Below are 69,537 nucleotides of genomic sequence, written 5' to 3'. Positions count from 1 at the left end.
CAGTATGCGAAGCGTCCTCGATTTTCGATATATCTCGATCTATCATGCGGATTCATATGTATCTAATTCTATCGGTCGAAATATTTTATAACGTAGATTAAAATACAAGTATTATCAGAATATTACGTACCAACAGATCGACGAGATCCTCCTGATGAAAATAAGGCGAAACACAATCTGTGCTGATATAACCTTTCGACTGTTGGCGTAGCGTGGCCGGCTTCGACACGTTCCAAGTTTGTTTTCTTTCAAAAGTGTTTATCGCAGTCACCGTCCTACTCGGAATTACGGATCGACGTTCGTCTCTTATTACTGAAAATACAAGGTTAGTGACACGAATCAGAATTATCCTCAACGACTGAGTATTTCAAAATTTGTATAGTAGAATATTACACATAAAATTTAACATGGTTAAGGGAATAATAATCTTGTACGAATTTCTCTGCTTGCTGTTCGATTGGAATCTAACGAAATAGGTTTTGAAGACTTCATTTTTAATAAGCTTTCATTTACGAGATCATACAATAATTTAAAGTAATCTGAGGTTAAAAGCAATAATGCGAACGTTCGTTTACTTTGCTGTCTCGCAAGATGTGCGTCGTCACGACGTAATCGTTTCTCACTAACACTACCACCGAGATTTGAATTCTGTGCGTCGATTTTGATCGTAATTATGTTTAAAATAATTCACCGATGAATTCAATTATAATCAGTAACAAGTAAACGACGTTGAACCACGAGCCACGCGACACGAAATTACAAATGGACTATACATAGTTCTGTCGTCTGCAGTGCTTGGAGTTATCGTCTTTTATGGGGTAGATGGCGCGTCGTGTACTACTTTTTTACTGGATTGGCGTTTCAGGTCGTGAGGTACGAAGTTCCATTCTGCATCGAATCTGTGCAACGGGGTATTTCGACCGTAGATAAGATTGAATCGACGGTAAGAATACATATTATATATCAAATATAAGTAAAGTAGATTCTTCTGTGCAGTTTCCTACGTGTAGGTTGCAATGTATCTTTTGTGATCACCATCGTTGGCTACAATGTCCGACAGAGAAATTTACAAAGATTGTAGGTTCCAAGAAATTTTTATTCTGATCCCCGATTGTTATAAATGCTTCACGTATTTACTAAAATTGTTAGGATATAAGAATCTTTTATTTGAACGTTTAATAAATTCAGGATTTCATTTTTGTGCGTCTGAGCGTTTATATCGGTGTTGGTGGAGTTTAACTTTTCTATTTTGCATTATTCGTTGACCGTCTCTGTTTACGGAAGGCATGTATGATACATAAACTCGAAAGTTCGAGTTTAACATATCTTGCCTCTGACTTGATGGCACGTCGTGCGTCACTCTTATCCTCTGCATCCTCCTCATCTCGTGTTTTATTCTTCACGTCTGCCTGTTCTGTCAGAAATCACTACTTGGGAATCGTGAATTGATTCGATACACGTTCTCTGTCGGAAATTTTTCTCAGGTTTACGTGGACGAATTATTTTATGCAATTATACGGATTCTCTTCTGTACATGCGTACAATTTATGTACATTTTAAATTGTTAATTATATATACTCGTGTGTTAAATATTCATATTGGAAGAAAAGAATATAAGGAGATATTTTAGCTTTAAGTGTACCTCAGTCGCATTTAGAAAGGATCATTACCATCCGCAGTTTAATTTATCTTGAAAATTAAATCTTTGTAATATCTGCTCTCTTTATGGCTGCAATATTAACATCGTGACTAACGTATAGCTACCAGCGTAGAAGAATTAATTCATTTTATTCCCACGCCTATCGTAAAACCACTCATTGTGCACATGGGAATTTACACTGTGTGGATCAAGTTTAAAATTAACATTTTTAGAATACATAACTTCTAAACCATGTGTGTCTTATAATATAAAATACTCAACAAAGTAAAACCGATTAGAGATCCAGGATAAATTTGCAAACGTTTTCTATTATTATTCCTTATAGAGTAAATGTCCTATGAGTATAAGGGAGGTTGTAATATTTAAATTTATGGTAGTTCTAGTTGCGTAAAAAATGTTTTAAACTTCTGGGAGTCGTTGAAATTTGGAACATTTCTCAGACTAAAACCATCTGCACATTCTCACTTGCTTCCTCGTATAAAAGGATCTTCGAGCAAATTCAACTTGGGAACGTGAAAGTAGATGGTTCAAACTATAAAATGACCCTGGGAAGATTGTTATACGACTTTTTCTTGTAAAGTTATAACAGTTCAGAGATTGATGACGTTTTGGTCGAGTGTTCTAATGCTTTTGACGAGCAGTTCACGTTGCATTATTATTTCTTTTATATAAAAATAAGATCTCGTTCGACTTGCGAGTAGACGGGCCGTGTTTCAACGCGGAAGACCGATCCAGCCGTGCCAAATTACGGATTTCGCGCGACCAGCACGGAAAGAAAATACCGCGCGGCACGGCTGGCTCGAACGTGTGCTAATATTTGCGTTATTAACGGTATAAAATTTGACGAGAGCAGAGCCGGAAGGTAAATTTGCAAGAAGAAACCCGAAGAACAAATAAGGTAGACAAGAGGCGGTGATTAAACGCTCGCGGAATGAAATCTGCATTTGATTACGGCCACTGATTGATAGCGTGCTGTGTATACTTCGCGTATATCTGCTAATCATATTGGAATATTTTATGTCATTAGCTGCAATTTTAGCCTATACTATCCACTGCCGTCGGCTCGCCTGTTTACGCTGGCTAACTTAAATCCACGATTCATCGGATTCATGAAAATGCAGAAGGCGCTCGAAACGGGCAATACCGGTGATTATTGTTGTATCTCTTCTGGAATGACTTCCATTTTCCCGTTAATATATTTTTATCGCGATTTACTAAAATATCGGACATATAATTCTAAAAAAAAACCTTGACACGCTTTGGATTAAAAGCAATCTTTGGCTACGTCCTCGCAATAAAATCTTAGGCGATACATCATAGCCTTCTTTATTTGCGTAACGGGGACGCGAGTAATCCATCAATCTAGGGTTGTTTGTTCTTCCGGATAGGACGCTCACGCGAATTAAAAGCGTTTTCAATTAATCTACGCAGAGGCGAGCCGTCCAGCGACTCATCGAAAAGACGTTACGGACGAAAGACGGGAAGATAGACGTTTCGAAGCTATGATAATCCAGAATCCAATCGGTGGTTTACACAGTGGTGCAACCGTATCGTTCGATTCCACAGGATTATACGGATCGTGCGGATTTGTGGGAGAGGCGGCGGTAGCATAACATCGCAATGTATTAGGCGCGCGCCCTTGAAGTATATGTACAGAAGGGAATTTCCAATCTTACAAGGGGCTATCGACGGTATTTGGAATTAGCAAGGGCGAATATATCTCGGGCGTTATATTGGAAGCCGATATTCACGTGCCGTACTCTTCGAGTGCCAATGTGCACGTAACCGTATCTCCTCTTTTGTGTCTTTGGCCCTATTTGGCCAGCGTGTTTCCCAAAGGCCGTTCACTGGTTAGTTTATTTTGTAACGCTGACCGTCCATCGTTTCATCGTTCCTCGCACGGTGCCTCGGATCTTCAAAAACGCGAACTAAATTAACAGCGTCATTATTTAGAAATCGTTTAGGGGTTTCCTGAAGCACAGAATCTAATTCTGATATTATTTTTAAATCGCACGTATTTCTCGAGAAACAGTGGGTAGCCGTGTTGGCGATATTTTCGTACGAGGTGTCGCGTTATGCTAATAATCCGATTTGAAGGGCTGTCGGCAGAGTCGAGCGTCCATCGACGGTATTTAATACTCTTTTTTTTTCAAATAGCTAGATTTCTAGAGCGACCATCGATTTATTCGTAGTCAGCGATACGGAAGCGGGCGTTATTTGGTACTCGTTGGTCGCATTTGTGACGCTATTCAATGATGTTTGCTGTGTTCCTATCAGTTTTTGTTTGACTTTTATTCGAGCTCGAAAAAGAGTCGACAACACCCGGGGCTACACTCCTACGATATAGGAAACGTTTGTTTGCGGTGAACTGGCGAGTTTCGAATTACGAATCGGTCGACTAGTATCGTTGACGAAACCCGTTGCTTGTATGGCCGCAAATCTACCAAACGATCGACACAGTTTTTGACCCATTCCATCGAATTCTTTTATATAGTTGTAATGTTGAAAAAATAGTACTCTAAGAAGATGTGAAACGACGCTATTGATCGGTTTTGTCGATCGTAGGTGCTTATTCGATTAAATAGTGGTGTTAAACGACATTGTGCGAAGGAAATAATTTTTATCCTAGCGTACGCGATGCTCTTTAAACGCGTCCCTTAAATCGGGTTTACGAGAGAAGCGTCGTCGGCGCTAAAATTTCTCCGGAAACGTATATTCCTGAAAAATGGCATCAAAGCGTTGAACGTTCACCGCGTGGACCTCCCTTTGTTGGCTTTCGTGTCAGAACGAGTGGCGGCGGACTCCCGAGTTCCGTTCAAGTGGCGTGCTTTCGACAAAAAGCAATTTCTCCCTTTAATTCATCCCCGGTAGCAGCGCTGAAATATAAATAGATTTACCCCTTTCTTCCTCCGTCCCTCTATTTATTCTAGACTAATGATCGATATTAACTGTCTGGATCAGCCATGGGAAATCGAGTACTTAATTTCAACGCTCTGCAATCTACAGACACTCTTACCTGGTTACTATCGTAGTCGGAATATCTTTCTGTGCTAAAACGTTCGCGAGTTGTTTACATTTTAGATCTAATATCGCGTATCGTGACCGAAATGTCGTGGCGTCGGGCAAATGCATGGGAAATCCATTCCAAGTTATAATTGCCATTATAAAATTTGGCAAGTGCGGAATTGGCGTGTCGGTCCGGGTCGCTGTACGCGTACACAAGAACCGACTCGTGCGTGGAAACAATGGGAGTTTCGTTGTATGCCTTTCTGACCGAGCTTTTAGCGCGAAAGCACCGACGTCTGGCCAGCCCTCGGGAAATAAACTACTTTGCCGGATGGTCGTTGATGGAGAGAATAGAATGGATGAGAACGGGCGGATAAAGGATCGAAAGAGAAGGCTGCCAACAGCCGAACAGGTGTCTGGACAGAAGGAGAAAGCTTGTTAACGGAAGCTTAGTTTCCGGAGGCTCTCGACCATCCGACGACTACTATTATTTTGACACTTTTATTACGCAAATAACAGAGGTAATATAAAAAGTGGATAGCTTAAGAATCTATTTCCAGTAGTATATTAACTCCAGATAAAGATATAATATATTAGAAATAGAAAACTGTGAATCTGTGGGGTAATTAAAAGAAGGAGAATCAGTGTTAAAGATTTCGTAAACGAAGCATCAAAGGAGCACTGTTCCACGTCGAGTCAATCAGACTTTTCAAAGGGTAGATGTTCGTGTTTACGTGTACCGCGAGAGAACACATTATACGAAGCACTGTACATCCGATTCAGTCGTTGATATTAACGAACACTGCAGCCGTTAATTATGCAGAGAAGCTAGAAAGCGAACAAAGGTCTGGATATATCCGTTGCGTAACTTTATTCCCTGGCAATCAGTGAAATGGATCCCAATCCGTTCGAAGACGAGCGCGGAGTCTGTCGTTCGTCAGTCGAAGCCATTTTCCTCTTTCATCGTTTCGATTTCCTTCCGCGTTTTTCCCCCGTCTTCTCGTGTAATCGTGGCAGCCGAACGCGTGCCCGAGCCAATTGTCCCACGCTCGGTTGCATATTGGTTTTATATTAGCGCCGGCTTGTATTCCGCTTCGTTCTGTTTCCATGCGACCTCGCGTTCCTCTTTTTTTCTCTTCCTGTGTTTTCCAGCAAGAAACCTTTTTCCCTCTCGAGCTATTCCCCATACACGTATTGTACACGAATAAAGACCGTTCGACCGTGCCGCCGTGCTTATCGAGCGCCATTTGTGACAAATAGAGGCGAATTACGGTACAGTAATGGTCAACAGGTGCACTCTCGTTTCATTTATAGAAACAATATTCATTCTTCGACGCGATCTTCGTGTACGTAAAGATAAAACGAGACGGTTTGAACCGACGAGGACCGGGAGTGGGCCAAACGCGTCGGTGACAGGTTGTTTTATGGCCGTATTTGATCCAGTTTTCGTCATAAGTGCACTCTCGCCAAGCGCAGAACCCGAACGCCGTAGGTTCGTTTATTACTGTTTGCCGTGCGGACCGTTTCGTGCCGTGTGGCTTTTCAATTAAGTCGGCCGTGTCGTTCCATTGTGCTATATTTACGCGGTTGTTTCAATTAAAACTGTTCGTCGCGATAACCGCATCTAATATACTCAACGGAAGCGTCTCCTCGCTCCGAGAACGCGTCGTAGAATCAGGAGAGCCGAGAATCGATGTCACACATTTGTGTCAACGAGACGAACTGCCCGGTTTTCTATTCCCGTTCCAATTTTTCCCGACCGTGTAAATTGTTTTCGATCCCTTGAAAAAACATTGATTTTAATTTCGGATACGGCGCCGCGGAATTTATTCCGTTTGCATTCGCTCACCGGAGGCCCACTAAACTTTACTCTTATCTTTCCTTTTTCGATTAAGGGTTAAAACCACCCTGTACCACGTCCAAACTTACGGTTGTTTTCTCGCGAAGCTTTTTGCGACGGTAAATTTTTGTTGCAAGCTGTACGCACAGATCAATATACGTGAAAAATTTCCGAAGTCTATGAAAACACGAGCGAATATATAGAAAAATATTTCAATCCGATCTGTCGAATAGATTTACTTAAAAAAATTCCCAAAAATATCCGAATTCTTAATTTGCTCTTATTTTGAACAGTTGATACGTTCAATGCGAATGATATTTCCTGCGAAAATGGCAGAAATTGGAGCAAAGAGCGTATCTGGGATCGTCAGATCCGAGCATATTCGTCGAGGAAAGGGAGAACTGGAAAAGCAGATCTTTAGCCATAACGAAAAAGTCCGTTCGAGAAGCTCGCGAAACTGACAATGAAGAGAATGAGTGACCTATTTACTTAATGCTCTCAGGATTTTCTGCGGCGGAAAATTCGCTGCGACATTACCGGTCCTTTACATTTACACGTTTTGAGCCTTTACTCTAACGCAACCATAGAGTTTCATAGTCAGCGTATTCCTTTTTTTTATACGAGGTTTTTGTCCGTCGTCGTTTCTTTCAATTTTCCACGACGAAACGAATGAAGCGATAAGGGGTTCGGGACCCGAATGGCGGAAAACTTCAATAATCGTTTCTCTGGATTATTTTTATACGATCCATAATATACCCATTCGATGTAATTTAAACCGTTCCTCTTCGCCAGTATTTCCGGCAGAAATGTAGCGTTCTGTTTATGCGGAATTTTCCAACAACCTCGAGTAAAAGTATAACACTCTGACCCGAAAGTCTTAATGGGCTCGTTCGGGCGAAAATCTTCGTCGCGTAATTTTCATTTTTCTTTCTACGAACCAGCGCGCCATGAAACTGTTTACCGATACTTATAATAAAAATAGTAATTTTACGTTTTTTTTAAAATCGAACATTGATAATCCTTAAATCGTGCATGCTAGATTATTAATAAAACCTCGACACAACGACAGAAACTAGCAATATTCAAGAATATTATTAGATTTGTCGATCGATGGATCAGAACAGTTTACAGAGCGAAGAAAGGAACGAAGTACATTTATCGACTGGTATGCGCAAGTTGTCATTGTTATTCAACGTAAAAATTGATGGAGCTTACGTCTTTTGTACGGATTTGTATCGCTAAGCGGATCTGTGTGCAGGGAAAACAAAGAGCTTCCCGTTAAGCTTTAGATGAAAGGTCCATGCAAGGATGCACCTTTTTATTGTTAGCTCTTCATACCAGCCTTTGGCATAGTGTTTCATTAGAATCCAACGTGTCGTGTAAGTACGCTGAAACGTCGACTTTATCGTGCTCCGCGATTGTCGTAATCTTTCTATTTATGCGATAATACTCTCCCTGGTAATATTATATATTTTTTTCGAGTTATTCCGAAACCCTGCTTCTTCGTCGGTACATTCAAGTTCCGAATTCCTCGTTCTATTATTTATGGCTGTCCGTCGTCCGTAATTTTCCTCGAGTTGATATTATAAATTGAAACGCTCGACGCATTATAAAACGCGAGAAGACAAAAGAGAGAACACGATGTTTTCCACGTTACATTTAGGCGTCCCATTTTTCGGCCTACATTGCGATGCAATTCGTTGGATTTGCCACGATTTGGGTCACGGTATTCGGATCGATGCCTTTTTCTCGCAATGCCAGCGGAATAAAATTGTACTCAATGTACTCGTTACTCAAAACTTATTTTTAGAAGATAAAATGTCGCAATTTATGCCTCGTTTGTTCTTTGGTTATTATTCGTTAAGATATTAAAACACGTATACTTACCTTTTTGCCCCCAAACTGCAAGCAATAGATTACAAATACTTTACGAGAATGAAAGGAATTCCATCGTCCCCAGGATTTATAATGAACGTCTAGAGAAATTAGTATCTTATGAATGTCAGTGACTGGTTTTGATTAATCGATGGAAACTGTGCTTATGGAGAGCATTATGAACGTCGTGTTGCATGCATTTGCTAAGATTAATGGATCGTCGAACTTGTATAATCGCGTACGCGAACGAAACTGTATTGCCAGTTTCCTTTCCTTAAAAATTTAAAAGTCGACGAGAATGGAGCGTTTCGAGCAATCGAAACGACGATTTCTGTAACGAATAAAGCGGCCGTTATCTTGTCGCCCGGATGATTTGTTCCCATCGATATCGGTACCTCAATTTTGATGAGACTTTCATTGGCCATAATTTTCGCGTTAAGCGCCTTGCAAGCACTTAGTTCGTAATACACGATTAAGTGTGTTCTCGACGGAAGATACATCTCCGCTGTAGGGTGTGCCCTGGAGGCAAACAGGTTATTACATTCCACGGGTCGTGGGCGAAATTCCTGGGGTTAGAATCACAGTGACACGAGAAAACATCCCTTGTAGTCTTCATCGAGATCGCTCCTTTTAAAACTTCGAGACACAGAGGATTATCGATTATATCTTAATATCGGAAAAATATTCTTTCGATTTCTGACCAGAAACTTTTTACTTTTGTTAAAATTTATTACTAGTTTACGAATCTCAAACACAGCATTTACGTTCGATTTTTTTTATCATAGGGAAATATAGTTTGCAGACAAATGATTGTACTTTATGGATTTTCGAAGGTATATAATTTAAATAATTAACCGATGTGAGAGAGAGAATGCAAAGTGCAATCGAAGACAGGAAAGATAGAACGTGTAACCCAATGTTTATTCTGTACTCATATCGCGTATATAAATCTTATTAATTGAACAATATAATTAACTTACCTCCTTTGAAGAATCGTCCATGTATCTCGATGGCAATTACTTACCGGTGGATTCAAAGCGTTCAATCTATTTTGCACGTTGCATTGAGAATGAAAACGTAACTCATTGTTCTATTTCTCAACTGTACTACAAATTTACACAATCATCGAGAGCCAACGGAACGAAATATAATAAACGTCGAATTTGATGTCAGTCTACACGATCATTAAATTAATTAGTCTACGAGCGTTAATCAATATAATTTTCAACGTTAAAGATCAGCTATCAAGAATTCTACGATGCTACAAATAACGAGCACATCGATTCATAAGTGTTCAACGAGTCTTCGTTATTAACACTAGATTCACGGAACCCGTCGACAGGTTCTATGTTTAAAATTACAGAACTCATAAATATTGTTTGTTAGCGATTTACGAGGAATTCGATCGATGCAACGATACGTGTGTCAATATCGATAAAAATATGTGCAATAAATGTCCGTAAATCTAGCGTTAAATCGGTAAATCGTTCTAGGTAGAAACGTGTACACTGGTTCGATAAAATGTGCAATATTTCATTGGATGTAAAAGGATACGGTAAAATTCTTGTACCTCGTGGAACGTTTTTGTTACACGCACTCACGTACTTATAATTAACATACATGTATATACATTGATCACATTAATACATCGAGTGAGCATTTTAGTGTTGCCTGGAAACATTGATTGTTTTCACAAGTCGATAAAACGCGTCTTTATTGGCTTTCCCTTGAATAGTATGTACGGCGAACGACGATTGTACTTCGTGATTGTTCGCCGTGGAATCGACGTATCCATCGGTATTCCCTGCAGCGAGTTTTCGCTTGTCGACCGTATTGTGCGTACTTTTGTGTTAGCTTAACGATTCGCCAACAAAAAAGTACCGAAAATTTGAAATTGTCACGAGATTAGAACGTTGATTAGAGTACAATTGTTTGTTCGACGAAAAGTCGAATGAAATTTAAGACGATAGTCGTTATTTACACGAGAGGAATAAAATTTCAAACATGGTCAGTTTCTAAAGTTCACGATCAAGGGAAACCACCGTAGCTCTTTAAAATATTTAAGTAAAATTCACAAGACAAAGTTACAAAAGCTTAAGAGTATTCCATGATTTCCTGTTTCACACCGATTTTCTGTTACATCTACCAAACGTTTTTATATAAAATTTTTACAAGAAGTAGTTTAAGAAATATGCTTTTTGATAACGTGGAAGGTTTATTAGAAAGTTGCCTTTATTTTACAGACGCCAGTGGTTTCCCCCTTTAAACGAGAGCGCGTTTAAGTTTGTCGAATTCGTTTTGCTGTAAAACGCGAGACGACATGCCGCACGAGCCTTTCAACGGATTAAATTCAAAGAATGTCGGCCTTTCGATTCTTCCTTGACGCGTTTTCCATCGCATATTTTATGAATGAACATGGGATCGCGGTCATGCGATGTCTCGCGATACGGGTATTCAGGTTATTTGTGCGAGAAAAAACACAAAACTGGAGGAAGCACGAACGCGACGTCTCGTCTGTGAATCGGAGACGATAAAACGTTCCGCGTTTTTCTCTTAATTGCTAAAGAAATTTGCGGCACGTTTAATTGAACGCTCGTCGCGCTAATGAGTACGAAAAGAAACTCGTTCCTCTGAGGAGAACATCGCTATCTTACGTCCGAGTAAAAACGTTGTTTGCATTCCGAACGGTCGCGAGCAAACTAATTTTCCCCTTCGACGGAATGTTCGTCAGCGAATATCTCTTTGGGGAAAATGAACGTTTGTATTTCCATCTTAATAAGTCTTCGACAGGCAAGATTGTACGTGCTACGCGAGACGAATGGGATTCTCTGTTTAATATCGAAGTTACGTACGTGGGTGTTTATATTCCTTCGCGTTTATCGTGTAACGGAGCTTCGTTTGCTCGACAAGGAGTAGGAGTTTATATTACGAATCAATCGTTTAATATTTAATTTTAGAAACGTATCCGAGATCGAGATTTCGTAGTCAGGACCGAATAACCTGGCTGCTGAAGGCCATCCCTACTATACTGTTTTATAAAAACAATCGAATATAAATTTACTATACATAGGTGAAGATTGCATACTGAATTTACCGTGAAAATACTATTATTTTCTTTATGTTCTTTGACGATAATTTAAAAAGTACTGTATTTGGAAACAGCCGTAAGCTAATCGAGTAGGGGTTCGTTGAACGTATTCCCTTCGAACGGCAGAAATCACAGCCGGGGAAGTAGCCTCGAGCGGCCAATTAATTTCGTCCCAACTTTATGATCGAAAGCTCGTCGTAAAAAGTTTCGTCCGAAAGTCTCTCGTCTCGTAATAACCGCGTCGAGTGGTCCGTCGAACCTCAAATTGCTCCGACGGAATCTGAAACTGTTTCGAAAGTTTCCCGTGAATTGACCGTGTCGCGAAGGAAGTGTCTACCTACGTGCGAAATCGGATACCGTTTCCTCGTTATTGTTATTTTAAGCTGCAATTTCTCCAGTTTCGGATTAAGCTAGTTCCCGCGTCGGAGTATTAAAACGTTTCCAAGAAACGAACCTTTCGCGGGTTCTGACGCCTCAGGGCTGTTGATATCAGCGACGCACCTGGTGTTTGTTTTCCAGCTTCCTGTCGGCGCTTATCGTCCATTATTCTACGTTGTACCGCGAAAATAAACACGGCTCGGACGAACGACGGCTAGATACGAGAGAAAGGTGTCAGAAATGTTCAAGTTCCCGTGGATGCTACTAATTCGTTGACGATGTTGACCCGGTGGGCTGGTCACGTGACGTGGTACTGTTGCAGATAGAGTCGGCCAGAGCTTTGTATACCGAGGAAAGTCAGAAAAATCAACATGACGTTGATCGATGCTCCGCGCGTACCGTTTCGTCGATCGCCGCCGTGCATGGCCGCTGGTTTTTCCTCCTCTACAAGGAAAAACAACAACAACCGGTTAATTTCTGTCCTCGCGGGGAAAAAAATTATTCAAAAAAAGCGCGGTCGAATTTTTCATATTTCTATTAAATCGATCTTCGATGAAACGATTACTCTTTGTTCGCGCGCGCGGGAAAGATCACTCACCTTCGATCACGTGTATCATGATGTACGCTGGCCTGGCGTTGCTCGGCGAGCAAGTGTAATTGGCGCCGTGGGAGAGTTTCACTTTGTCAACTATCAGAATGGAACCGTTTTTGGTAGCCTCGACCCTAACCCCCGGTTCGTCGTCGTAATTGATCATGCGGCCCTGTCTGTACCAAAAGATGAAGCTCGGCGCTTCCGCGGAGGCCATCAGTTGGCATTCCAGTCGAAGGCTGGATCCCTGCTTCACGTGAAGGTCCGGTCCACCGGGAATTATGGAGTACGCTTCGGTGACGTTCAGACGAATGAATCGCTGCTGAACCGGCTCGGTTTGAATCTGTCGCGACAGAGAACGATGGAAAAACATAGTGCCTTGCGAATAAAATTCACGAATAAAATATAACGTCACGATTCGCCGCGTTCTTCCCCCGAAAGTTCATATTTTAACTCGTCGTTGTGTCTCGTTCATTATTTTAAGAACCATTGTGTTGCACGTGGCAACGATAAGGGATTCGTGGCATTGTGCGCCGTTGTATTTCGCGGCTTTATTTACGTTACACAACAATAACGTAGAATTACGCTAGCGTTTCGGTATTTTGATACTCGACAGCCCATAATTCACTTTTGTTTGCATTTTGTTATTACCTTTCTGCCTTTTGTTATCGGTCTTCCATACTATCTGCTGCTGCGAAAAGATTATATCAAATGGTACTTTACATTCGTGCGCGTTACCTGACACTCGTACATCCCAGCATCGTCGCGTTTAATATTCTTTATCAGCAGCGTCCAGTCAGGACTGTTCGAGTCAACTTTGAACCGCGTGTCGATGGCATGAGTGTCGCTGCCCACTGTCAACAGCTGCCTATCTTTCCGTCTGATCCAAGTTACCTAAAACACGAACGCACAAAGTGAAAAGGGGACGATTGAACTATAAATTAAAAGAAACAAATTTTCATAGAGTCCCTTTTGCAGAACTAGGTACTGTACATCCGCGAGAAGCTGGCTAGCGAAAGGAATGCGAGTCTGATTGCCAACATCTCGTGGACGCGCAATACAATGTTCATGTGATCGATAGATCTAGGCTTGCTCGTACGACAGTCGACGTTTCTAAAAGCGAATCTATGTAATATTCGAGAGGAATTCTCCGCTGAATTACGGTTGCCCCTTCCGGGGCGGAGAACGTGGTCGTTTTTAGAGATTCAAGGAGATCGGTACAGTTTCTTGTCGAGACTTTGCCAGCCGCATAAATGTTGCAGATCGTCGTTCGTGGGAGTTCACTTAGACGAATTGCGGGAGTTTAAATGCGGAATGCGTAGCGGAGAGAGGCGCGAAATACGAAGTCTGGTGCACTAGAGCAATTTGACGCGGCTATATAGACAAATGAATCGCGAAGGCGCACTCGGAGATTGTGAAACGTTGCTCTTTAAACGCCTCTTGCGTTTTGCGCGACCGCGTCAGCGCTGTCGCTCTTTTTAATTCACTGCTGACACTTGCGGGGGAGGAGGAAACTGCTGCACACGCGCGTCATTATCGCTCGAGGACGGTACATAGAGCGCTCGGTAAATTTTACAAAGAGAAAAAGCACGTTAGACTCTAGCGACGGTGCGTTCGCCGGAGTTTCAGTTTGGAACTCGGGGGGGAAAACAGATTTTAATAAAGTTACGATCTTTCGAGGCGAGAATTTGTCGTCGTGTCGCATTGAATTCCGAATCAAAGCTCTTTTTCGTATTAAGCGCGAGGAAGTTTAATCTTCCGACGCGTCGCATCCAATTTTTAACGATATCGTAAGTCCCCTTTGGAAACTTTTGCATTTTTAACGCCGCTTCCGGCCTCTATACGTTGTACCTGCTATACAGTAAATATTATATTCGTTTCGTGAGATTGCTCCTTCCTGCATTATTTATGGCTCATCCAAACTGAAGGAAAGTAGCTCTAATAATAAATCCTTTCCTCTTCCGTAAGTACGAAACATCGTCATCCGGCTTAGCCATCCGTAATACTGTTTTCACCTCTTGGCCGGCGTTATTCTTACATCCGCGGTAAAGGCGATTTGCGCGAGAAATACGCGACCGGCGTTCTCTTTCCGCGCATAAATAGCAGATTAAAGTTTCATCGCGCTGCGGAGGTATACGCGACATATTTCTCCGGACCGCGACTCGAAGAATCGTAAAAGAATTTCTGCATTCGTCGTTTATGTGTCAGCAGGCGAGGTAATTTTCATTTTTATATTTTATTTTATATAAGATTATTTTTAATATTATAAATATTGCTTTCGAAAGCAAGCAGAGGTCGAGAGTTTCACGATTTATGTCACATAAAAAGTATGGAAACCTAACGTATGTCTCTCGCGACGATTCAAGGGTTGAATTCTGCTTGTCGACGGACAATAAAGCGAAGCGTCGTCGCTGAGCTAAACTCCAGATCGCAACGGGTGCACGTTAACGAGACGAAAATCCCTCTGAATTACCATAATTGCCATTCTGGTATATACATAGCTCGCAGGGCAGTCGAAGTCGTCATTGGCAGCCTAGCCAAGGGAGAAAGATATCGGGGTTCTCTATGTTCACGGCGATGACGCTGGGAAAAGGAGACCGGGCACTTGCGTGCCTTAATTGTCTTTGTCGAGTGTACTCGACGTCCGCGGCAAGTAGGTTTCGCGATTTTCTGATGCGGGCCTGAAGATCGACGAGTACCGACGCGACGAGTGCACTCGAGCATAAACGGGCTGAATAATGAACCGCCGCGACGTATTACGAGAGTCAGCGTCTATCGTTTCAGCTGCCTATTAACGCAATCGTCGCGATACTCGATGCGTATGCATCGCCGTTTCGTTGCTCAGTTTTTCCACGAGTTTCCCCCACGAGCTTCGCGGAAATTTATTATCCATACAAGGATTCTAAACCCTAGTTAACGCGGTATCTAGAATTTAAAAAGAAGTACATTTTTCTGGTTGAAGTTAAGACCACTGCGTGACGATTTCAATCACTTCCGAGTTGGCAGGTCGAAGCGATCGCGACAATTTTATCCACGGACGGAAATAGACAGTGCAAAGGGAACTTCTTGTGGCGTTTATACAATCTTCATTTTGCGACGACGGGGAAAGAAACGAAAATAATCCTTCTTCCAGCTGACTGAGTTCCATTAATCAGGCTTTTCTTCGCACCCGTGAACTTGCCGGAGCGATTACATCGGCGGTCGTTTAATTAATGTCCCCCTCGAAAGAATGGCGATCGCGATCGCGATAAATTTATTGGACGTCCACCGACGCTATTGTCTTCTTCAAACCGGTAGATTCTTTTCCCGTTTTGTATTATTTTTTTTTTTATCTCGAATAGCGATTTTTTAAAAGTTTTTTTCTCGACGCAATGAAGATTATTAGTAATGTCTACGTTGTACGATATAAAGGAACGTACAATTGCTGTAGGTTTCCGAAGGAGAATATCGATCGAGTGTTACGTCTTTGTAAAATGGTTACGAAGCTGAAAAATCAGGTCGCAACGAGCTAGCGTCGAACGGGGCCCTGTCGTATTGGATTTGTGAAATTGAAATCGAAGTGGAATTTGTTAAAACTGCGTCTGTCGATAGATCATCTAGCTTGTACCGCTTAACCGTGATCGCATGTGCAGCCAGCATCGTTTCGGGCATATATAAAAATAACTTTTAATTATCATCCGTGGTACAGGCGTCGCTAATTGAAAAGTAACACGCGCGGAAGTTATTAATTCGACGCGTTAACGAGTATCTGCAGCTCGTAACTTTGTGGAATCGATTCGCGTAACCGTTGTTCCATGAAAACGAAATGTCAGAGCACCGGAACGTGTTGTTCTGCCCGCGTGTCCTAAAGATGCATCGACCGAATTTCCACCGCGACTGCAAATCAATGGGTAATGGATTATTAAGACGACGTCGCGTCGGACTTGGAAATTTCAATTACGTCCATGGAACGTCGAGGATGATGGATCGAGGAACGCCGGAAAGATCGATGCATCGACGACGATCAGATTTTCACGGTATATTTTAAGTAGTAACATAAATTCCAATAATCACGTAATGGAAGCGAGATTAATACGTGCGAAAAATTATCGGTAGAAATCTGGTTTCAAAGAAACGCATTAACGTAATGCAGAGTAACGTATTTAGCGCTGCTTTGTCGGGTGGCTAAGGAGCACGATCGATAAAGGAATTTTCACTTTGTTTCGTTATTAAGGAGCGTAAATAGGCTATTGTTAAAAACTTTCCCTCCTATTCGGGCTCTCTAATCCAATTAGTCGAAATGTTATAAAAAGTTTGCGTGCTTTATAGCAATGAAGAAGATTGGAGGGAAGAAGACTAGAATCTCGATGAGAATACGACCGTTGGCGGAAGAGGTTCTGCGTGCTGTACTTCCTCCTTTCGAATAACAGTTTTTACCTCGGTTTCGAACGACGGTATCGTTCTTATTTATGTTTATTCAACGCGAGCAACCTGTCGGTCCCAGGCGAGGGCGAGAAGATATTGAATTTCATCCACTAATGATAATTAAAATTTTGGTATCTTCGGGTGAGGTTTTATAAGAATGCCAGTTCCTCTAGTTGCAACTCTAGAACGCACATAGACAGAATCCGAACAACTTTGTGTTTTATTAAATCGTTGATCACCGCGCCTAATTTATCGTAATGAACCGATATGCAGTATCGTAACCTCGCGGGCTGTAAAACGGTTACAGGCGAGTCGTAAAACTGGAGAAGTCTCGTAAAGCTAAACTGTTACTTCGGACCTTAACGATGACTCAAGGGATCTTAAAGACGCGTGAAAGGGGTGCTATGAAATGTAAATAACGATAAGACTGTTTCGCTCGTACTAACAAAAATACCAGCAATGATCTACTGCAACGGAAAATTCAGGGAAGCAATTAGCGAAAGCTGAACCGCAATAGATTACCGAGTACCTACAGTTGGCGCAGTTAATCAACATTCGTAATAACGATACAACATGTTTGTAATTAATGCACTCGGTATGCATGTCCATAATTAACGAAGCTACATTCACGGACGGGAAAGTCAAGACGCACACAGTCGAACCCATAAGCGAGGTTAATGAATCCTTTGCTATTCTAAAACTAATTGTTACTATCAGCCATCCTGTTAATTGCATGAAACGACACATTACGCGTAGAATGGGTAATTCAGTATGTAAAACATTTAACCTCCGACGCACTAATAAAATATTTCTCGAAATTTATGGCATCGTGCGTGCTCGATTTATCTTCAACTTCCATTTGGAACACACCACACGCGACGGTCATCTATTATCAAACTATCCCGCCACACACTGTGTGGTATATTACATAAATTTTAAAAAACAATCATTGTTTTTCCACACTAATTAGAAGGTTTCTCAAAAGCTGAGAAATATTTTCGTGTGCCTCGTAAGGTTTAGTTCTGCCTAACAAGATTTTTTTTGGGGATTGTAACTACCGTGCTGTAGGGGGGTCGAGTGCACCAGGAGTCCTGCGAGACGTTTCGTCACTTTTTCCTTGGCGTGACCCGCGAAACACGTATCCTGGTACGTGCTCACGATAGGGTGGCAACGAACTCGCGCGTGATTACTCATTCATTAAGTTCCAAGCTCGCATCGAGTGGACGCAGAAGGACTCTCCGGGGTTGCAGGGGTGAAAACGTAGAGCATTCGCGTCGCGTACGCGCCAGGTTGATGCTATTCGTGCACGACGAGCGTCCTGGCGTCTAATAGCATTCGTACGCGCGAGGCGGCTCGTCCGAGCGAAGAGCTCGGATCGGTCCGTTGATCCTTCGCGATATGTAGTCGCGTGTAGGAAAAAAAAAAGAAAACAGAGTGTCAAGAGAGAAAGCAGGGTGGCGAGAATGCGCGATGAATAAAAGATCGCAAGCGTTTCTGCGTGGCTCCGTGCCCGTTCTCCTATCGATTGGTTTCTTGACGCTTTTTGATCTGCCTCGATATATGAGCCGACCGGAGACTCCGGGTTATCTTCGGGTCGTGAAGCTATTTTATGGGGTTTTTTTCGACGGGTCCCGGTTCCCGTTCTATCTCGATCTGCAGAAATTTACGATGAGCTTACGAGCGACTCGATATTTAATAGTAATAATATCTTTTAAGCAAATAAAGCTGAAGACAGAGTGTTCTGTCTAAAGAAGATTTATTCTGAGTGGGCAGAGCACATGCTAATACGTCGGTGGGTCGAGTCGTTTCCGAGAAGTGGGCGAAGTCGAGAAGAAATACGCCTCCGGGGGGTACGGAATACTCGTTCGTCTCAATTTGATACTTTCAATTCGTTTTACCGTAGCTCGTTTAAAATTAATTCGGTGCACGCGTCAGATTTCGAAATAACGATGGCCTTAAAGCGAACGGGGCACTATAGTTTATCGAGTCTAGTGCTATTCGAGGGGTGGTTCTCCGTCTGGCAACGGTCCACAAGCCGTCGAGTGTCGCCGTCAGTGGCGAGTTTTTAGTTCTCGTACATAAAGTATCGAGCAGAAAGATAAAGTATCAAACAGAGCCCTCAACGAAGCTCTAAACATTGTTGATTGTTGGATTTTTTAAATTCGAGACTATTTTTTGTATTATCTGTCAATTACAGATACCAATCACTCTGCTATTTCACGTTCAGTTTTCCTTTTCTGTTGGATTTCGTTCTTGAAACGTTATAATTTATTTATCTCTATATTTTCCGTCGTGTTCCCGATCGCTGTAAACATTTGTTTTCCATTTATTTTACCGCCTCGCTTGATCCGTGTTAACGAACGCGTGTATCGCGTTCCGGACCGGACACAAAAGGAATTAATAGCGTATTATTTCGCGTAAGAGTATTTGTAGCGATAATTTTTATTCACAGCAACCATCGGTATTTTTACGATACATTAATCAAGTATTATATTAACGTTTCACGATAATGTGTTACCCAATTTCGGTCTAAATGTTCTTGAGAACGCACTCTTTTCACGATTATACGACGGCGGTACTTGCATTCGAGTACAAGGGTTTTCAATTATAATTTTGAATAGAAACAAAACTAGGAACCAGACAAAATTAAGCGGATTCGGTAGTTGTAGGAATTCCCGGGGACAGCGAAACGAGGGGTTAGTAATAACCTGTAAATTCAATATCGACGCGCGTTGAATAAATTTTCTCGCAACGAGTCGTGGCAAAGGAAAGCCCATTCTACTTCGTATCTATGTGTTGTACGATAGAAAAATTGGAAGTACGCGCGAACGAAATTATTGTTGTCGAAACTTGACGGGACGCGTATCGTTCTTTTATTATCTTCCCCCATTAAGAGTTTTCTCTATATTTTACCTTCAATTTTTCGCTTTTCCGTCGCGTGGGTGGCGTTTTTTAATGGATTTTTAACCTTCGAAGTTTGTCTCCGGTCGTTACACAGTTTTTACGGAACCGGCACCTGTTTTCTCCGCGGGGAAACTCGCGCGAAAGTTTGTCGGCTTATGAGGAAATGGGCGTCGTCATATCGCCACCATATGGCACGGTCTCGAATCGTTTCGTGAAAGTAAGGAGAGTGAGAGATACACGGGACGGGATTGTTTCAATTGACTTCGTAAAGTTTTCCCGACGCATCGAAAAATCGGGTCTTCTACCCGTGGCGAAACACCGAACACCGTGTTTCTCGTTATACGCGCGAATTGTCTTCGAACTCGATCCCGTCGATGCATGTGTGCCAATCCGCCGGATTGGAAACATGGATAACGAGCAGTTACTCAGGAAATAATTATGCGTATTAGGTCGATATCCGAATTATCTGTTTATTCGCACGTCAAACAAGCTATGTTCCCTGCTTTCCATCATCCAGTCAACGTCATCGCGACGAGATCACTGGGGACTGTGTTCCTTTGAACAGAAAATAGGTCGATTCGGTTTCCGGTTCGTTTACGTTTTACCATCGATGCTTCAACCAGCGTCGCGTTCGCGTCGCTCGCCAAAGTTAAATGCCCAAAGTCGCGCCGAATACACGATTCTTTCGCGACCGAGCGAAGGAACTCTTCAATTTTCTGAAAGTTCGTTACAGACGCTGGTATTCGCGAGCCAAGCATAGAAATTTCAAAATATACCCGCGATAAATAGAAATTCACAGATTGGATCGATTTGGGTGAATTTAATTTGCAAAATTCGATAAACAGAGAAGAAATCGGGGCGGTTCTCCTTCGCGGATGGAAAGAATCGACGCGATCGAGTGTAGGAGCGGAATTAATCGTAAGTTTTTCTAGATAATTAACCAGGACCGATCGCGGTGGCGAGAAATTGACGCGGTCCGACCGTAACCTCCGAGAAAGGCGGCGGTTCGATTGAAAATTATACGCGCTCCGGCGATCTTTCGTTCGACGAAGGAAACTTACAGATTGGTTCTTGGATCGATTAACGTGGCAAGGCGTAAAGAAAAATTCACGGAGTGTCGCACGACTGGGTCCGAACGCTCGGAGGCGAACTTTCCGCGGCGTTCCGACGACGATTCGTTATCCGAGCCAGAAAATTGGAGAAGTTCTCGGGTCTCCGTCGGGATTGCCTCCTTGGATCTCAAACGCACGTGTACCGTTTCCCGAAATATTCATATTGCTCCCGACCTCCGTAAAATTTATACTCGGCACAACGGTCGAATATAATGCCGTTGACGTTCGTCGTTTGGAAGCATATCGATGGAACGCACGCGCGATTGTGTCGCGTTTACGCGGCCATCCCGATGTCGGAACAATCGGTCAAAGCGATAAAAATATTTTACTACGGCACTATGGACGAAATAATTTTTGATTTAAATCGTTAGCGCGTCGGTAGGCGCTTAGTTACAATTTTTTTTATAGTATTTCTCTGTCGCATCGAAATTGTGACCCCTGGCGAAAGCATAATTCTTGAAAAATTTCTGATTGATTGGACGACGGGAATTCGTGCCGCATTTTAATTGAAGTTTTGAAATTTTATCGATTTTGCGCGCCAATCTCCGACTCATACCGCTATTATAAAAGAATAACGAATATTTTGTTTTCTATAAAACTACACAATTTACTCGAAAGCTTTGAAATTTTCCATTAAACTTGCTCTACTATAGCGCTGTCGATCCACAAAATAATTATTACCTTTTATTAGAAAGGTACGCGTATCGCTATTTTCCATTATTTCGTTATTGCTCGGTAAAAATTCTTGGCGGAATAAGTATATTTCAAGAACGTAAATTGCTTTAGCCACCCATCTGGTATGATGGAAAATTCTAGGAATACGGAAAGTATTTCCTCGCGGATTGGATTTGCCAAGAAAGGCTATCATCGATTCTGGAAATTCTCTATTATCTTGGCTGCTTCTGTTGTGCAAACAGAAATTCAATGTATGTACTTGCCTTCCATAAACGTAAAAATTCAATTTATTTTATTTTTATAATTGTGAAACTTCAGAACCAGAGCAGGAACGACGGTTATAATGGAATTATGAAAATTCCTCTGTATCTCAATATTTATCTCGGAAATGCTTCGCATAGTTTTCTCTTACGTTCTGCACGGAGACGAGGACGACGTTGAATCGAAGATCGAATCGATCACGAGTTTGGTTAAATCGTGACGCAGAGTACAATTCCTAAACAATCGATTGGCGTAGATTGGGAATATTGTGTCCGACAAGAAGCATCGTAAAAGTTCTTGCGATAGTCCTCGTGATATAGAATCTATTCTCAAAGGTTTTATGATATCGTTCTTCTATATTAAACAATTTTTTTACGGTCCAAGTAATATAAAAAATATACGAGCCATTGGTTGGGTCGAATTTTCTCTAGCGTGTTGTAACCCCTGTTTAGAGGAACTTTTTATTACTTTGTACGGGCGGTAAGAAGGTAGAAATCCTACGTTGTCTCAAAGAAGAACACAGTCAATTAACCTTGTTGCAATGATCCTTTACCAATAGGGTTGATTCCCCAGAAAAATTCAAAGTAAGACGATATTAAAAAAAGAATATTCTAATTTCAAAGAATTTCTAGAATACGAAATTTGTTAGAACGTTTCTTGACTTTGTGCCTTCAATATCGTTACCATAATACTAGCGTTAGTATTACAGTCGGTGCTGCAACGTTTGTAAGTGGAAAATTCATGGCTAGTCGGACGTGAAACGTCGTCGCGTCGACGCGTTAAAAAATGCAAGTATCAGCGTGCGAGTTATGTAAGTTTTATTCGTCGGTGTTGCGAGGAAACATATTTTCCGCCGTTTCGAGGAATAAAAATTTAGAATCGTCGGACATCTATTTTGCGAAATTCACTACGTCTCGTTTTATCGCGAGGAAGGGGGCGGGATTTGTTTCACGGGCCGCTGGTCCCGATGAAATTTCGTATTATTTTATCTTCGAAACCTTCGGCATGCCAAACAACCTTCGGATTCCAATCATTGAACTTTGTGCCGCATTGCACAGCACGTCCAATCGAATTTTTTAGGTTTCTCTGTCGTATCAGCAGTTGCAATCGGAGTGACTCCTCGGCGGTTCGAATTGAAATTCTACCCGGGTGCGAATCGATCTTTGGCCAGCGCTAGGTGTCCTTTTGTAGGTGAACTCGCGTCGTGCATTTCCAGTTACATCAGTCTGGAAGGTTGCGCCTCGACTGCCGGGACACAACGACGTGCCTTGTTACTTTCAGATGTCACGATATTCCTTGATAAAATACCGAGAGCCCCGAATACACGCTGTTGCGATGATTTTATTCGCGTCGTCGTGCCGCTCTCGTGGCAAATTACTGTCGCGAAGCCTCGCTCGAAGAACTTGCGGTGCAAGGCGCGTAAGAATTTTACACATTTGCCCTAACGCGATGCCCTCTGACGTTTATGCGATGCTGCCTAACCGTATTCCGCTCGAGCGCGTCAACCTTCGCGGTATCTGTTCCAAGCATTCGCCAAATAAAAATCTCCCCTCCGCTATCCATCGCTCGCTGATATTGCATTCCCGCGAATCTACCGAACTAATCTTTCAATTTCCGATGTTCCATTAGTAGTCGCCGGGGGCGGTATTTATTGCCTTTCAGGGAACAGCCGCTCGAAATTAATCGACACAATTGCCTTAGAATCTATCGAAATTACCCGTGTTAATAGACCTTCGTGTTTCCCATCTGTCGCGATCATATTCGCGCAGTGCGTTCGCATTAAACCCGAATTGCTTTGTTGCCAGAAACGGTATCATCGGTTACATCTGTTGCTATGTTCATTTCTGCATCTCCGCCCGGAGATGTAGCAATTGTGCGTTACGCTCGAAGGTATACGATGCCTAATACCGCGAGTACGGAACATTCCTCTCGCGAATGGCGCGCGGGCACGAATTGTTTCCTGCGCAATTGCACTTTATACCTGCGTGTTTCTCCCTGCTCGCGAGTCGAGCCTGTGCCTTTCAATTACTTCGAAGCTTTCGGTACGGGTGAAATAAAGGTGGGACGGACCGAGTTGTTCTAATATCTAACGTTATGTTACGCGATAGCGGTAAAAGGAAATGCTCCCTCGTAATAAGATCCCGTCTCTGTCCCTGGAGTCTACTGATCTTGATGAACATAGCCAGCAGACACGAGCAGGGCTAAAAGTGCCTGCCAAACATGCTGACGTTAGAATATTGGTTTCTCCGTGTGTGCTAATATCGACGTATTTTGTGTACGTTCGTAGACGCGAACCACTCTCGTATCCTTCTCGTCGATTGCTTCCTGGACCGCGAGAGGAGCCGAACAGAAATCATCGCGCCTCAATTATTGAAGATATCCGCGCCGTTCTGTACGACAAAAGCAACGCCGTCGATATCGATATATTGACCAAGGATGAACGGTTAAGTGGGCCATTTCCGAGTGCTCGTTCCTTTGCCTATTGTTTCCGTGAGGATCAATTTGCCACTCTCGACCGCGCGCTCTCGTCCACTCGCCCCGAAAAAAGAAACTAAGCAAATAGTCCCAGAGGCGAAAGAAGACGACGAAAAAATACGACCATGTGTGTTCTCCTAGCAGGGCATTTAGGCCGACAGCGATACGCTGCTTATGAAGCGTCAGATTTTTTCGTATTTCGTCTTCTTGTAGGTCAAAAAGACTGGACAAATATTCGCTATACGAGACTCGGTAAAAGAAAGAGTCTTTTGAGAGGAGGTATACAGGAGTTTCTCAATAGAATTCTGGTCTATAATCGATAGAAAAATAGCATTAAAATTAGTCAAAAAGGTGGAGACGTCAGATTAGTATTATGACTCGTGAAAGAATTCCAAAAGTCAACTGGTGAGTTCTCTCGGGTTTCGAGAGGAATCGCGGACATTTCGAGCGTGCTGAGCGTGACTTTACGAGCTGAACTTTCACCTGTGATAATCATTTATTAACCAAAGCACGATGTAGAGGATCAAACAGGCTATTTGGAATCCAACTCGCTGAACGTGTACTCTGTGCGCTCGTCTTTTGCGCGTGGCTCGGACTTTGTCTTGCTCGTTAATAAATAATGGGAACGGCGTGTTGGCATATGCGAGCCTCGGGCCGGGGTCAACGGTGGCAAAGAGCAGAAATCGGGAAACGTATCTCGAGAAGGGTGTAAGGCAACGGGCCTCGGCCAGGTTCGGTCGAGAAACCGGGAAATACGCGCTCGAAAGAGCGAGGAACGTCCGAAGGGACGGAAACTCTTCCCCCTCCGACGCTCCGAACGTAATTTCTCGGTATTAATGTTGCAAGCGTCAACGCGCCGGAAACCACAGTTTCCTAGCCATGGTCGGCCGGTTGCCGCGACTCGATCCGCTCCACTCAGACACCCTGAAATTGCACGCGAAAATTTCTATTTCCCGTGAGTATGTACAATGAGAGCGCGATTAAGATTCATGCTGCATTATTCAGGACGTAGGTGGGCGGAATTGCTTCGCTATGACGCAATTTTGTCCCCTGTTGGTCGAGACGCTTCATCAACTCCGAACAAAGGTGCTAACGTCTTTGCGGCAACTTGAAATCAATTGTTCGAATTCTAACCTAAGGATCGACTTACTTATGGGGTTACGTTACACAGAGTACGAAGAAAGAATCAATTAAAATAAAAAATATTCGTCGAGTGCTATTTTTCTTGTCGAAGGGCCTCCGACGCGATTTCATCCAGACCCGATGTGTCCTTGCCTGGACGTTCCGCGCTTCTCCTGGAAAATGAATCCGAGTAATTGACTTTTGTTCGCTGCGGGAATTCAATTGAAGATACGCGCGATTGTTCGAAATTCTGCGCGACAATAACGACTCGCGATAATCAAGTATTCATGGGATACAATGAATCCGTTCGATGAACTTTGAATTCAGTTGCAGTCAAATGTGAACGTGTAACGAATCGCGCGATACCTTGCGGGCAAAAAAATTTTGCAACATTATTGCCACCGATGATGCGCGTGGATAGAGGTTACGTAATCTGGAAATTGTTACCAAGTATCGAAGCTTGAAATTTAAAACTACAGTGGAACATAGAGATAGCTGATATAAAATACTGGCACAGATAAGATTATCAAGGTAAGAAGAGAAGTCGGTGTTACGAGTCTCGTAGACAAGACATCAAGATTGGAAGATCCATCTCTGCTTCGTGTCGAGACAGCTAGATGCTTACGACCATTGTATATGAACCGGAGACTAGAATTTTGGACACGTTTTACGCAAGAGATGGGAGGAAAGACAAGGACCATATACGGGTGTAGCAATAATCGGAGAGGGAGATTCCAAAAGCCTGGGATAAGAGAAGTTTTTGTGAAATTGATAAAGGATGACGAGACGAATATAAAATACTGAGACGGGGATAAGCGGCGGGTCTCAAATTCGCGTTGCGGCGTTCAAAAATTTACTAGCTGAGCGAATTAAATTGTCGCGACGGATTTAACGGGGATGGAAATACTGAAATCAATTACCATATTTTATACCTGGTAAATTTAGAGCGTTTAAATATACGAATAGGGAAATAGAACTTGCAAACGTCATTCACATTTCTTTGTTCCGATTTCCTTCGTGACTGGCAAGTTTACTTGACGTCAACGCGCAACACGTTGGCGAGAAAGCCAACAATCGCGCGAACAAGGGGGCCGAGATCAATTTCGCGGCCAGCTGTATAAATAGGTGTTTATCCGGTAGATAAGAGCGAGAGTTGGACAGGACTCTGACAGGATGAGAAATCCATGCTTTGGTCCAACGTTCCTCTCTTCCTCCCCCTTTCCGGGAGTTAAAGCGTGAAATTTTGGTCGCTGAAAGCGAAACGCTCGGCCCGACTCGCGAATCGCTCGCGTTAGCAACAAACTCACACTTGTATTCGCTAATCTGGATGACCCTCGGACACCTTGCAACGCGAGGGGAGATTAAACGTTTGCACGACCTAATTCTCGCAAGAAGCTACGATTCTGCGGTGGTAATTGCACGGAAACTCTCTGACGTTCACGAGCTTCGCGGGAGACAAAATCGCTAGAAAACCGAGAACTTCGAAACTACCCCATCGTGATAAATGTTGCGCACAATATGGAATAGTCTTGGTCGTGACAGAGCTTTCGACCACGAGATCGTTCATTTTTCATTCGTAAGACGGGCGATGAATTTTTCCAACGTCGCGAGAAAAGGGGCAAAATATCGCAAAGTGGGGTGGAAAACAATTTCGTTTCACGTTTCAGCAATTATTGTGCCATTGGTGACGATGAATGTTCCGGTTAAATTGCGAACGGGGACAGTAAATATTCAGCGTGCATGACCCGAATCTTCCTGTCCTATATGTTTACGGTCGGGGAATAAATTTCTTTTTAAACCGTTCCGCGTTGTCATCTCTTTAAATACATTACGCGTCGAAGCGCGATAAGATGAAACCTAGCAACTGGTGTACGCGATAGCATTGGCGATCCCTTCGAAATCAATTACTATTCCGATACGTTTCCTGCATTCAGACTGAAATCACAACTCATTAGTAAATGCAGTATCACGAAAGGGCGAATTTATTTTATATCTGTTCCTGTATAAAAGGTCATCTTCTCGAAAAATATTGAAAACACATGAAATCTATTTATTCACTCTTCTATTTTTTTCTAACGTCCATTGTTTACGAAAGAAACGCTGATACAAATTGCTATGTGGGGTGGGGTGGAATGGGTGGGGTTCTACAATAAGTAGAAAAACAAGAGTAAATCGATAGAATTCAGTTAAGTAGAAAAATCGATTTATGATCAGACACGTCGGAGTAAGCGCATGGACTTATCACTTGACCCAGACAAATTTTCAAATTTAATTATCTCGAAAACGAAGGCTCGAACGAAAAAGTATTACTTTTTCTTTTCGACTTACTTTTACATGTAGAATCACCACCTACCCTTGTTCCACCCCCTTTTGTACAATGGCGACCGACAACTGCCAAAGTCACGTACCTGTGACAAAGTAAAAATAAGTGTCTTCCATTGGATACGTGGGAATGTGGCTTGACGTAGGAAAGTCGGTGCGGCTATTCCGCGCGTTGTACGATACGCGAAATCCTCCAAGAGCGTAACTGGTCTTTTAAAATGTTTGAAAGGCGTTTGAAACGACGCGAAAGCTCTCGGGGGCATTGAAAACTGGCGGGTCTCGTAGAATTGAAAATTTCCTCTGAAATCAGGGGGATGAAAGACACGCGTGCAAGACCGCAAAATGGGCGTCGACGATCGTCCTGCGTCTCGAAAGGCATATACGCGCGTTTCACGCGCGCGGTTTCGGAATGCACAATGCCCGAGCCTCTGTATACGCGCAATCTGCAACGCGGGTGTTTGTCGATGTTCCCCGCTTTACACAATAGCATGCAAACTTGTGTACAGTGTGCATATTTCCTTGGTGTGCATTGGCCCGTGTATAATGCGCTCACGGAGGCCGGCCTATACGATGTGTATATACGGGTCCACTTGTACACGGAGCCGTCTCCCTTGTATACATCATCTAGAACGCATATATTTGCTATATACATATAGTAGTACTCACCATTCCGGGGCCAGTGAATTTACAGGGTAGCATAGCGCTGCCGCCGGTCTGCGCCAGGACATCCTTGACAGGTGCAGCTCCCGAAGAAAGGACATTATTCTGATTCTGAGTCTCCACGCTGGTCGGCTTCTCGCCGCGAATGGCACCATCTGGAAATATTGAAAAGCACCGGTGTACTGTATGTCTCGGTACCCTCAATGGATCTGGGTTGCCTGGAAAATAGGCAGAGGAAATTAACGCGATGTTATCGCACGCGCGTAAAAAGACTAGCGCGGGGGTAGTTCCGCGATCACTGTAGGATATTCCAAGGGACACTATTGTTGCACGCCGTTTGACATACCTCGAGCTAAGAAATTCTTTAGAAAATGTCTTTACATTCTTTACGAAATATCAATTAAAATGTTGTCAGGGAAGAAAATGCAAAATTCGCAAGACCTAATCGCGTCGATCGACTCGAAATTACCTTGTCCTACGTTCTATGCTAATTCGAGCGTTTCACGAGCAATTTCAGGGGAACTTAATTGCACCGATTGGTATAGAGTATCGGAGAGGAAGTTCTCGGAATCGTTTTACTTTCGCGAAAACAAACGCTGTTGTTCGTTGGTGGATTCGACAATCGACGATTAACAGGACGAGATTCGGAGGAACGACAGTTTCTATTTAGTAGAATATTAGGAAAGTTGAGCGTGGGTGAAGTTTCCCTCGTCGGTATATATATATATTTGTTTTGTCTCTCTGTACCCAAGTACCAGTCGTTACGCCTTTATCTTCCTCTCGTTTTCCACGTTTTTATAGTTCGGTCTTGAACGCGGTGTCTCGATTTACACCAGTGCTCTTCTTTGCCCGTTGGTTTAAGAACAACGATGTCGTTTCGGTGTGTAAGCAGGGAGTTTCGTCGGACACACGAGCGCCTCGAGCGTTCCCCGGGTCTCCGCTATCGAGTAACGTACGTGTAACGACTTGGAGCCAAGCCGAAAACTCAAGAAATTGCATTACTCGAGAATATCGTACGGCGATCGCCAGGACCGCAGGAGTCGTTGCACTCGACGCTGATTGGACGGGCCCGGAGAGCCGTGCCAAACCGGAAGCGGACGTTGATGCTTCTTCCTTCCATTAAACGCATTCGTCGTTGGAAATTTGTTATCCCGACGTTACTTCTGTTCTTGACGAGTCTGCTCGAGAAAAGCGGAAACGCGAGATCGTGGTTTCGCGGTCACGAAGTGTATCTTGACGCGGCGCGTTACTCACGGTCTTGGCCTCGAAAAGTTGGCCCACTTGTCAAATCGGTGGCACGGTATCAAAAGTTATCGTTTCCGGTCGCTCGTGGTCAGATTCGAAACCCTACCTTGAGCGTCATTCGCAACTAGGTCGTTGGTAATTACCGAAGTTATTCACTCAGCTATGCAGTCTGTAGCGACAGCCACAGAATTTAAGATTCACTCTACGTACACCGCTCAAGGGGTGGGTCTCGGTTTACCCCTTTCCACCGGCCATCTGCCTACGGTCCTGCTGCCATCCTGGTTGACGAGCTTCTTAAATTGCATTACCTATTAGAGCGAGTGCCTTAAAATTGTACGCTTCTCTCGGCTCCGAGCGTGACTGTCTGCCTGCTTGCTAATTTGCACTGGCAAAGAGAGGGACCGGCAATTCGGGGTTAGCTCGGCTTATCTGGCCAGCTGCAATATTCGCAAAGAGGCTGCAAACCTCTCCTCTCCGCTCTCTCCTGATTAAAGCGACGATTTTTTCACTCTAAAGATACAGTATTACGGAACACTTCTTACACCGGCACCAGCAGTCCTTTCGACAAACGCCGAAATCTGAATCGCGTTCGACACGTGCGTGGAATATAAAAACATCGTAAGAAAACTTTTATTCGAATTATATTTATCGTAATTTTATAGTGTCCGAGTGTTCAAAGCTGATACATTTACGAGTAATGTAACTGAAGGATTAATTTTCCTCGTTATCGTAGATATTTTCAGAAGCCCATACTTCTTGTTTTCGGGATTGACGTATCCATTCTATATTCGTCCCGACGCTTATCCGGTACGTCACAGGTTCGTCGATGAGCGCACGCTGATCACCGAAGTCCTTTCATACGGAAGTCGAACTTTTTGCTGGCCGCGCGAATGGCTGAGTGACAGTCATTAGAAAGATTAAAAATTTCGAGCGAACGCTGTTCAAACTGCAGCTTGCGAACTCGACCGATGTCGCGTCGATGTTTCGTGTTTTCACGGCGAATAAACAAGTCTTGTGATACGATGACGTTCCGTACGCGCAGGCACGCGTGTAATACGCGTACGTCGTCACAGGCATTACAGAAACGCGCTCGCACAATGGAAGACAGATTAGCTTAGAGCGACGCAGGCCTAATTTCGATGCAAAGGCATCGTCCTTCGCGTCGTGCAGCTCGCAAGAGAACTTGCTAACTCGCGGTTTTACTTTGTCGATCGAGAAGACGCAACGCCTCCGGATACGTCTCGTCAGCGTTGCTGTTGACGTTGTTGGCGAAGGTTTGCAACTGGTTAACACGGTCACATCAGTAACGGAATCTTTTATTAAGTAATATTTACGAATTGCTAGTGAAAATTTTAAGTTGAGACTTAGAATTATCTGACGCGAATACGGTATGTTATGGTCGCACGAAATCAGTTGCAGTTTGAACACTATCTGCTCGAGCAGTGTCGTTCAATGCGATTGGAATGGCAGGACAAAGACAAAGGTGTAGCTGCAGGACGTAAATATCTTCAATGGTGTATTAATACGACCATACGTGACATATGTGCAGTCATGGCAACCGTGCGCCGTAATCAACTTGGTTGGTGCAAGTTTCAACTATTCACGATAGAATGAACGCGATCGATGCTTAAGGGGCTTTGACCATCGGATAAAGGTCCGGATGAACTTTTCGAGCCTGTCGAGCAACACGGCCGAGATGCATTAAATCTGATAATCAAAAATGCAGGATGCATCTAAACGAGTGAAAATAACGAACAAATTTGAAAGGATAAAACATATTTGTGCTTTGGCATTTTCGGTAGTCAGAAAGCTTTTGAAGCTCGTTATGCAATTTGCAGACGCGTGCCTACGTTTCTGATGGTGAATCATGTTGATCATGAATTATGTTCGCGAGTTGCGGGATCGTTGCATCGAAGTTTGTTAACTAGTTCCTTTGACTCGTTCGACACATTGATAACGGACTCGTGTTTCATTCCACTGGTTCTATGATATCTAATGGTGAAATGAAATTCGCTCCGATGTTGGCACGCGAAATTGGTGAAATTCTACCCTCTACCCTCTAGCTTAAGTAGCATAATCACTGCTTTACGAATTATTAAACCGTAATGGTTCCATAGTATCGATACGCTGGCGCAATGATGCCACTAATGAAGGTGATTATCATTTTCCAACTGCGAGAATTGTAAAATATAATTGGAGAATTATATACTTGTGCGTATCGAACGGAGAATTAAACTTCGCGTCCTAATTGTGCTCAGAACTGAACAATTCGTCTCGCTAATTTTTCAAATAAACCATTACGAACGAGTTTTAATAATTGTAATAACGTTAAAAGATGTCTGGTTGGAGTACCGAGGATATTTTTTCGTGACTTATCAGTGGAAATGGTTCGAGTATCTTCTATGAAGACACGGAAGATGTTCTTCGTAATTGGACAATTTGCAGAGATGAATTTTGAGGCGGCGTTCGAACTTGGCGATTTTCAAGAGCAGTCGAGGATGCTCGGGTAGTTTTTCTTCGCGAGTATGGAGGGTGGTGCACGTCTTAGGAAAATTGAGTCATTCTTACAACGCAGGGAGAGGATCTTGCGCCAGTGCTCGAAAGCAGCCAATAACGATGCAAACAAGTTTGCTCGGACCTCGGAGCAGAGAATACGAAAGTATTTCTTTCCGATAAGGGATAAGAGTAGTTCGCGGTGTCGACATTTTCCAGGAAATTTCTTCCGACATCGAACTCCCGTTCAGCGTTTTGTGTCTGCCAATTCCGGCTGACGTTAACGTCGATCCCTCCGAATAACTTTTTGCGAAAGGGAACTGCAATTTTTACAGTTTTTAAGTCGATCTACGCTTGTAGGCAAAAGGATTGTTTTAATACGGTTAGAAGCAAGGCCAATTAGAAAATTAAACAAAAATATAGACATTGTCAACGCATGCGGATGAACCGGTGGTTTATTTCGACAAACCTCGTTGTTCGAGGCGAGAAAAATATTTTGATACGGTTGACCGAATATCTGCGCAGAAGTTTGGACCACGCGTACATTTCCGAGGGCACTCTAAATTAGAGAATATCTCTACCGTGGAAAGTGTTCCTTTTATTTCGCAGCGCTCATAGCTTCTCATAAAAGGAAGCCGTCGGTTCGCGAGGAACAAAAAGCCGACAACTGTATGTACCAACTTAGGAGGAAGGATATTCGCCCTTCGTTCCTTCCGGCTTCCCATTTTCTTCCTTTGCAAGAAAATTTTCCTTTAATGGAAACGAGCGCGCTTCGAGCATCTTCTTTGTTGCATCGTCCGCGAGGAAAACGAAAAAGCTGACGCAGGAGTAATGGTCGAGGATCGCAACGAGAAGAATATATTTGGCCTTGTACTCTCTCTCAAACTAAGTTTGCTCATCGTTACCGCGTCGGCTGAATTTTCGTTAAGGAAGACGGCGAGCACTTCCTTTGCTCGAGCTCTCCGCTGCACACTGCGCGTCTTATAACCACTCGCAACTTCTTTGCCAACTTTGTTTTGGACCAGCGTTTCTCAAAATACCTGCAACAGTCAGGGCGCGGAGTTTGAGAAACGCTGATCCGAACGATAAATGTCTCGCGTGTTTCGGGAAACTTCGTTCCGTTGCACGTCGACGTCCCATCGAGCCTGTTTCTGTTTTCCTTTTAGTTTGTAGCGCGTGTTCTGAAAACTCGGGAAAAACCAGTTTGCCGCGTTAACGTCGCGCTCGCGAAATTATTCCCCGAGATTTATCTACGTCGTTACAGCGAAGAATAAGCTCTGCTTCTTGGCCGGGGCTTGTTTCGAGACAAGCGATACCTTTATCTTCGTTAAGCGTATTTCGCGGAGTTTCGAGCAGCCTGGCGAACATATTTTACTGCTTATGTCCGCTTCGAGCCGTCGACTTGTTCTCCGCGCTAGTACATCAAGAATCTGTTGTCGGAGGCGCGAGCCAATCTTTACAAGCATTAATGGCGACAGTTACCGCCTTAACAAAACGCGAACGCGTACCGCTTTTTCAAATTAAGATATAAATACTTTGCATCGTTGGCGAATTAGTCGCTACTCGATCGTCGATTGAAAGCTCGACGGAATACGTTCCAGTTACTTTACCGATACTCGTAAAATACTACGGTCGAAAGACTTTCCGCGTTCCACGGACGAACTTCCATCCGTAATGATTTGAGATATCGAGGATCGGACAGTCGATTTCGGGCGTGATTTAAAGGAACGACAGTAATTAAAAGCGGCGATTCTAATCGGTCCCCTGACCCGCCTTTTTGATGCTTTTAAATGCCGACGAGGACACGGACAAAGAGAGAAATCGACGGATTACGAAACTCCGCGAGAATTAAGCGAAAGAGGAGCGTTTCGAAGACTCGAAAGAGACGAGTTCGAGGAGAAAGTGTTGGGAGCGAGCAAGTAGTAAGAGGGTGGAGAGAAAGAGATTCGAGCTATCGGTCTACTCTATCTACCGGTCCCAGGTTCATCGTGAATACGAATGAGCTCCTGGTCGATCGGGCTAGAGCACTAATTGAGAAAGTTCCAGGGTGCGCTGCTGTTTCCTCTGGATAAAGATAGCCGACCTCTGGGGCTAAGTCTGCTCGACTATTCCTCTTCTTCGTGATTAAGGTCTGTTCGTTTACACGGCAACAGGAAAGATGGCGATTCTCGGCGGTTCAAACGATCTCTGCATTTCCCTTCCAATTTTCTTAATAATCTATTCACGATTGCAAAGAATGTAACAGGCGATGCAAGCATATTTTAAGTTTGCGAGAAATAGTCAGGTTTAAACGAAGCAGTTTGAAAATGACCCTGCTACGAGACCAGTTTTAGGGATAGTCCTTATCGAGCGAGAAGAAGAGCCTGGTCGCCGCAGGATGACTATAAATTCCAGTCGTCGAATAATGCAGTTTCTCGCTTCTGGAGTTTCCGTCGGTAGCTGGGTCTGATATTGACAAAATCTTGGTTGTAGCCGGAACGTGCATCCGACGCGATTAGGTTAATAAAGATTCGCGTTTAGAATTCGAGAGTTCCGTGTCTTCTTCGTTCCCGCGGCTAAGATCCGCCGTCTCTCTTGATATTTCCTATCGTCAACTGACGATAGTTAACGAGAACGGCAGTGCTATTAGAAAATATGCGCGACAATATCGCGACAGTATCGAAAACTAACGACGCGTTCGCGTTCGTGCCGTATTCGAGGAAGTCCCTGGTTGCACGAAATCGCATTTTAGTATTGTTCGTTAAACGTTGAGACTCACCGATCGGATGCACGAGGTAGCGCGACGATGCCAGCACCAAGAGGATCAATTGGAGCACGCCCATGATGGTTTCGATTCATATGTCCATCGCGCCCATGAACTTGCCTGCAATTTAAAAATCGAGATTTAGTTTAAAATTAATTTTCTTTAGCTCCTCAAGTCAAGTCACACGTGTGTCCGTGTTTCTATGAAGATTTCAGCACGGATCGAACAATTATCAGCGTCTATCGATTACGTAGATCGCGTGGGCGATTCGGGTAGAATCTCTGGACTTCTTGGATCAAGTTGGGCAGTGAATTAATTAGAAGCTAGTTCCCGCGATCTATGGAATACAGAGTGCACGGTGCACAGTAAGCGGTATAATACGGGATCTCCTCTTCCGAAGTTCCTAATTAATCCGCGATACGCGTATCGCCGATCGCAAAGCCTTATCGCGGACGAAAGCCGTCTGTATATACATTGTTAATGCCGATCGATGACTACGATTCGCATACATCCACCGTTGCGGGCATTCATCCGTTGGAGACTATAGCGACGCAAGAGCTCGTTGGTTCGGAAAATGTGTCTGGGATTTCGCGGCGGTGTATGGAGTATCTCGAATAATCCAGGTAGACGGCAGAGTGTCGGCTACTCCTCTTCGTGTACCGGTTTCACCGGGCATCGGCACGGACCACGGATCAACCGTGTTGCGAAGCTACTCGACCGATTATACCCCATCCCTCATGGTTACACGCTTAATCGTAACACCTACACGCGCCATCTTTTCATTTTTTTTGTCCCCCATCTTTCGTTTTTCCTCCGTCCAAGCTCTGGTCAAGAAAATTCGGTTCGTTCGTTTCCTTATTTCGTCTATAAACTGGGACCACGTCAAACGATCGTTCGAGCTTTCATTTATATCAAGCGTTTTAGAAAAAATAAAAGTTTAGTAAAAATCTTCAGCATCGTGTTTCGTTCTAAAGCCGTGTACTCTTTCTACAAGTTCGAATTACGTCGATCAGCGTATCCAGGCGACCGTTACGTTTGTATTGCAATTTACATTTTGGAATTGGCAATTAACGATTTCATAATCGTGTTCGACGCGAATTGATAACGGAACAGACGCGAAATAAAACTGAGAATCGTGTTACGCGTTACTCGTTTCGCGAGATCCGATTAATCCGTGTAAACTGGCGCGCCTATGAATATTTATCTCCCGGGATGCATTAACGCGATGCATTTCGCGCATTCCGGTTCCTCTCGAACGACAAGCGCGATTAAACTGTTTTATAACGACGAGTGTTTGAACCGGATACCGACAATAATATCGCGCCCGGCGCAAGAACGATGACGCAATGCAAAAGTGTACAATTGTCGTGTTATGCAGCCGTGTAATTGATTGTGTAATCGTATTAATAGGTAATGTACTTTTCGGAAACAATTCTCCCCCGCTGTACAGAGTTTTGTCAGTTCTTCCTCTAAGCTTACACAGGATGGAGCAAACCGTTCTCTTCGGTCGTTTCTCGATAAAAAGTTGCAGGCGACAAAGTCAATTACGATTGACATCGTCGTACATCGCACGAAATAATACTAGAAAGTTTTAATGGTGTAACTTGTATATTCGCATCGAAGGCGTTGTACGGGTCTTCGATAAAAGTTACAAACTTTTACAAATCCCTGCCCTGTAATATGGCGTCGTGGTCGATGGTTGGTCGTTCTCAGTTACAGGCGTCTGCGACTGGTACCGGAACAACGCGCGGTCCGGTTAATTTCGCGAGTTCTCGTACGAGCTCGTAATTTCCCCACTTAATTAGACGGTGCTTTAACTTGCAACTACGTCGGGTGGTAGAGTTGCATGCCCGCGATGAAAGCAACCGGTAGGTGGTTACGGGTATAAATAGAGGCGAGCGAGGGAAGAAGAGACCGGCTTTGCCTTATCTGCACGCTTCGCTGTCCCGCGACGATGCCCGCCGCTCGCCTATACATTTAAATAAACTTCTCCTAAGTTAGTAATAAGTTTCGAGGACCGCCTGCGTATATCAGTGTCGCCTTTAACGAAGCACAGAGACTCTGCAGGACTATAGAGTCCCGGCGATTACCGGACACGCCACACGACCGAGCTACTCCCGCAAAAACGATGCTCTCGCAACGTTTGCGAACCAGTCGATTAAACACTGTAGTAAAATTAAACTTCCGTCGCTTACTTACACAGACTGTGGATCGTTTTTAACTTTCCTTTCGAAGATTTATTATTTCCTTTGTGCTGAATCAAAGGATTCGGTAAATATCACTCTGGAGGTACTGCGAAAACTTGTAAAGTATGTTAATCCGAGGTGCAAGGGTTTTGTGGCGAATAGGGACGAATTAATTCAGGTTGCTTGAAAATTCCAGGCTTCTTTTTGCATAATTTCACCGGAATCGATATAATGCTTGCTGTATTACTTTGTAACCGTTGCAAAATAATGCAAGTCGCGCGGTGCAGGAGACCGGTTACCGTCTCGTGTAATCGGATCAACAGTAGTTACCATCGCGCTTCCCTTCAAGTTTCGGTGAACTTTTCATCCGCAAACGCTGGAGCGATCTCCGCGACCGCAGGACTATCGTTCAAGAGGGGACGATGTTCCTATAGAAGTTGTGGTCGTTAACAAGGCGTTTATTGCGTCGCAGAGCGACGGTAAAGGATTAAGGGTTGAAACTTTACCGCGGTGTTTGTTTCACAAACGCTGTCACGCGTCGCAATATTCCGGAAACTGTAATCCTCCGCCGAAAAATTCTACCTCGCATCCTTTTGACCGTGTCTCGTTTGCTCTCTTTTCGACTGCGGACGGATCGTTTATAAAACACCAAATCTCGAGCCTCGACAGATCCTCTCGAAGCATTACAGTAACGTTAGAGTGTTTAATGGTACTTTCGGATCGTTGGTTCAGTGCAGAAACGGAGCATGTTGAAATATGAACGCAGCGTCGTTGGTAAACGAAGGAAGGTAAAATACCGATAGTGAGAATTTCGAGTCATTTGTATTCTGTGTTAATGTCTATAAAAAATTAGCAATTATTTATCTTTCTCGCCATTTATTACGCAATCCATTATCGAATCAGACAATACGACTCTTACGCACACTGAACGTTCCATGCACGTTTGTTTCGCTAATTCGTACGTATTTTGTCGATCGACAGTCGATGCAGCGAATAGCGGCTAGCAGGAATATTCATATCCACGAGATGAACATCGATGCGCGGTTTGTAGAGCGAGATGTATCACCATCGAGGTGTAAATTGTTACGTATTAATTTGGAATAAAGGTCGAGACTCTTTTTCCCTCCTGCGTGCTAATACGTTAATAATTAATATAATATGTTAATAAAAAATATGACAACCGTCGAGATAAATAACTTTCGATCACGGAAAGGTAATTTAATTTCCGATCAAGGTTTTATTCCATCGATAGAGCGATATGACTTACGACGATCGTTTCGAGCGTAGCGACGAGAATTTATTATCCGCGCCGCGTTCGTGTCACGGATGTTAAATGCTTTAACTGTATTTTAGACGTTTAACGACCTCGCATTGTAGTCGTTTACCCGCAACCGATTCCATCGGTACGTGTTTTATCATAATCGTATTCGTTGCATCGATGGGCATGAAATAGTAGATTCGTTTCTTTTTTAATCGATAAACGAGTCGCGTTCTTCGCTGTAATTTCATAACCGTTCTCGTTGTACCGGGTGCTGGAACAGCGTTTCGCGAAGGCAGTTCTGATCGGAAACGGTTCCAGCGCGGGCCGATTTTCCCGCGGTACGCTTAAATTCCATTGGACATTTATTCGATGGGACGTTTCGGCGGCGGGATGTAAAACACGTAGCTTCTTTGAACGGCCGGGAGTTTTACGGCGAGCCTCGAGAGAAGCAAGAGACACGAGAAACGGCCAAATTAGTGTCAGCGCGGAAACCAGTAGCCCGAAAACCTGGAGAGGTAGAAATATAAATGTGGACGCTCCCGTCGCGGGTCACGTACTTTTCTTTCTTGCATTTGTCGCGCTTTTCGTCGCTACCGTTGAGCCAAAGAGGAGAGAGAAAAAAAAAGAAATAGAAAGAACTCGAAGCGGTACGTGGCTTTTTCGGTGAAACGTGCCGCCGCATCTTCGAGAAGAGCTACTCTCGTCGGTAAATGCGAACCGACCGGAAAGTAAATTGAAGTGGCTGCAAATGGTTGTTAACATCCTGATGACGGCAATTAGAATTCTTCTGAGGAAGGTTGCACGGTCCAACGACTATCGCGATTCGTTCGAATTAATGTCACTTTAGCGTACAGAAAGTTTTTAAATTCTATAGATTCTTGCTTTGCCTTTGGGTGAAACGTTCGAACAAAGGTCGACGAGCACGGGTCGCGATTTGTCATCGCGGTACAGTAGTCGGCGTGCATTTGCGCGAAATTAGGAAATATGTTCCCCCGATTTACGCGCGCACATTGCATGCGATCGAATTAACCGTATATTATCGTTGATGCGTACGTAATATCGGCTAGTATTAACGCAGGGAGATTTGTAATGCACTTTAGCCACGCATCTAAACCGGTTATATTTAACAGTTTATTTCCGCGCGTCGTTCGTTCCCGTCGACCCAGCGAACGAAAGGAACCAAAACTAGTTCAATTTCCATAACTCGACCCATCACGACATGTATCCTACTACACTAGCCAACGATATCCAACAAATATGTGCGGATTGTTTACGTTTCTCTTTCTGGAAACTGGAGGTGTCGGAAAGTTGCTCCACAAATTTCAAATTTTTTTAAACATCGGCGAAGAACAGTTCCGAGTAAAGTCGCGCGGCTGGAGTTTGCGCAAACTAAAGAGAGTGTCGTCCAGTTCGCTGCATAAGGTGTATCGTCGATGTAATATTTAATACCTTTCGCAGTTTTTCTCGCGGAAGAGGCAACCTTAACGCGGAATCGTGATTTACCGCCGAGCGAATCGAATTATCGATTGCAGCGCCAGCCGATATATTAACGGCGATACGTTCTCGCGTCGCGACTGATACTACCATTGTTACGGACCTCCTATAATATCCTACATGCACTCTGTATCGTTTCGTTTCCTTGCCATGGCGTAACGTATGGAGAGATTATTTTTCTTTTGCCTTTCGTTCGTTCGTGCACGAAGTGTATCGGAGACGGTAACCGGCTGGGATAACAAACGGCCTTCCAGCTTTAATTTTAAAGAATGCCACTCTCGACAAAACGAAAACGACGGAAACTGTTGCGTGAGTTAAGCACGCTCCGCGTATACAGGGTATTCAGGGGATTTGAAATTTTTGAATTTAATTGTTAAGAACTTTTTAACGAAGCCTCCATCAACAAATTGGTATTCTTGATTTTCGTCTTATTTTGGCTTCTAAAATCCTCTATTAAAATTTTTCCCAGGGGTGGCCGAACACCCTGTATACGGAGATCTATCCATTCGTTTCGAATTCTTCCAGTCTAATTCGATTACTTCGTTCGAATTTCCATAAAGAACCCAAAGCGAACATCTTGGAATATTTTTATTTACGGTGCAATGAAAATGAAGCACCAGATTATGTTGTATAATTTTGATTTTATTTTGATTGAAAGATCTTTTGTCGACCTCGTTGGAAAATCCTGGCGTTACGCAGGGAGGAAATTAGGTTTCCTTCGATGGCTCTTGCCCAGAGTGAGCGAAGCCCTTCCGTCTGGAAACGTCTGCACGTGGCGGGGAAGCCACAGATGTGGGATACTTAAATTATGTATACAACGCCGTCAGCCGGCCGTCTTGACGGTGTAACGAGCTGTCGATGTCAAGGCAACGAACGGGGTGCAACCCTTGACGCGTGGAATTTATTGGCGCGTCACAACGAAAGATGATGCTTGTTCGCGGCCCCTTGCCGCCATCCGCGATTCGGATCTCTTCATTTAGTCGTTCGATGCACCCCCGCGTGTCAGCGAGTTATTACGGAGGGTCGCGAGTCGCGCATTACATGATTTCATGTCGTCTAAATGCTTCGCAATGCTTGTACAGCTTCACTGATCGGGGTTGAAGTGGGGTATGTACCAGCAGCCGGTCCCTTCCGACCACTGTATTAATACAGATCGATTGTCTGACCGGTCGTCTAACAAGCTACAACGACATGCGTCGGACAGTGTGTCTGACACGCTGGACAGCCGTATATAGGCTACGTTTACTGTTACAACTCGTGAACGCGTATCAACGACAGTCGCGTGAGTGACGCTGACAGCTTTCTTTATTCTTTATTTATTGCTCGAAACGTTATAAATTCTGAACGGATTGGAGGATTTTAATGTTTCAAAATGCAAACAACGCGTATGTTGCCGAACACCCTGTATAGTGTCATCGTCGAAGATTGCAAATCCCAGAATTAGTAGAAATAGTTGATAATGGTCAGATGTCAACATCGTGCATGATTGAACGATTCCACTTGAACGAATTAATCGGTTAGATCGAGAACACGCTGTGTTTCGTTTCATTCGAGCTCTTTACTGGAGGGTGTTTCCAAAAGGAAGGATCGCGAGCAACTCGCAAAGTTCGATTCGACATCGTTAAGGGAGGATTCCGCTCTTGAATTTTAAAAACATCCACTGGTCTTTTCGTTTCATTCTCCTCGAGCAAAGAGCTTCGAAAATACGTGGGTAGAATTGTTTACTTCGATTTGTAAAAGCTAACGAAGTTATAGAGGTTTGAATACAATTGTTACGCGTGTGCTAGGGCAGCGTTGTTACGATTTGAAAGGAATCATAAGACGCGCCAGATGTTGGAGCGGCGGCGGCGCTACGATCGACTCGGCAGCAGATCCAATATGGCGTCAATAACAGATCGGTGAACACGCGTCATTGCATCATCTCGTTTCTTTTTCAATTATCTGTGCATTATTTAATACGCGAGCGTCGAAATGTCTAGTTAAACAAGCGTCACCACTTGCCAGCAACCCAATTATGTGAATTTAATGAATCCAACGATCGAAATGTGAGGAGAAACGGAGTTCTTTTCTCAGCGTGGTGGGTATACACGCAACAAGTGTTTTTCTCGAAACTTTATTTATTGTGTCGGCTGATATAATACATCAATACGTCATCGTTTGTTTTATTTGTCAAAATTTCGACTCCTTTTGACGATTTTTCATCCTTTCTGTTTAGATTGTCGGAAGGACTGAAATCGTGTCGACCACCGGAAGGCACGTCGTGCAATTACAATCGCTCACGTGCACCCGGAGCTTGCATCCTCGCTCGTTCGTTCCGCAGCGGAACTTTTACACCGTATCGAAGAAACTTTCGTCCGCGGAAGTTTTATCGCTTCCTCGCATTCTCTGTTTCTCGACCGTGTGCCGCAAGAGCGCGTTAGACGTTGTAGAAACAGAAAGAGGCCGGGTATCAGGCGACAGGAAGAAACTGGCGGAAATATGGACGCACAGAAGTGGAAGGACGAGGCTCGACGACTTTTAAATCGGCGGAAACACCGACAGGATAATCGTCGACCGAGTTCGCCTTCGGTATCCGGAAACTTGTTCCAGCCGACCTGCGCAACGCTACTCCTTTTTTTCGGCAGGGAAACCCGGCCGAGAGTGGAAAAGAATTTAATGGTCCACGTCGACGATACGTTAATGCACGGTGAGTACCGATTTTGTTCTCTTTTTCGAGTTTTGGATATTCTCGAATTTCTTTGTCAAAGAATCGAAACGATTAATTGCAAAATATATAATCCTGAACTGTTACACGAGTAGTTGTTTCGTAAAGAAACACAATTAAAGTTACTTAGTACAAGTTTCTAATCGTACGTGAAAAATTGATCGACGAATGCTAAAAATGACCTCTCGTTGGACCGAGTTGCTCTTCGTACGGCCGTTAATCGGATCGTGTTCGCGATACAACGCAGTTTTCACGTTAAATCCGCCGCTATCCATCGGCGTTTTTTTTTTAATTCGTGGACGCGCTAGATTAGTTTTACGATCGAATCGAAAACGGCAAACGGCTGAAACCGAGCTAGCCCTTCTGTACATATGTCGTTGGCATCGATCGTTCGACGAATTCTTTTTTCTCGAGAAGATGGACGAGGACACCGACGCGCGACCCCGATGAGATTGTTAATTATTCTTTCGGTGAAGGTTTCATTATCGTTTGTGTACAGCCTCGTATTTGTCGGCCGCGGGATGATACGTGTGAAGAGACGATTCGATTAAGGTGATTAAAACCGAGCGAAATTACAATTTCGAAATTTAATTGCACTGCAGGAACGTCGAGAGACGAAACTGTTGCATTGAAAAACTGCTACGACGTTAGATCGTTTGGGCATTTAACGTTGGATTTTCCGTAATTTGTTTTTACTCCCTATATTTTATAATTCACAATTATTTAAATCAATCACACTCCAGCCTTGGAATAGAGAATAAGTATTTTCTTTTCCTCGCCGACAAGGGGTGACGTAATAGAAATTGTGACAACACGGAATGTCGTGTAGTAGATTCCCCGCGTCGCGTTTATTCTCGTGGCCCGACGTCTCGACGCGTACATTTCTCGCGTAGCGTCGATTCGGTAGCCGACAATTTATTTGACAAGCGACGTCTCGTTAAGGATGTTTTGCGCTCGTCTTTCGTTCGTTCCTTACGCTCCTCCGTCGCGGTGGCTTTTTCCTTCCTTAAATTCCCCGAGACAGGGACCCGAAGGAATGCGTACCCTATCAATGTCAAACGCGGCGAAGAGAATCCTCGAGATTACGGTTCGACGAATCGACGATGGAATGAAAGACGCGCAAAGAAGAGGACGAACGTCGGAGGTTGCCTCGGAGTCATTCTCCAGCGGATGAACTCCGACGAAAGTCGGGGTGCGGTATGTTTTCCTCGATCCAGCTCTCGATCGAAGGGGAGAAGCCGTAGAAACGAGAGGAGGAAGAAGAGTGAAACGTACCTCTCTTCATCATTCTTGGAAAGCTCATGAATCATGGCGGGTACTTTCAAGTAAAACTCCTCGTTCGTTATCGGTTGGCTAATAAAACTCTCGCGGCTTCTGATAGACGTGGGGGAGTTACGTTTTTCCCGCGGTTCGTTAGAGTGCCTGGATGGCGCGTTCACTGAGCGTATTTACACGACATAATACGATTTAATGTGTCTTACACAGGCATTTCGCTTCTTTGCATCTTATCAAACACGAATCGTTTGCACATTGACCGCCAAAATGGATTCTCCCTTGAGGGAAGAGGTAGGAAGGTAGGTGCAAAGCACGCGGAGCAGCGTGGAACCAAAGCCTGATAGGTTTGACGGGATTTAGTGCTTGTAATGGCAAACTCGACGTCTGGTGTTGCGGTCGGCTTTGGCCGACGTATTAGAGAAGGGTCGTCAGGATTACAGAGGTGAGGTAAACACGGCCTCGTTCTAAACTGCACGACATTTTGAAAGTTAGGTTGCACCGGTGCAACTCTACTAAACGCATTAAAATCTCTTATACGTGTACGTAGCTCGGAGGAAGCACCCGCAACGTCGCTGAGTAACAAGGGGATTAACTGAGACGCGTATAAGCGACAAGCCGCGTCGCGACGCGCTAAATCGAACAACCGTCGGTCCCGAAAGCGACGGTGTTTGGCCGTAAAACGCTGAACGTTCCTGAATTTTTCGGGCTTCGATTCGTCGCGCGACAACGCTTCGTCAAAACCTTCAAAGCGATCCTCGGTTACGCGAGCGTATCGAGAACCACGGCGGAAGTTCCGGAGTGCGCATTATTCATGGTTTTCGTGGTACATACATATAAAGTGGTGCTTTAGAGCGCGTTAGTTAAAGCAGATTTGTGTACACGTGACATCCGCACAAAGAGGACGGTAACTGCCGTGAACATTCGAAAGTGTGGAAACACTTTGAATCGAATCGAATTCGAATTCGAACGTATAGAAATTTTTGGGCGATATCGCGAGCGCGAGCGACACGTCGCGCTCAATATTTAACGCGTTTTTCTAGACGATCAATTGAAAAATTGTCGCGACGAGTGGTCCACCGCGGTTACGACAGCCCGGTGATCGATCGTATGCAAAAAAAAAATGTTACTTGTCCGAGCTTTCGCTGCCCAACGATGTCGACTGCAATTTTTTTTTCGTAATAGCTTCTAAGTTCTCGGCTACTTCAATGTTTTTATCTTAATTCCTTTGATACTTTATTCTCGTCAGAGTCTACGTTGCCCCGAGTATCTTTTATTTTGTTATTAAAATAATATCCTGGTTGTGACCTCGGGATTCTTCCGAGTCACACACGATGATCGTTGTTTTTCCTCCGATTTTCATGCTGATTGGATCAGTGTATGCTTTAGACTGCAATTCCGGTAGCGGCGCATATTCGATTGCCATTTTTCGAGTTCGTGTTCATTCCAGGCTCTTTCGCATTCTATCCCGTTCGAAAGGGCTGCATTATAGATCGTGTGAAATCCAAGTGTCTGACCCCAATCGAATGCCCGACTCGTGAGAGAAACAGAGCGAGAGAGAGAGAGTGAGAGGAGGAAGAGTGAGTCGTCGTTGAAATCCCATGTGAATTCGTTGGCTCGTGGGAGTAGAGTGTATCGATCAATAAATCTCTGTACAGATAACGCTTATGTAAACGCTTGGAACGTCGTGTTCAGGTGGACAACCCTCTACTATCGATATTAGCAATTACAAACCCTTTTCACATTTTTTACACGTACGTACAACTCTACTGAAACGCCAAACAACTATTGGAGGAAATTTTAGGAGGCGTGTGTGCCTTCATCGATCGCGACATTAAAAAGTTTGAGGGCTCGATGGAGTTTTCCAAGGATGCGGTTGCAGGAACCGGGTGCGAACCGATCGCGACCAATTACGTCCGCCAATTTTCCGTGGACAGAATTTCCAGATGTCGGTGTACCGGAAACTTGTTTGGCGCGACGAGAACGCGTTTTCGTCGTCGGACAAACGCAATATCCGGGCGGGAACATAAGTAATCGTTACCGTAGCCGGGGGTGGAGACGAGGGAAAAAAGTTTTAATCGTTCCGCCGGGAAAGAAAGACCGAAGCACGGAAATCAAGGACGGCGAGAAGGAATTTCAATACTGTCGTTTATTGTACTTTACGGTCACGCGGTCCGTGAAATCGAGAAAGGAACGATGCTTGGTTACTTTTAACTTTCGTCTCGGGACTCCGTCGAGCAGAAAATTACCGCGTGTTATTGAATTTCCGTTTCCGCCTTGAAAGGAAAATCATTCGAAGATTAATCTACGAATGTTGGGCCGCGTGATTCTTGCGTAAACAGTACCGTCAATTTTCAGGCTTCTCCTCCAGGCCGACATACTGCCAGGTTCCGTTCATAAAGTGTGTTTTGGCGGGTCTTCCGGGGTTTCATTCTCCTCCGCAACATTTTTCAGGCATTATTCATGCCCACCGTAACGTTCTCGGTACACATAAGTTTCAAACAATTTATATTCTTCTTGCAATATTAACCGTGAGTTTTCCTTTGATCGATTACACGGTTTGGGAAGAATACAGCCGGATATAATACAGGATGTTCCTGGCTCGAGATTCTTTTTTTACGATGAACTAAGCGACAGAAGCTTATGAATACGTTCGGCTCGTTTTAGTGGTAGGAAATGTCGCACGAACGTATGTTCCCGTTTCGACTAATGACGTTTCACGCCCTATAAATATTGAAAGTTCGAGGAGAAACAGAAACTCGTGTTCGCGGCCTGGTTTACAGAAATCCGTTCCAGCCGTTTCGTCGAAGTTTAGTTTCAGCTAATAAAGCGTGTAACAGCTTGAATCGAACGCTCCCCGAAGCGAAAAGTGTTCCAAGTGAAATTCGCGAGAACGTCTCATCGCATCTCGTGTCACTCCCTTGGAATTTTAAATAAAACGTCGGGATCGTTTGCGCAATTCTTCAATTTATAGCAAAGTCACGAACCATGAAGTTTATTCGGCCTGTTGGACGAGGAGAGATTACCGAGGCGAAGAATATTCTTTTGTCTCAGCATTGTTCGACGATAGATGAGTCTGCACAGAATGCTCGAGAATCCCGGGGATCTTATTGGCAGTTCATTCTAAGAGCGTACCCTTCTTGTCGATCTTATGCAAATCGTATTTTCTTGAAATTTATCGCTCCATTGTTACCGAGAGGGGGATAAAGATGAATGAGGGTAAACGAGCTATAAAAAAACGAAGTCTTGGATTTACGTACCCGAGGGTAATGAACTACATCGATCGCTTAGATTTGGGTAGTCGAGCGCGACTGAAAGTTAACGTTTCGATTAATTAAAAACATACAGATCCGCGGTAATATTAAATTCGTTCGCAAGCGTATCAACTAAATGCCAACGAGTTCGTAAAAATAATTCTTTACGGTGTAATCGGATGTTTAATTTTATTTCGTTCCGTGGAATTACTCTTTGAGTCTCGAACGAGATGAAATACGTCTTGTCGATGTAAGAAGTAAATTAGGTCGAGTGAATATTCATGGGGCAAAGTTGAAAATAGCCCGAAGGAGATTTTCGGTTTCGAAGGTAATAATCTGCAATTGATTGCGAGGAACTGCAGACAGGGGAAACGAAGGGAATTCCGTTTTGCAAGTTGAAAGTCGACGGTTACGCGAAAAGTTGTTGGTCGTAAAATATAATCTATTGCGAAGAAGCGGCAGGGAAACAGGAAACATCGCGCATTCGAAAAACAAAAGAAGGCCAAAGTACAGAACAAATATAAATTGTTCGGGAGGGATGTACCGTAAATTGAACCAGGAATTCTGCAACTGGCAACGAATTGCGCTTATTATGATTGAGTGAAATTGGGTTCTGAAATTATTGTAGCTGGTCGGATCTTAGCGCGTGGAGAAAAATGCAAAATTTCAAAGACGAGTTTCATCCAGTTTCTTGCGTTTCCTCGAATAAAATGCAATATGTGAAATTGAATCTTCGGCTTAGGCGTAACGGTATTAGTTGGTTGAATAGTCTGCAATTACTCGACAACTAGTACATAATCGCTTTAATCAGACTGTTGAAGTAATCAATATCGTGTCTAGAACGTGGACTATTATGGTTAAGCTTTATGGACGGATTAGTCCATTTGACAGATCTTATTAGATGCTCTTTGTACTAAGTGCTAGTATCATAAAATGACGAACCGATTACGAGTGTAGATTTGAAAACTTAGTCGACTCGTCGAACGATATTCTCTTGAATACTCTTTGACGAGTTCCTTTTTTAGACTAAACAGGAAATATTCGGTTGTCACACAAAAGTCTGGCCGAATCGGGATGTAGGCTAACGAGTACAATAAAAATGGTCCCCAGCGACGGAATTGGATTCGTCGCAATTTTCTTGATTGAACTTACATCGGATCGCTCGAAGGCGAAAGCTCGCTTGGAAATTTTTCTCGGTCGCACGTGCCGGAAACGAGCGACCTGTCCCTTCCGGCGTTTTCTTCTATCATCCCGGACTGATTCGCGAAACGATTGCTTTCCTTCTCGCCGTTTTTTTCCCAGCCCTTTCTTCTTTTTACGATCGCTTTGTCCCCTTCTGTTGCGGTTTGTTCCCCGCGCGGAACTTTCTGACCCCCGGACGCCTGGTCGTTTCGGAGCAAAACGTGACCAGGTCTCCGCTAAAGAATCCATCTCTCTCTCCTCCCTGTCCTCTTATTTACAGATTGTCGGACAAATGTTTGTCAACAAAACTACAGATTCTAGATTACAATAGTGGTCACTGTAAACTCTCAGATTTAAATTTAAAAAATTGTTAATTGCCCCCATAATGGGATCTGCGCGAACTGGGTCCTAAGAACATCGCTAATCTACACACGTCATCATACTCGATCCAGCCGTCGTTTAGAGTAAGTCGGAGAAATGGTCGTAAGCGATCGTTGGAACGATCTGGTTGGCTCTTTATCGGCAGTAATCCACGGGCGTTCGTTCTGCTCGCAACTTGATATCAATTATCAAGATTCCGAATGCCTGGTTTAGGAGTGTTTACCTGGCGGATTGTCTGGCCGGCTCGTTCGTTAATGGGAAGCTAACGATTTTCTGCAGTGCCATTATTCATCGTCGTTAGTACCATAAAGTTTGGCCACGGTCGGTCGGGTTAATGGCGGGTTGCGCCCAAGTAGCGGCCCTTCCCTAAATCGAGTATTAAATCGTTCTGCTAACGGAGGACGATAATTTGTCGTCGGGAGGGCAAGTGTTAAGTCTCTCTGGACTTACGATCGGCTTCGCCTGTTTGTCTTTGGCCACTGAAAACTTTATATCGGCACCGTTTCCCCCGACTGGGGGATAGACGATCGACCCGATTCGAAAGGGACGCTTATACTCGCCCTGAGAACGATTCGCGCTGCACCGAGTACTCGTTGTTTTCGTACGAGATTATCGAAAACGCGGTTTGCTTGGCTCGTAGTTAATTCGAGGATGTAGGAACCCGATCTGTTGTTTGTAATGTTGTAATCTTAACAAATTCCACGAGACGTCTCGGTGTGACTGTTCAGACGGCTCTTGTACGCGCGCGGAGTGCATTGTTATGGTAATTTAGAATCGTCGGTCCCGAAAGGATTGCTCGTAGTCGCGCGTACATCTATCTAATTCGAACTGCGAAACGAAGTTTTGATAATGCACGAAATTCTGCTGGGAAAACGACGACGCGGAAGCAACGCTCGCACTCGAAAGAATAATAATTGTTAAACACGATTTTTTTGTGTTTTAAAAACGACCCTACGATTCTAAATTGGAGGAGGTAAAAAATACAGCTCCAATTTGTACTTGTTTTTCGGGTGCAACCTGTCGAGTTGTTTCCAATTTAAATATAAATGGAAATGCGATGACTAAAATAAACTGGATGAGATTTCTAGCGGTGAGAAATTGATTTTTTAGCGAACCACAGCGACTAATTTGATTAATGTGCCTAGGTAAAAGCAGAATAACGAATTTCTGCAAGCAAGCGAGATTTATTTTAATTTTGTTGCAGATAAAGTAAAGAGTTTCAGTAGCCGATTTTATCGAATTATCTGGGCAAAATCGGAATAATGAATTTATCGAAGCGAATTTTATTTTTAGGTAGCTAAAAATTCGTGCAATAAATTTCAAGTATATTAATTGTTGATACAGTCGTCGTTTCACAGATTTCTTTGCTAATAACTTTTAACAAATTTTTATTTGTTGGAGCTTACGAAATGGGTAGCAGGTTCGAAAAGCGGAATATGAAAAGTAATATTGCTGTAATTTCTCTAATCCCTTTATGATATCGGAGCAGATTCGTTCGAAAATGCAACTAGACGCTCTGATTTGCTTCATTTGTAATTCGATCCCGAGGATATCATAACGTTTCGTAAAATTATGATTCCCAACCCTTATCCAAATATTTTTATCCAAGTATAATATATCAACGTCAACATTTGGTTGCTTTTCCAATCTCGAGAAGTTGTCAGAGAGCAGTAGACTTTAATAAACTTTTAAATGTATGCCGTAAGCGTAGAGGGTGTGGTACTAGAGGTCATCGACCAGAAAATGAGCCTTGGCAAGGATACGGGTCCCAATGGTCAGAATAATTCTCTGCGCCCCGTGCAAGCGTGCGGCTAAGCGATATTTCTCGAAAGTGTCGCCCATTGGTCGGTTCGCCATCTTGTCACTCGCTACCCCTAAAGTAGGGAACACGAACGTCCGCAAACACAGAGACGGAGCAACTTTTGCAATTTAAAATACGTTTATTTAAGGATTCACATATTTTTCGACGTTTCACGTGCATTGTTTACATCTCTGAAAAATTTCACGAGTACTCAATCCTCGTGTCTGCGGGTGGTAGTGCGTTAATATTCGCCAGTGTGGCCACGCACAGATCGTGGGGCACGGTTAGACGAAAATGGGGAGTTCTCAGGGCAGCAGTGTCGGTTATAAACCATCGGTAATGTCGCGGTAACGTTGGCAGGCCGATCGTTGTGCGGCCGTGCGACGCAGAAAGCGGAAGTCCGCGGTTACCAATCGCGGTCACGCCGGGGGGTAAAATCGAACGCAAATATGGGCGCAGTACCTCGTCAAAATTTGCTCACCGCATATTTGTCTTGACGTGGCCGGTTATTATAGGATGGCCGAACCATTGGGCAAGTCGGAGCGTTTCGTGCGGGCCTGTGTTCAAATAAGTGCCGACTATGAACCCCCGGTGATCCCCAGGATATTCCGCGTTATGTACTATCTACGCGACGGAGCACGTATTCCGTGCCGCAGATGCGTGACATTCCGCGCGCGCATCCTGCAATTTCCCTGCAACTTCGCCGATTGCAATTTACGGGCAATTCAATTAACCCATTTGCCGCGACACGCCGCGTCGATTATAATTGCACGGATTCGCTGTCGTTCGTTTCGCTCAGACCACCGATGTTTTCATCTTCGTTCTGTCCGGGACCGCCAGCCCGCGCTGGGCAAATTTTGCCACTGAAAAGAGCGCAATTAACGATGCGATATTCGGCTGTCCACATTTCAACGTTCCCTTCATCGGGGAAACACGATTGTGGACGCCATGGCGTTAGGCCACGATAGACTTGGGCATCTATACCTTCACTTTTTTTTACCATTATAGAGTAATTCGAGGAATCTTTCTATCAAAAGTGCTGTTAACGAACTATACACGGTTTTTGGGAATATTACGGTGAATTAGATGTCTACGAGGTCGCGGAAATATTATGCAATATTCGCCGTCAAGTGAAAACAATGTCGTCGCCATTTTTGTCCGCGGTAACGAAGCTTTATATTACAAGGTGGAAGGAGGGGACTGTCACCGGTGTGGCTGGACAAAATTTATATCGTCAGCGGACGCGAGTTGAAACAAAATAACAGAAATTCTGTTCCGCGTATCGCGTTCCCGATGCGCAACACGCGATATTAATAAATAGATTTTCGTAATAAATACGTTGTCCTGTAAATGAAAATGAACTTCCATGAGAGACGGGGATATATTGAAAATAATTTTACGCTCGATAGTGGCGAGAGCAAAACAACTTCGCAAATGTAATGGCCGTTTATTAAATAAAATGTGCGCTATTCAATTGCACAAGCGGATTATGAAATCGTCCCTTTTTTTTGTGCCTCGATATCCTTTACAGCGATCAATGAAAGGTTTATTCGCGGTAATTGAAGTGCCTATACACGTAGGCTGGTTGCACGTTCGAAAGCAGAAGAAACGAATTAATAGTGAAAACGAAAAATAAGCTGGGAAGAGCTGAAAAGAGCACGGAGGAACAATGTTCAGGGTAAACGAGGAATACTCTGGCTCGTTTTATTTAAGCTGCTCCACCCTACGCGACTAGCTAGGTCTCTTCTCCCCGACACGAGTAACAGGCTATGACGATAAGCGCGGAGTTCCTGATAACTTCGAATAACAACGGCCTGCAGTGTACTAACGCACACCACGGCCGCACAACTGTCGCGCAAACGAATGCTTTTGCATAGTCAGATAGGGAAAATGAGAGAGAACTCCGAGGTATCACTATATTTGAGGGTTAATCGCGTCGCGTATAGAGTCGACGGAATTTAATGCTCCACCGAAAAGAGAGCGAATTGTTACACTGGCGTTGCGAGATTTTCTGCTAATAACGGACGATTCACAGTTTCGTTCAGAAAGTTTTACTCAATTTACTTCAGATTTTCGTAGCTTTTTCTTCAATTTTCGTTTCTCACATCTTAATCTATCGTTTTCACCGAATTTTTCAATTTCTCGCGAGGAACGATTCGATCGAGTTTGCTACCGATACCGGGAACAGGAACATCTTCTCCATCGCGCCAATAAAATATTCCCGCGTTATCTCTGGAGTTCGCGAGACAGTTTTTTGCCGAACGTGCCAAGTTCCGGCGGGTGGCGCAACACGTTTTCCCTTAAAGGAGAGTCGGAGTTTTCCAGTTCTCGGTCGTCATTGAAATCCCGTGGGCAAGTGGCCCGTGACCCATTTAGTCGCTACACCCGGCTCCGCCTTCGGCTTTATGTAACGGCCGGCTTTGTGCAACGTCTCGTTTCAGTTTTAAGGATCGGGATCGATACGGCGAACGCGGACGGTATCTCGATCGAATCGCATCGAACGGGGGCTCCGGAGGGCTGCGAATCTTTCGCGAGTGTCGTCCCCCGATGGGAATTTCCTGTTACGGCAACGTCACCGTGAAAATCTTCCGAAACTCCGGGACGCGTTTATTCTTTCGAAAGTTGCCGGATTACGACGGTCGGCCGTTATCTCGGAATGAAAATCTTTCAGCCGTAAGACTGATGTACTTGTTATCGATGCTCCGGGGTTCCGTTATCGTTCCCAGGCTACGATCTGGCTGCCCGTTCGAACACCGATTCACGCTACAGACGGTATTTATGATAATCGGGCCCTAGATACCGATCTCCCGGTCGGAGGTTAACACTCGAGGGTTGCAACTTTGCGTACGCACCGCACGTGACCTCTTGTTAGACCCCCTGGCCGAGCTGTCAGAGATCGGAGGGGTCGATACGTTCGACCGTAGATCCTCTGCTTTAATACAGATACAAGGATCCCCGGCGTTATTAACGAGCTCAGGAGCGATAAGAAAGAATCCCGCAGTCAACGAGTTCAAAAGGAAGCGTGAAAACCTATTAAGCCGACTCTCCTTTTTTTCGTAAACATTTTAATTGCCGTTCACTACTTTGCGGTTGCGGGGGCGGTTGAGTTTCGGCGTATATCTTGTCGAAATTTAATCGGTTCATCGAGCAAACAATTTACTTCGAAGTAAGTCCAACGTGTTTACTCGACATTCGGGTGCATCAAACAATGCATGCAACGAGAGCACAAGAATTTTATCCGATTCTTGCGATGTCGTGCAACCTGTCAATGTTTGCGTAACCGATAAACTTTGGAGCATCGCCGCTTCCATCGATGGAAACCCACCGATGGGAATTCTACAAACTCTTCGTTTTACAGTACACACACGTCACACAAGTAGGTCGATCACAAATTTTTCAGTAAATCGAAGCTCGCGATACTTTGAAGATTTGCAGCTATCATGTATAGTAACAGTTCGATTTCACTTGGCTGGTGACAATCGGTGTCTACGATTATTTCAAGTTTTAAAGAGGCACCAGTCTCTCGTTTCCCGTTATATTCGATCGTTTTCACGGGGTCCATTTACCCGGAATCCCGGAATCCGGAATTCGAAATCCGGTGGGAAGGGTATAATTTTTTTGCAAGCTTCTTGTTCGGAGAGGCGAGTGCAGCGGACAGCTTGGAAGACGATTCTCGGACCGCGTGCAGGCTACGATCCTCGCATACGCGGCCATCGAGGGTCTGACTTAAACGATGGTCTCGCCGAGTCGAGAGCGGAAGCGCAAAACCCAAGGAAATGGAATATTCCAGGCTTGGATATTGGTCGGACGAGGAAACCTTGGGTGAAAATGATAGTCGCGCGTCTGTTGGGAACTGTGACGCGCCCGGTCCTTTTACTTACATAGTTGCGACAGATTCTTGGAAACGGAGAACTGTCGAAAGTACTTCCCGATCGACGTAAGGGATTATCTCGTGCGAAATTAGGCTTGCCCCGGAAAGATCGATAGTTGGAACGAACTAGTTAAATTTTCGGATTCCTCCGTTGCGAATCAATTACTACTAGCGACTATTCTTGGCGCGCGTACGTCACCGACGCGACGTTCGGTTTCTTAGAGAGATTCTGTGTGCACGGATACTGAGATCCGTTTTATATGACTTTCAGATGCGGCGTCCGTGGAACGTCACTGTCGGAAATGGACAAGGGAGTCGCAGCGAACGACGTTGGACGAAAACAGAATATTCCACTCGGTCGGATATCGGATGAACGGAGGCAGGTCTATTCCGGGGAAACGATAACCAAGAACGCCCAGTAGGGACTGCACCACATGGTAAGTCGACGAGAATGTTTGCTACGCACGGTTCTTTCCTTACGACTATAGCTTTCCCTCACAAATAGAAAATACAAGAAAATTCTCCTCCTCGAGGAACCTTACGAACCTAATAGCTGCAATCCTATTTTCGTGTTCGCGTATGCAACCCGCTTCAACCGAGAGCTCGTAATCGCGTGCTTGACCCGCGAAACGGAGCGCTAAATCAACGGTAACGACACCGTCGAATTTTTGAAAATTACTCCGTCCACCCACTCGTATTTTCCGAACGTTATGCCAATCGATCGAACCGGTATTGGGTCAAATTATTGGGTCGGTGTTCAGAGGAAAGTGACCACATTTTTTCAACTAATTTACAGCTTCAGGAACGCGGTGTCAAACATCGGTTCTTTCGACAATGTCTATTGCACGTACGTTTCTCGATAATTGATTCTTTCGAAGCCTTTTCCATCGATACTTTGTGTCCTCCGAGCTTTCGACGTTGCATCGAGAGTTGTGTGTATTTTCTTGGAAAGCTGAGCGTGACAAATTAGCTGCACGGTTCGGTTCACCATTGCTTTGAAATCAGTAGTTAAAGGGGGCGGAGAGTCCGCCCCGGGTGACAGTTTTTCGATTTGCTACAATGAAGAGAAAGCTCTTTATTTTCATTGGGATATTGGAGGGAAATGTCTATCTCAGGATAGTCCAAAAAAATAGCTTCGAAGCTTTGGCAGAAATTTAGTCGAAATTCATCGAAAGAAAAAGGATTTGGTAGATTATTAATTTTATTTACGCTCGTGTTCGGGCCAGACGTATGGTTTGTATTTTATCGAGTCCCAGGAAAAAAACTTGGTATGCCTTCGGGGCGAGGCATCTGCTGGGGACGAAGTTGTGCTTGCGACGCGGCGAATATTCTGTCAGTTTTTCGCGATACTCTGCCGGACCGAGGGTGGTTGTGTGGGCGTAGGGTGGAAGGAAAACGTCGGTCGGGGCTCGCAAAATACTGTCGCTCGCGCGACGCGAGTGGACAAGGGAAAGGCGGAAGTCTGGCCGGCGGAATTGTTGAATTCCAAGCGAGAGGGTGAGAAGAGGCATTCGGACCGCAGATGTCGAGATGTCGTGGGGGGCTGGCTAGAGCCGGCCACGGGTTTTTACGAGTTTCCGGCGTGGAACTTGCATTACTTCTCGAGTGCAAGGGTTTGGAAGGACTACAGGAAGACCGACGGAGGGCGGGAAACCTGGCACGAAAAAGGGAGGGCGCGTGGTTTTATTCAAATTTTCCCCGGGCGAAATATCCACTTCCTTCTAGTCTCTCCCGCCAATCTCCGCGTTCCCAGCAGTTCTTTCGCGTCCTGGCTGGCCGATTTCGGGGCCGAAAGTGTGACGTCCTCGCGGCCTATTTTGCGCTTTCCCAGTCGCGAGCGTTTTTCCACGGAGAAAAATGCATGGCGACGTTCAGCGATGGTAACTAGACCGAACGATGCCCTCGTTTACGTTTCACGGATTATTAATTAGACGCGGTACTGAGCGCTTCGAGCTGTTTATTAAATTTACGCTTGACCAAAGACAATGCTGGTATCGACGATGAACTGACGAATAAAAAGGAATTATTCACAGATACGAGAACGTAAATATCGGCGATATTTTCCCTCGTAATTGTAAATATGTAGCGATACAACCGCGGTAGGAATAAATGGGTCGAAAGAACGTTAGGCAGTTGGAGAAATCGACGTATTCCGCAGGTAAAATACTCGCACGGATAATGCGTTATTGCAGATTTCAACTCGATAGTAATCTGGACCGATATCTTATTCTCCGAGGGTCGATCACGCGTTGGTGGTCGGACCGTATCCACGATTTATATGATATCTCTTTTCCTTGTAATGGTGAGCCATTTATTTCGCGATGCGTCTGGACTCCAGCGAGCTATTTCGCACATAATCGATGCCATCGCGATTCCCGTCTTTAGATCAACAAAGTGTCAACGTTTACCGTTGTTTCGATGGAAATTAAATAATATACAAAATAAATTCGAATATAAAATTTTTACGGGTTCGATAGTGTAGTTTTCAGACTGTTATTAACCTTACCGTTATTGCCGGATAGACGATAGCAGCGGAATCTTGTTCCAATGGTATCCGTAACCAACCGATTCCAATAAAAAGCAACGTTGACAAAGATCCTCGGGATTTCACGGATTGCTGCCGATTTAGTTCTTTCTCCTTGGATCGAACCGTCCCCCACCCCAGTTTTTCCGCTCGCAATTCAGCCGGAGATGAAAATAACGAACGTTTCGCGTCGAGCGATTAGAGGAGGGATCGTCCTCTTTTTCCGGCGAAGAACAAACAAAGCCCCACAGTTGAACGCAGATGTTGAGTCCGCTGGATGCTCGTGTTTTTGCTCCGAAGACAAGCATTTGGCGGAAATAACAGTACGAAACAGTAAATAAAGCTATCTTGACTTAGTTTCCATGAACGTAAACAGCATTATCTCGTCGGGGTAAATACTTATGAAATTATTATTTAAATGGACAGCGTTGCATCTTTGGCGATCTGAGAAACATACGAAATATTGTACTTGGGATTGTAAGGATTGTAAAATATGGAAGTAGAGTACGTCAAGAAGAATGTAAAATACGCGAACGAGGAAAAGCAGAACCATAGCAAGAACAGGTTGCACAGTAAGAAAAACCGAATTGAGAAAAATATTAAGAGATGGTGTTTCAAAGGGGAAAGAAATCCGACAACCACCACAGAGGATTTAGACGGATTTAGGTGCGAGTCGTGTAAGTTGCAAAACGCGAACGTATAGCCATTTTCTATCTAATACCGAAGCGTAGCGTGGATAAAACGTCTTCATCGGTTGACCGGGCGTTTGTTATAAACACGCTGTAAACCGGTCACGTAAAAACGCTAGATAAAACAAGACCAAGAGGTAATTCTTTAGGGACAACGCGAATAGCTTAACGCTAAAAAGGGAAGAAGGATCAAACTAGGAGAAAATGAGAGCAAGACCAAGTTCAAAAATGTGAAAGGTTCTCCAAAGGAAATTAAAAAAGCGAGTCGAGATAATAATTCTTATCCCTTAAATTTTCTTTCCATCGATCGTAACAGAATCCCTGAATTTTCTCTGAATTCACCTTAATCACGGTACGTTCCCTTTAACCCGAGACTGATCTTCATTTCTCCAGACAATATCTCGAAGGAGATTCGATGACAGTCGGATCGATTAAGGCGGAGGATTTAAAGACAAGCATCTAGCGGAGCAACTCGATTTTTCGCGTTATTCCATCGGCGAACTTTCATTAGAAACTCGTCACCGTGGCGAATCTTTAACGCATCGTCGAAACCGTAAGATATTACTTCTGGCTTGAAATTAATGAAACGAGGAACGGAACCGCTGGTCGCGAAACTTGCCGTACGACGAAACTTTATCGTTACCCTCTCGCCGATGAAACTTATAGAATAGAAATCCGGTCACGTAAAGGACATTGGGGCAACATTATTAAATTGCACGACGCTCTCGCGTCAGGAAATAATGTATTTCGCAGTCCCTGTGCCCGTTCGAATAAAACGCGGTTACCGGAACAAGTTTTCCGGAAACTTTGTTTCGCGCAGAGTTGTAAAGCATCGTCGAATCGTCCCGATATTGACCATTCTTCTCGCGTTCGAGTTTCCAGATTCGCGTGTTTCTCGTCCGAGCAGTCTGTCGATAATTTGCAACGCGGCCTGCAATATATTCCTTTTTATTGCTTAGTTTTATTGGCGCATTAAATCTTGTTAATTGATCGTTTCCTGGTTCTGATACGCGGTGGCTCCCGCTTATTGTTAGGCGAACGTCTGTTCGTGTATCCGCATTAATGACTCGTTCTGGCTTCGATCAATTATCCGAATCGTAGAAGGTACAAACGGAATCGTAACACGCATCGCCAGTTCAACGATCTCCGGCGGTCCTTGTTACGGTTTAGAAATAATTAGTCGTGGCAACTTTGTCCGTCGACTACGGTATGTTACGCGTTTTCTGCGAGTTTCGCCACAGAATCCCTGCAAACGTTTTAAGTCATTATTTGTAGAACGTAGTTACGTTATCGGAGTTGTCTCATGTGTTCCCGCACCATTGTAATTTGTGGCGCAGAGTTTGCTTTCCATGTAATTGCAGCGTCAGAATGCTTGAACAGGGTAAGTAGCGGCATAAGTGCAGCGATAAGGTAGTTAGAATGTACGGAAAAGGGCACTTCGGAGCTAATTACGGCCTGCGGATCAATTTCTTCCTCGGGAAAGGGCCCTTAAAAAATTCTTGGACTCCGCCGAGGGCACTCGTAAACGCAACTCGCGCGACATTCTTTCGTTAAGGATGAGAATTCCGTTCAAATTCGAGGTAAATTTTTCCAGCATTCTTACGCGTATAGTAATGAAAATATTGCGTTAGACGAAATGACAGAAGGTGGAAAAGGGACTGCACTAGGTCTCTTACCACTTATCGCTCGACGAAATCGTGACTCGTACTTCGACCAGGCATTATTCTTCGCGTTATTCCGTTGCTCGTACTTTGCGTGTGGCACACCGCGTTTACTTGTCCACTGTCCTATTATTCCCCGGAACGCGACTAAATTCTCGTTTCGAAGTCCAGCAACGTGAAATCGAGCTTCGATGTCGACGCGACCGAAGTATCGCCACTATAAGGACCAAGAAAATAATTGGAAACGATAAGTTTTCGAGTTATTCGCGTCGTATCCGTCAAAAAGAGGACTGTTCTCGATACTGAGATAGTTATGGTCGGACGAATTTCACAGATTTAACAATAGATTCGAAACTGTTGCGTTTTCGATGAAAATTAGTTATCAGAGTGTTCTCTTGTTCCAATACTATGGCTCGATATCGATATCTCGAACAAATCGAAGGTGACGTAAAATTACTCGCGAGTATTTCGATTTCAATCAGAAGAGGATTTGCGAAATGTAAGTGAACAACGGTTCTACTTCGCGAGGCGCTTTCGCGCATAGATTTCCCGAAGCGATGATTGGTCGATGGATCGGAAAGAACAAATGGATCGCGAAGGCAATAAAATTCTTCCGACCTAGAATCACGATTTTCAATTGGGTATGAAATGGACACAAAAATAGAAAGTGCCGACAATCGAGTTCCAAGACTGCGAGAGTAAATCTTTTTCCTCTCGCCACGAATCTAATTTTTAATACGATGTTAATTTAGCTTCCTCTTTCCTAGGACTTCTCGATTCGATGATTCTCTTCGAAAAACGGTGCATACATTAACATAGGCATAAGGACGTAGTGAATGTCGATCGGTTTATCGATTCTCGACGGAAATCGTTCGAGACACGCGCGAGCAACACGTTTCTCGCGAATCTGCTCGAAGGTAGACGCGCGTTAGATTCCTCGCGTTCGGAGCGGGTTCACGGGTCACCAGAGGATCGTTCGTAAGAAGCGTGTCGGCGTTTTGGCGCGGAGGTGGACGTGGTTTCGCACCGCGTGGCAAAGAGACCGCGAACCCACGCGTTTCAAGTTCGCCCGACGACTGACGAACGTTCCTGGGCTCGACGCCTGCGTCGCGAGGTTCGCGGCCACCTCGACGCCGCACTGCCCTGCTGCGCGCATCGTGCCTCGCCGACGTATCCGGATTACTCTCGAGCGTACCTGTTAAGGCCGCGACGCGCGCTCCGTTGCTCGCAGCCTTGAATATTGTACAAAGGGCTGTCATCTAAATTGCTCGGCCACCCCAGGGATCTTCGCCACCAGGCTCCCCGTTACGAGGGTGTGCGTTAAATTTTGGCCCTTGGTCGAAAAAACGTTCCGTTCTCTTCGCCTAATAGAAAGGTTCGATCAATTCAACGTGCCAGAACCAGGACCAAGGTAAATCTCTCTATATTTAAACTTTGAGGAAGCTGTTGAAATTCTACAAATCGAAGCGAAGAATTAAATTAATTGAACGAAGCTTGCGCTGAAGATCCTCGAATGCAACATCTATTCTCACTTGGAATATCTATTGTTACCTTGTTTTGCAACCACGTATCAACCTAGGCGATAGCTTTCGACACGGTGAATCACAATTTGCTATTACCTAAATTGACTTTCATTGGCAGTTGTATTGGATTAGCTTAAAAGCTATCTAATCGGACGTACACGAGTAACAACGATCCGAAACTCTTGCTCCAGTTTTGTCGTGTCCTTTTCGAGAGTTCCTCAGGGCCTGCGTCGATCCCTTACATATTTATTTATTCAAGCGCGTCTTAGTGCAAATAATGCATACTTGGTTCTACTTAGGGAAGACGAACAGTCGATTCTAGAGTTAATAATTTTGCGAACAGTTGCCACTCGTACCATGAAGCTCCATGCCTAATTAATTTTTCTTGAAAGTTCCGATGCTTTTTGTCCCCAGTGATCCGTTAGTTTCTTTCAGCGTGACGAACGGAGACGTTCTGCAGGTGTAGAAGCTTCGGGATCGATGTTTTTGCACTTCCGAATAATTAAACGTTCAGGAAGTTGGAAAACCTCGACTATTCGCTAAAATTCGTAGAGCAAAAACGCGAACAGACGTCTTACGGTTCTAAAACCTTTTCAGAATTTAGAATTTCATAAACTTTGCAACGTTCATAGATGGATATAGTTGATTACATTATGGCGTTCGTAAAGTACAGAAGGAATTCCGTACGGAGCAAAGGCTTTCTCCGCTCCTAATTCCTAATAAATAACGAAACATCTGGCTCGCTGGACGGACGTTTCGTTCGACCCCGAGCGAAGAAAGGCTTGGCCCTCGCCATTCGGTCCCTTTCTTATATTTATTACGAAATCCCTTCGGTACCCGGAGCAATGCGATGGAAAAATCATTCTCTGTATCCTCGTCACAAGCACAACTATAGCTCGCCCGGTGCTCCCTGTGCGTGAGTCGGACACGTGAATTATACCGAAGCAATAATTAATTCGGTTTACATTCTTATGCTTTACAGTCATAAGCAGTAATAAATATTGTTGAATTTATCTCCTGTCACGTTGCTTTGCATAAAAAATTCCGTGTCCTTGTTTCAATAGAATTAACTGAAAGTACTACTATTTTACAAATCCTTTGCCACTTATGTTCTAGTGCAGTCTTATGATTCTTTTAATTAATAGACGCCCGATTGCTTTTGATTCTAACTTGAAACAGACTCCGAAATCTCGATTGGCCCTCCAATTTGTACCAACGATTCATACTAGGAAAAAGTGGCGAAAGTGACCAGTATCAACGCGTAAAGAAACGCCGCGAATTCGCAAAAGACTTCCTTCTTTGTTCCCGTGGACGCTCCGGACTTTTATTATTTCGCGAAATGAAATCGTTCGCGCGCAAAGAGAATCACGTTCTTCGCAGCTTTAAATGTTTAATAAAGCGAAATAACGACGAGTCGACATCGCGATCGTAAATGTTTATCCGCGCGCTTGACTTGCCTCCGGTGCTCGATCTTCTCGCGAGGAAACTCGTGTCGCCTGACGAGAATCTACGGTCGAACGAAAACCCACGGATTAAATTGAAGGGAAAGAGGGAAACGGAGGGCGGTGAGGAACGGACGACGGCCAACTATTGTTTGAGATTAAAATTAAGCCGCGGTTCGTTTCGTCTTAACGAGACCGTGGTTCTTAATTGGCACGAACCTGTCCGAAGCTCGGTGAAAATTTTTACGCGACGAAGCATTTTTAATCCCCTTCCTCCGCTGTCGTCCGCACCGAAAAGGGACCAGCGAACTTGGCGAGTAATCTCGCACTAATTCCGGTTACAATACGAATGTATTTCGGTTAAAGCGTCGAAAATGTAAACGTCGAGCCCTCTAGCGCGGTTAATTCGTTCCGAAGTTTTCTTGAATTGTGCAAATACGACACGTCGCGGGCAGTCGAAAGCATCAGACTTGGGTTAAAAACATTGTCGAGTTTAATTTATCCTGCTGAACAAAGGTTAATTGAAGTTACACAGATTCGCGTGTAATTCTTTCTGGGAAAAGTTGAAGAAATGGAAGCTTTAATACTAGAGTACGTATTCGAGTGTGAAACGTGTATAAGAAGATCCATATTATCGTTCACATATACGAGTTACGTAGTATTCTATTTTTTATTAGCATTACGTTTCGAAATACAGGATGATTTGAATATTTAGAATTCTAGTGAACGTCGTAAGCGATATTATTTAATTTCGAGCGGGTGGTAAATAGCTAGCGTAGAAAAGAAAAGGGACGACGTAAGCGAGTACAAGCAAATTAAATCTAAGAGTTTGTATCCTGAGGCGAGAGAGCTTTTGAGGAAGGCGCGAAGGATGGTGCACACGGAAATGCTCGTTCCTTACCCTTCGGTGTTTTCCTCTGTTGAATCCGCGCGTCCGTAACAGATTGGCAGTGGAAATAACGGGTCAGCGTTTTGCGGCAGGTGCGGAGAGACGTCGCAGGATTAAAAGGGTTCCTCCACAGGCCATCGTAATAAAAGTCAGCATCTTTTTCTAGAGAATATTTCACGCCATTACACACCATTTCCTTGCAATTAAGATTCGAGAATTTTCGGCGGGACGTGGTTTATCGAGAGCGAACCGACCTCTCGTTTTTGTTGAACGTCTTATGCCACTGTCTGCACCGCCTGTCGCGACCCCGTTCTCACCAGCCCTTATATCATTCTTCTCGCTCCATTTGGATAATGTTCTCGACGCGCAAACCCCCGCCAAGACCTTCCCTTTTTCCGCATAACGACGATTCCGTGAATTCTGGTTAGACGAACGTTTATTCGTGTACGACGAACTTTGCGCGATAGTATCCAGGTTTCGCGGAGTCGATATCGCAAATTGAAGCTATCAATTAATTCGTCGGGACGTAAAATTTCTTGTCCGGAGCGTAAACACGCCGTGAGCATCGGGGTCACGTTTGCCGCTCGAACGTGACGCGGGAAGAAATTCAGTAATTAAAGAGTGCGTTAAATAAGAGGACGTGGAAAAAATGTGCAAACGGTATTCCGGAGGACGTCGAGTTTGATGCATCAAAGGAGAGTGTATAATATAAAACTGTAGCGGTAAAAAGTTATTTCCTACAGTTGGCTGCCTTAATGCTCGCGGAACCGCTGTGAATCATAATTTGACTAAAAAGCTTTAACGAGTTTTATTTGTTTCGGCAAAAAACAACGCTTAACTTTTAACGTTACAGAAGTGGCGATTTATTTACGCCACGTAAAGAAGTATCAGACGCTAGGAAACGCGAGAAAAACAGGATTTTTTAAGAGTACGGAGTAACTAGAATTTTTGATGCCGTGAATTCGATCTTGTAGCATGCATTTTGCAGGGGACCGGTCGTATTATCGAAAGTGCATTTTCCTGATCTTCTCCGGGAATATAACTTGCGTTTCCCGATGTTACTTCGATCTTGGAACAGTCGAATCGCAGGGACATCGATGAAAGTCCCATGCTTTCCGTCTCTTTCTATACTCCATTTCGAATCGGCTACATACTCAGGAATGGGTTACGTTGCTCGGAAAACCGACTCCACGCGGCACTTCTCGAAAATCTTCGACATCTGTGCAGTCACTTGGGTCGACCCTTTCTTCTCTCTACATCGTTCGTAATCACATCCCGAATCGTGCACCTCTCGAATATGGGAGTGAGTTATCAAAATCGTACCACTTAGGATATTTTATCTTACATTTTATACTTGTAACTCTTTCCTACGACGAACGAAATTCAGTCAGAGAATAAATACCGTGGATACGTATAGAATTTAGTTCACGAATCAAGTATGTTAATTTGTCACGCGTCTACTTAAAATTATAATCCTGATAGACGTCGATCGAGTTATTATTTTGTATAGCAAAGACGAAAGAAGAGAATCTTCAGTTTCCACTGTCTTAGAACAGTTTTACGACGCGTATTAAAATAGTTAAACTTTAGAAGCGTATAGTTCCGAAACTACTAGTGTTTTATTAATTATTAAGCCACTGTTAGAGGCGGCAAACCTTCCTCTTTAAAATGGTTTTTGGTTTTTGTCGATCGGACTTTCCGTTTTCGAGATATCGTAATTTATGTAAAAGGTAATTTTTCTTAATTCGACTGTCTCGCTGTCCGGCTTACGTACAATAGCCTATTCACGCGTATTAAAAATACTAAAATTTTAGACGCGTGTAGTTCCGAAACTACTAGTGTTTTATTGATTATTGAGGTATCGTTGGCGGCGGTGAACCTTCCTCTTTAAAATGGCTTTTGGTTTTTGACGATCGGACTTTCCGTTTTCGAGATATCGTAATTTATGTAAAAGGTAATTTTTCTTAATTCGACTATCGCTGTCTTCGTCTAATGCGTCGCGCCGGACCTCTCTTTCTCGCACGTGACTCGTGACCGACTGACCTACTTTTCAATGTGCGCGCGCGGTCAACGGCCTTGACAAGGCCGTAGTAAACAAACACTTCGAACCCTTATATTTCCGGAACTAGCCACCGCATCGACGTGAAACTAAAATCGCTATATCTCCGGAACTAATAAAGCTATCGACTCGTATAAACGCTCATTTTAAAGGGCATTTCATCCTCTATCATGTGATCATATCACCTACTATAATTTATGCTGTCTTCCATGTTTATTTTGACATTTACTTTGACCCTATATTAGTAAAGAAGTTTCAGCAATTTTTACTGATCGTACGACTAGTGTACGATAAAACTGGATCATAATAGTCATGGTAGGAATGGGTATACATGAAGTGCCGGTAGGTTTAGTGTTAACCAAATAGTCGATGAACTGTGGTGGTCAGCCAGTTACGTCGAAATTGCTGGCAATTGATTTATACGTCGGAGAATGTCGATACGACGATGTCGTTCGTGATCGTGGACGGTAAACGGCTCTCCTATGCGTTTCATGCTGCAGCCTCATCTTTTATGTGCTCTCAAATAAACCAGCAATTTCCTTTGTTTCCCAATCGATGCGGTTCCTTTCACTGGCAATTAGAAAGTAATGGTTCCAGCCAGTGGTTCTGCTGTCATTTATAAATCATCGCGGCCGACGACGTTTATTCTCGACCGATCGAGCTTACGCCACTTTAATCGGATCCACCGGAACTTACCTTCCGGTTACAGAGGTAGAGGTAATCCCATTGATCGACGCGAGAATTACTGGCGTTAGTTTGCAGCATTGGTCGCAAGACGAGTATTCCTTGTAATTCGATTAAATCACCTAAAACGTTTACTGGACTGCTTTACGAGAGAAGATCGGACGTCACGATGGAAAATTGGGTTACTCTAATTGTTGACTCCTGATTATTCGACCTTTCCTTGTTTACAGAATTGCGACTGGCATTATCGTTCCCTCGTGTACCGTGTAAATTATCTACGTACTTTGCCCGCTGCTCACCGACCCCCGTAGTTTTATCGTCGATTTAGACTTTGATATAATTTCCCGTTCATCGTCGAATCGATTTAAAATTTGAGCAACGTTCGCTGGATATTCTCACGTTCGTATCTCGCGATAGTTAATTGAAAATTGATCGTGATTCGCAATGGATCATTTAACGATCCTCTGTTTCGGTAATGAGCTGTTTGTGAAATTCGAACGAGCAGTTGCTCAAAGAAATCTCTTTTTCATCGTAACGCGAGTCATAAAAAAAGGAACGGCGAGCTCTAAACGATTCGTTTAATGTACGCCCTTTGGCCCGGATGACGGTCGTTCTTCTCACGCTAGATTTCTCTGGATACGCTCCGGGTGAAGAATGCGGGTGAATAACGAAGTTGTTCCACGGATGAGATGCCCCAAAGAGTCCCGTATTGAAAACCTCAGTAAAGGAAGGAATCGCGCGAATTCCGGCGGTACGATGCCAAAGGAAATTCCACCGAAAGTCGAACGATTCTAATATCGCCATTGTCTTTCGTAATTCGGGCAAAACATAGGGTGTCGTTGTCTGAATATTTTTTGACATCGAAAGAAAGAATGGAAACGAAATTTATTCCGCTGCGGATTTCTCCGCGAAGAGAAAACTAACCTTGAAAGCGGAAAGTTTTTCGATCGAGCGAAGCAACCCTGAATAGAACGCGCGAGAGAGAACTCGGTTAACGAATGGAACGATCCAAGGATACGTCGACCGGCCACGAAACTTCCTGCGGGTTTGTAGGACGTGAAATTCCTGCGGGGTCGCGCGTTCTATCCAAGTTTCCATGGGCTGCACGCATCGTAAACTTATCGGTGCTTTTGTCGCGAAACTATGTGGACGATGATGAACAGACTACGAGCCTCTTTTTGTCGGACGAGTTGAACGCGAAGAAGTTGGATCAACTTCGCGAACCTGGGTCCTTTGAATACGAACAGAATGATATTTTGTTAGACAATCATGTTTAAAGACATTATTTTTACACTTACTATTTCTAATTATCAACGGTCATTTTATCAACTCAAAACCAGTATTCCTGGAACCTAAACGACGGTATAACTTATGGAACGAGACGCGTTGTTTGCTCGAGAATCATATATGATACGTTATCCGATAGGACGTTTCGCTGGGATGCATCTTCGGAAAACGCGTATCAGGATGCATCGAGTGGAATCGAAGATTGCGAATCGTGCAGCGGGTTGGTAGCGGCGGCTTAAAACGGAAATCCAAAGTTACGATTTTCTTCGGGGATACGTAACGAGATAAAGTAACGTCTAAGTGATTTTTCAAACATCTCAGGCACAGTATAAAGTAGCTACGGTTGCTCGTACGATTCGATTTAATGTTCCATCGATAGTAAAGGTTTTAAGAAGTACTGAGAATCTCAAACGCTTTAATAGGAGACTCGAAAAATTGAACCCCAAATTCAGTTTCGTCGCGAGGTAATCGAAAATATCTCTCGTAGGTCGGAATCGTTGGTTAATTTCGACAAATGTTAATTGCACTCGGAAGAACAGGTGCAATTCGAAGATTAAATGCGAGACTGACGTCGACCAACGACGCCAGAGTGCTAGCTCGCAGCGGACACGTTTAACGGGAAAGTGGCTGCTCGTCTCGAATACGTCACAATTCATCCTCGCCAGCAAACGCGACACGTCGTAGCACTCGCAGGAAGGAATGCCGTGAATGAAATAAATAATAAGTCGCGAGAATAGCGGAGCTACCTGGATGGAGAATCGTAGAGTCGCTGCGGATGAAATGGAATTTCTGTCGGTTGGCTTAGACAAACAGTCGCAATTTTGCTTCGCCGACGGAAACCAGCGCGAAGAATGTCTCCGAAAGGAACGCGTTGCAACCGTGTTCATTCCGTCGCTGCTAGTTTTGCTTCCGGCCCGTTTCCACCTCTATTTTTCTCTAATAAAAATATTCCACGCAAATGTTTCACGCGCGTTTGATCCATTTTTCTCCAAGTGTCTTTTGAAACTATATAAATTGCCTCTCAACCAAATAATAGGCAGATCTTGTCTACAGTTTAATGTTTTCTCGGGTCTCAGTTTGCTCGTAGAATAACACTCAGTTGATTCCTCGACTCTGATCGCACAGAGCATCTTTTGCATTTTACGGTGCTCTTCGATAAAACATCTACCGTCGCATTTCAAAGCTGTCCCATTCGTTCTTTTTATTTGCTGCAATCGGGACTCGGTTGACAAGGCCACTTATCGCGTTTTCATTTTCCTGGTTCGCGATGCAACGTAGTTTCTCATCGTCCTCGCTCCACGGACTATTAGTTTCCGACAACTTTGATATTTCTTAACCCCTTGATTCTTTCCCTTCTGCTCCTTGTTTCTCGAGATTTTCTCGGTGTTTTCTTCTCGGAATCTCGTTGCAGTTTATATGGAGAGGAAAACCGCTTCGCGGGACTCTCGTAGGGAATGTCAGAGGAGTACTTTCCGAATTGCTCGTTCGCATTAGTTGCACGTAGTTATAAACGTATCACGTACCCGAAACTTATGCGAGCTGAGAGATTTGGTGCTCGTTGCGTTCGAAACCGAGAACGAGTAGAATTTCCCACTATCAAAGATATCTGTAATTACGTTCGACATTAATGTCGTAGACGGAACAACGAGAGTTACCAATGGGAACGTGTAGAGACAAAGATCTTTATTTAATTGTGTTCTTACTGATAGTGAAAATCCAGTAGGATCGAAAATTTTCTGAGTATCCAGGAAAGAAGCAACAGAGTTCCGCGTACTTTTCGCAAGCTTCTTCGAAAAGTGACTTATCTTGAACTTTAAGTGGCCGCGTTGACAATAAGTCGCGGAAAACTCGTGTCTACGCATGCAGCATAGGTAACGCGCGCCAAAGTTGGGGAACCATTTGGAAAGTCGTGAAAACAGAGTTATAGGTACGACAGCCTCGAGCGATAATTTCGAAAATTCATTTCTGGAGAACCTCGTTTGAAATTTCGCAGTCAAATTACAAGTTACTGCCTGATAAAGTTTGCTGTTCAAATTTTCTTTGGCGTTCGATGAATCGTCGGACTTCAGGAAAACGTGCTATCGCACCGTGTAAAAATTCGATCGTTGTATTAGTCCGTTTGTATTGGAGAGCAAACGTTTAGAACGTTGGACGGATCTTTTGCCGGAATATAGAAAAATAGTTAAGTGGTCGTTTTTTAGTGGGTTTCTGTCAATGTAAAATTGAAAGTTGCGCTTTTGCTGGCTTCCAATCGCATTGATAAAAAATTTTTACGCGAATACGATATTCTGTGATGCTGAGCCAACGACGATCGATAACATCTGCCCGTTGCACCGAACATTCAGCAGTTTCCAACTGACTCTTTCTCTCTTTTTGTCGGTTTCGGAACAATTTTTAAGAGGTTACTTTTACGAATAAACCCGAAACCCTGAAAAATGTAGAAACGTTTGCTAAACCACGAGTATTTTTAATAGTCGAATAATAAATAACTACAACACGATCCTTGCTACGTTGAACTAGG

General features: G+C 44.0%; 1 protein-coding gene across 2 annotated transcripts; it reads right to left on the bottom strand.

Moving 5' to 3' along the window:
• Window positions 1-9,143: 9,143 nt before the first annotated feature.
• Window positions 9,144-60,201, bottom strand: LOC143341926 (neuronal growth regulator 1). Of its 2 annotated transcripts, none has more exons than XM_076765338.1 (7): window positions 59,942-60,201; window positions 59,148-59,349; window positions 34,868-34,972; window positions 28,378-28,526; window positions 13,175-13,330; window positions 12,446-12,779; window positions 9,144-12,291 (listed from the first exon to the last, which is right to left on the bottom strand). In XM_076765338.1, exons 3-7 carry the CDS (start codon window positions 34,929-34,931, stop codon window positions 12,146-12,148), a joined length of 849 nt encoding a protein of 282 aa, XP_076621453.1. In that variant the 5' UTR covers window positions 34,932-34,972; window positions 59,148-59,349; window positions 59,942-60,201; the 3' UTR covers window positions 9,144-12,145. The 2 variants fall into 2 exon arrangements, with proteins under 2 accessions (XP_076621453.1, XP_076621454.1); XM_076765339.1 differs by lacking the exon at window positions 59,942-60,201 and adding an exon at window positions 59,808-59,887.
• Window positions 60,202-69,537: the final 9,336 nt, after the last annotated feature.

This window comes from Colletes latitarsis, chromosome 5 (assembly GCF_051014445.1).
Source record: "Colletes latitarsis isolate SP2378_abdomen chromosome 5, iyColLati1, whole genome shotgun sequence".
Taxonomy (NCBI): Eukaryota; Metazoa; Arthropoda; class Insecta; order Hymenoptera; family Colletidae; genus Colletes; species Colletes latitarsis.
This window is presented reverse-complemented; position numbering and strand designations above follow the sequence as displayed.

Excerpts from the sequence above, each read along its gene's own strand:
- LOC143341926 (XM_076765338.1), bottom strand. The coding sequence starts at position 34,931 with ATGGGCGTGCTCCAATTGATCCTCTTGGTGCTGGCATCGTCGCGCTAC. Across the intron at positions 13,331-28,377 it reads AATTCACTGGCCCCGGAATG|GTAACTTGGATCAGACGGAA; the intron begins GTGAGTACTACT and ends TTCGTGTTTTAG. Across the intron at positions 12,292-12,445 it reads CATGATACACGTGATCGAAG|AGGAGGAAAAACCAGCGGCC; the intron begins GTGAGTGATCTT and ends TTTTCCTTGTAG.